Source organism: Sarcophilus harrisii, chromosome 5, assembly GCF_902635505.1.
Source record: "Sarcophilus harrisii chromosome 5, mSarHar1.11, whole genome shotgun sequence".
In the NCBI taxonomy this organism is placed as follows: Eukaryota; Metazoa; Chordata; class Mammalia; order Dasyuromorphia; family Dasyuridae; genus Sarcophilus; species Sarcophilus harrisii.
Window position 1 is genome coordinate 284,878,534 of NC_045430.1, and position 72,089 is coordinate 284,950,622.

The 72,089-nt window shown below is 35.3% G+C and overlaps 1 long non-coding RNA gene across 2 annotated transcripts; it reads left to right on the forward strand.

Annotated features, from left to right (window-relative positions):
- Window positions 1-4,731: 4,731 nt before the first annotated feature.
- On the forward strand, window positions 4,732-46,644 carry LOC116419643. Of its 2 annotated transcripts, none has more exons than XR_004229904.1 (8): window positions 4,732-4,773; window positions 10,305-10,500; window positions 42,064-42,132; window positions 43,021-43,094; window positions 43,786-43,911; window positions 45,170-45,304; window positions 45,432-45,530; window positions 46,253-46,644. It is a non-coding gene; the product is annotated as an uncharacterized LOC116419643 (long non-coding RNA). The 2 variants fall into 2 exon arrangements; XR_004229905.1 differs by having other exon boundaries at window positions 45,458-45,530.
- The last annotated feature ends 25,445 nt before the right edge of the window (window positions 46,645-72,089 follow it).

Consider the following 72,089-nt stretch of genomic DNA (forward strand, 5'->3'; position numbering starts at 1 on the left):
TTTGGAATCTTTTGTGAACCTACTTTGTAACTCACTGAGATCCAGAATCTAGCAAGGATTACCTAACACTGGAAGTCAATCAGCAGAACTGCTCCAGGGTAAATTAAAGCATCTATGTCTCCTTTGCATTGAGCAGACCTCAAGCCTTAAAAAAATGAATAAAAAAACAAAAAAGAACTCTCACTATAGACAGCTTTTATGGAGAGAGAGAGAGAGAAGAACAGACCTCAAATCCTGAGGTTCCTAAGGGCAAAGCAACTCCAGATGAAGTCCCAAAGGGAGTTATGAGCTGTTCCTCATTTCAGAAGGCTTTTTTGGAAGATTAAAGGCTCTTAAAAGAGAGAAGAAAAATGGGGAAAGGAAATTAGATCATTGCAACAAGGAATGGAAAAAGAATACAGTGTCATACAAAACAGATATGGAAAAAGACACCAATTTACTGAAAAACAAAATTTGTGAAAAGGAAAAAAATGCAATGAACAAAACAATTCAATTGGCCAATTACAAAAGGAGCTAAAAAAGGTAACTGAAGAAAATAATATGCTAAAAGTTAGAATTGAACAAATGGAAATGAATGACTCAATAAGACTTCAAGAATCAGTCCAACAAAAAAAAATTGAAAAAGTAGAAGAAAACATGAAATACATCCTAGGAAAAACAACTGAACTGGAAAATAGATCTAGGAGAGACAATTTAAGGATTATTGGTCTTCGTAAAAGCCATGATAAATAAAATAACCTAGACATTTTCTTACAGGAAATCTTAGGAAGCTAGCAAGCTTTCTTAGTGCCTTGTAGCCACACTTCAGATGATCTGGCCCTTGCCATAGGAGTCTGTTGTTTGCTAAGAAAGATTATTTGAAATACAAATGACCCAGGGAACAAGTGGGAACAAAACAGATGTGTAAGGCAATATTTCACCAGTGTTCACTTTTGATTCAGTAGTGATTCACAAAGCATCATCAGCTATATGCACAATTCAGAGTAGTGGTCCCAGCTTTGTACTGTAAAAAATGATGTATTATGATTGTCAAGGTTTAAAAAAATGGAAGAAACTCTTCATTGGGTGGTTCACTGGGTAGTTATGCAAAGAGTTTCCTAGGAGGGATTTTAAAATTTACTATCATCAATTACTTTTTTATTATTTCATTGAACCAACCCCCTGAGTATGGCCTATTTCAAATGTCAATAAGAAAATAACAATGGTACTTAATTCTGCCAGATTTTAGCACATTATATAGATGGTTCTAAGGAACAGACCTTGAAAAACAAATATTATATCTTGTGCATTCCAGTGGGCAGATGGCTTCCTGTTTTTTTTTTTTTCTCAACAGGACCTGGTAGGTAGTTATTCTAGTTGTATATAACAGATACTTAAGTACTTAAATAAAAGAATACATCTCAAATTCTAGATTCTTATCTTGCCACTTTGTTTTTGCAGTGCTAGTACATATTAAAAAATTGATGTCTTTATTTTCCTTAAATATCACATAACTAGAAAGGTACACAAACACCATATAAAGAGAAGAAGGGAAGCATCTTAGAAAGGTGATTGAAGACAACATAGATTCCGAATGAGTGATGTACATCACTTAGGGAGTCAGATTGTGATTGATGAGGTCCTTCATCAATAATTCATCACCCTAAAGATTCACCACTTTTGCTAGAATTACTTTGGCCCTTGATTTGTTTTATTAGTTCTTAGTATGATTCTAGAACCCCAAAGCTAAAATTCTTATACTTTCTGTGAAATGGTCATTTGACATTTAAGGATCAACTTGTACTAAATAAGAACATGGAAAAGAACTCTGAGGTGGTGTGTCAGTATTGTATACATGGAACCCAGTAAGTGGTCCTGATATTGTCTATCAGGAGAATGGAGAATTTTTAAAAGCTTAAACAATGTTCACTTTGCAATTAATAGCAAGTTGATCACAATCATTATCTGATCTGGGAAAGTGTTCAAAAGACTTGGCCAATGCTATTAAAAGAGCATTATCCTGGGATTATCCAAGGGTCTGTGTTTGCATAAGGATCAGCTGATAAAGCAAAGCCTCAGTTTCAGAGTTGGAAGAGACATTAGAGAAATTTTATTGAACTCAGAATCCCACAGGAATCTCCACTACAATTGCCATGAAGAGGCCATTCATTTTCTGCTTGAAGTGTTCAAAGATGGAAAAAAAAACAAAACAAACAAACAAACAAAAAAAACTACCTCCCAAGGAGTTCCATTTGACTTTGGGAATGCTGTTATTTCTGAAAGTCCTTTGTAACATCAAGCCTGCATTGGGCTTTTGGAAACTCTCCTTGCCATTTCTTGCAGTTCAAGCTTGCCTCCCTCATGTTTTAGTTCTGAAATTTAGTTTTTGAAGCAGAATATAAGCTTTTACATTTATCCCTATTGAATGGCATCATTTTAGATTCACCCGAGTGCTTTAGCCTGTAAAGGTCTTTTTTTCTTAATTAAATTTATTTTTTCAATGAACAGAAATTGATTTTCTCTCCCTTCCACCTCCTCCCACTGGGAAAACAAACAAAGAAAGGAACAAACCTTATAAAATATACATAGTCAAGCAAAACAAATTTCCACCATTGGCTCTGTGTGTATGTGTGTGTATTTGTATATATGTACATATATATCTATCTAACCATTTCATTTTATATTTTGAGTGAGTTCATTACTTCTCTATCAAGAAATAAGAAATATGTTTCATCATGGTCCCCTGGAACTATGCCAAAGTCTTAAAAAATTTTGTCTCTATCATCTAGTGAGTTCATTATCTTAAAGAATACTGCAAATAGCTTTGTGTCATCTGCAAGTTTGGTAACCATCCTACCTGTGTCTTTATCCAAGTCATTGATGGAAATGATAAATAGCATAAGGCCATTACACATCCTTGAAGCACTCTATTCAAGACTTATCTACTGCCAAGTTGACCCTAAGATATTAAAAATTATGTTGTGAGTATGGTCATACCACTAATTCTAAATATGGGTAAATGCTATTGTTGAAGACATCTACCAACTTTTTTTATTTTAATAGTTTTTTATTTAGAAATTATATGCATGGGTAATTTTAAAGCATTGACAATTGCCAAACCTTTTGTTCCAATTTTCCCCTCCTTCCTCCCACCCCCTCTCCTAGATGCCAGGTTGACCAATACATGTTAAATATGTTACAGTATAAATTAAATACAAAATAAGTATACATGTTCAGTTATTTTGCTGTACGAAAAGAATTGGACTCTGAAATAGTGTATAATTAGCCTGTGAAAGAAATAAAAAATGCAGGTAGACAAAAATAGGGGGATTGGAAATTCTATGTAATGGTTCTTAGTCATCTCCCAGAGTTCTTTTGCTGGGTGTAGCTGGTTCAATTCATTCCTGCTCCATTGGAACTGATTTAGTTCATCTCATTTCTGAAGATGGCCAGGTCTATTAGAATTGATCGTCATATAGTATTGTTATTGAAGTGTATAATGATTTCCTGGTCCTGCTCATTTCACTCAGCATCAGTTCATGTAAGTCTCTCCAGACCTTTCTGAAATCATCCTGTTGGTCATTTTTACCAACCAATAATATTCCATAATATTCATATATCACAATTTATTCAGCCATTCTCCAACTGATGGGCATCCACTTAGTTTCTGGTTTCTGGCCACTACAAAGAGGGCTGCCACAAACATTCTTGCACATACAGGACCCTTTCCCTTCTTTAAAATCTCTTTGGGATATAAGCCAAGTAGTGCTGGATCAAAGGGTATGCACACTTTGATAACTTTTTGAGTATACATCTACCCACTTTTTTAGTGAGAAGAGCATGAAATATTATGTAAAAGTTTTGGTAATCTAAAATAACTGTCATGTTCAGACTAGCTTTTTGGAAGTTCTCTGGATGGGCCTTGGTCTCAGCAAGATAGTCAGTGTGAAGACCGTGTATTTTTAAATCAGCAGGACTCAGGGATTCAGGTTAGGGGAAAATCGTCAGTCTTTATTCTCAGTGAAAAAGGATCGGAGGTGGAAGAGAATCGGTGACAGCAATGTGTGCAGCTGAGTCAAGAAGATAACTAGACCAGCAGCCACACGACCAGCAGCTAGGAGAATGGAATCCAGGCCCAATCTCTCCCAGCTTCTCTTCCTGTCTCTCTCTCTGCCTCCACCCACCAAAATCGTCATTTCCTATACAACACATCAGGACTTGCACAGAGAGTGGGCAGGGACCATTCTTTATCCAATCATGTATATTAATAGAGTATAGCCCAATTACTATTTAGCCTCACATACTTGGGACCTCAGTGCATCAACTCAAACCTCAGCCCATTACAAGTCAGCATGAGAATAATCAGAAATAGAATCTAAAGTCTTTATTGTCTCCTTCACAGTCTGTTTCCTTTATAGTCTGTGTCTGTCATAGTCTGATCCAGTCTTGATATTAGTGGAGAAGTGCAGGAGGCAGGAGAGCCACCAGGAAGATGATCAAAGATGGACCGTCTCATTTCTAGTCCTCTCACCCCTTAAATACTTTATTACAATTACATCATTACAGCATATCGAATATGTGTGAACTAGGAATCATTACATCATCAATTCCACTGTGTTAACACCTTGTTGTAAGTATCCTTGTTTCAGTACACTTCTCCAGAGTTCCAGCTGTCTACATCTCCCGCTTTCTTTTGTTTTAGAACACCGTGGTCACGCCCTCCCTGACTTCTCAAGAAGAGAGGTGAAAACACCAAAAAGGAGGTCATCATGCCCTCCCTGACTTCTCAGGAAGGTGAGAATGCCAACCAGAAATTGTTAGCAGATTTCCTCTGTACTGAAGGGTCTTACCTGAAATAGGTACACATAAATCCATCAGCATGGGAGGCATTACATAAGCACATAGTAATATAACACAGACTAGTAGTGATGTAACAAACAATAAGAATCAACATGAGGAATTATACTTGCTCATAAGTCCTAGACATAGTCCAAAACCAATCTATTATCCATTACTTCATGTGTCAAGGAATCCAGTGATTCCTGTAGATTTTGAAGTTCTACAACAGTCTCATCATATGTCAGGGGATCCAATGATTACATCAATTCCACTGAGTTAAGACCTTGTTGTAAGTATCCTTGTTTCAAGTATAATTCTCCAGAGTTTTGGCCCTCTACAAATAACAGCAATAATCTTATTTATAAGTTTAATTATCATACCTGAAATACAATAAAAACAGAAGCCAAAATAAACTAATAATTCAATTTATATTTAACGTGTTACAAGCCTTCATAAGTCTTAGTTTTCTCATTTGATAACAAGGAAGGTATTGGACTAGATGTTTTTAACATCCTTGCCAGGATTATGAACCTTTCAAGATTGTTATGGATACACAATCCTATATCTGTCTGTCTATCTCTCTGTCTATACATATATGGTTTTATATATATATATATATATATATATATATATATATATATATATGGCATTGAAGGGAGTGTTTAAGGATCCCTAGAATTTCTGGTGTGAGAGCTGCCAAGCCCTTTTCAAAGCTGCTCTTTCACCTTTGGTGTCTACTGCTGCACCTGTGGCTCCAAAAAAACTTTAGTATATGCAGTGACAACACCTTGGCAAATCATTTTGGCAGACAGGCTAAACCAGGTTAAGGGTAAACAAGGGGTCTTAAATCCATTGGCAAATAGGGAGGATATCTAACCCAGAATATGAAAACTTTTCCTTGGTGGAAAGGGTAGATGGGAACAATTTGTTCCAAGGACCATGCCTGTGGAGACTGGACAGTATGCCAGCACCAATGCCAGCATACTGAATCACTTCCAGTTAAATTGTCCTGGGAAGATTCTGAAGATCACCTGGCAAGATAAAGTACAAAGCACTGAGATCCTTTCTTGATCTGGACTGCCAAGTGGTCAGTCTCTACTTCAGAGTGTAACTTTGATAGGCTGGCAATGTAGTTTGAATGTCAGACATACATTTTGCCTAAAAAACTATTTTAAGTAAAACTCATACAAGACAAATGCGCTGTGAATGTCAGAAGAAATGGAAAAAAAAGACATTTTCTTCGTCTCTCTGAAGAATTTTGGAAACATTGAAGGACATGGGAGCCATTGACATAGGACTGGCCAGCATGGCCTTCTCACCTTAAAGAAGGTGCTGTGCTCTATCAGCAAAGCCCAATTGCAGTAGCTCAAAAGAAAAATGAAATGCACAAATTGAGAGAATTCAAATGTCCTCCTGAATTATTTGTGCCTGATCTGTAATAGAACCTTTCTACTTCATACTGATCTGATCAGTCACAATTGGATCCATTCTACCTTGACCCCATTCTAGTGATGTCATTCTGATCATCTTGGAGAACAAAGGACAGTAACCGACCAACCTCATGTACCCAATATCTACTAATGCTGATTCAAATCCATTGACATCTTTTCATTCGGTACTGTCTGTTTTCCAGTATCTAGCCAAAGAGGATGAATCTAAGGTAGAGTGTGTGGGAGGTCCTCCAGTACATCTCTAGTTATCTCCTATTTATAAATTCAGTAGTCAGGTTGTGTATCTGTTATCCTTCTCTGTGCTACATGCCTGTACATGCCCTTTTCCACTTATGCATTTAGTTGATGTTTTCTATGTCAAGCATCAGAATATATCATTGCCATTGGTGTGCTAAAGCCTAGTATGTCTACCCACCATATTTCTTTCCATTTTGTTCTTCTGAATTTGTACTGTCCCATCACTCGTAACCATTGAACATCACCAGAACAATATGATTTTTAATATCACTGAATATACCTGTAAAGTTTCCCCAAAACTACTAATCCTAACCTCTTCCTCTTGCCATTCAAATTCAAGCTCATTATCCTTCTATTTGAGAGCCCAAGAGAGAAAGTGATATCTACGTATAGAAATAAATTTGTGTGTGATTATGAATCAGCACCAGGCTGCCAGTCTTTTTATGTGAGCCTAAGTATTGAAACCTTTTGGATCATTTGGTCATTTTGATAATTTGAAAATAGAGAACATTCAAGATTGATTAATGGTGACCCAAAGTCAAAAAATCAGATGATGTCAGCTGTGCACAAGAGGGCAGAATAGCAGCTGTATTCATATGTACAGCTCTTTAGTAAGATTGTAGCTTTTATTTTAAAAACACATCAAGTTATATACAAAGGTTTCTGAGAATAAACCTGATGTTTTGAAAGGGGGTGTCAATAAATGGCCACCATGGGGTTGCTATTATTTCATTCCCAGACTTCCCCAAATTTCATGAGTGCATTGCAAAGTAATTATCTTTAGAACAGCAGGGAAAAAAAGGTAATTAAGCAGAATCTGGATGAACAGAAGTGCATATTTACCCAGTGTGGGCCTTGTGGGCTTGTTTTCCAAAGACAGAAGGACATTGTTTGTATTAATTAAAAAATTGCAATCTGATTCAGAAAATTCATAGTAGATCCGTCTTTAGACTCACATGGCACAGGGCTCCTGGCCTTTCCTGGGCTGCTCAGAAGCCACATGTTCAAAGTCTTTGACTTTTGTGAACAGAAGAGTCTTGGGAATGCTAAGTTGCCTTCCATGTTTCAGCAACAAATGTCTCCTTTTCTCAGATATCCACCAAACACATTGTGATTGGTCTCTACTTATCATGCCCAGGATTCATTTAGGAATTTGTTTCCAAAAACATGTCTTTTCTCAAAGAAGAGCCAAACACTAAATGTCACTCCCATATTGTTTTCTTTCAGTATACTGCAGTCCCCAGCTTTGAAGGCAATGTTCACAAACAAAACTATCTCAGAATCACACAAACAGACTCGTTTGTTGAAAGATATTAAATACATGAAAACCATCTTCTCTGGAAGAGACTCCTTTATTGCTGACACCACAGTCCAAATTGGTCATTGGCTCTTTCTCATGTCGAGAAGTAGAGTTGTCTATGGTTTTGTGAATTTACTTGAGGTGGCTTGATGAGCTCCAAGAGAGTAGCTTCCCTTTTCATTGTCCCTTGTATCGGCTTTGGTCATAATTATATTCAAGATTCAGGTGGAGCCATTGCCCAGGGGAATTATCCCAGCCTCCCCTTGTAGACTGTCTGCCAATCACTGAAAGGACATTCTTTTTAATAGAACTTCTGAAATGTAATATAATAATAAATGATACTTGGGGCTTCCATAATGGCCTCAAAATCCCACATAATGTTCACTTATCTCGGTATCACATATCACATATCAGAAAGGTAGCATCTCTGTAATTTCATACATACATTTGGATGAAAATGGAAGGAAAGTGAACTCTACGAAGTCAGTCTGCCATCTTTCCCCTTCAGTAAAACACAGTGACTCCCTCTCACTGTCCAGAATCAAATACAAGAACCTCTCTAGCATTCAGAGCCCTTCATAACACCCTCCTTCCTTTGCAGCCTAATTATGCCTTACTCCTCACCACCCACTACCAAATTCAGTGACACAGGCTTCCTCTGTATTCTGTGAACAGGACATTCAGTATCTCAGCTCTGAACATTTTCTTTTGCTGTTCATCTTGCCCAGAACACTCTCCCTTCTCATCTCTGCCACCTGGCTTCCCAGGCTGCTTTAAAGTCCAACTAAAATCCCATCCATTAAAGGAAGTCTTTCCTAATTCCTCTTAATTCTAGCACCTTCTTGCTTTTAATCATTTTCTATTTTCCTGAATAATGTCTGTTTTTACATATTATTTAATTGTATCCCCTATAGGAATGTAACTCCTTGGGGCCAAAACTACCCATCCTTTTTGTATCTTCAATGCTTAGCACAATGTCTGGTATATGGTACATGCTTAATCAATTTTTATTGACTGACTGTCTACTCCAAAAATTTAAGTGGACTAAAATTTGGGCTTTTTTCAGATCTTTTGCTTTAACACACATAAACAGTTAAGGTTATTACTAATTATAATTAAAAAATTTGTGTCCTTTAGCCAGTAGAAAAGAGATATTTTTGATGGTCTAAACTCCGAATAGTACTACTGGAAGAGTCTGGATGTCAGTAATTTTTTTCCACAGCTAACACAGAAATGCCCTACATCAGCACCTCAAGGCAATTCCCAAAATCCCATAAAAATCTTCACCTCTTAGTTTCCTTGACCTTCTGTGACATTCCATTCAAATGTCATCATCTTCAGTTGCCCATTGCTCATTTTGTCTTCTCTAGTTACTAGTGCTTTCTTTTTGAGATTACCTTTCATATCACAAGTGATTTATCTGATATCATCAGATAAGACAATAAGCTAGGTAGCTTATCCTGGAACCTAGGGATCTTCTAAATAGGGACACCCAGTACATTATATACATAACCACATTATCTTTATTCAGTTTATATGTGACTTCATTTAGTTTATTGTTTTGAGAGGGAACAAAATCATACCTTTCTACTTCCTGTTCCTGTTCAGATAAAATCTGACAAATTGAAAATCATCTAGGGCTATAAGGGCATGATGATGAAACTCTTCAACTTATGCCAGGTTCAGTATTTGAACTACTCTTCCCAACCAAAGTGAAGCTTTGGGCTCCAGGGCAAAGTTCTGAGAATTAAGAGTGACTGGCCAAGAGCAAAGTCTTGCCTGCATGTCAAGAGAAATTTAACCAAGTACATTGGAAGGGAATTGCAATTCTTACAACTGGAGACTAATCCTGGCCAATGGATATGAGATACTATGCACACCATGGTTGTACAAAATCTCTATTTGAATGAAAACTGAGACCTGTTGAAGATGTTAGCTTAAAAAGATATAAGTTTTCCTATTTCATCCAAGACCATCTCTAGTCATCTTGATCTATGTCTGGCCACTAAACCCAGATGATTCTGGAAGAGAAAGTGAGACAGATGACCTAGCATAGCCCTCTCTCACTTGAATCCAATTCACCTGCACTTCACAGAATCACCTCCCTGATGCCATGGTTTTCTTTGGGAATGCAGGACAAACAACAACTATTTAAATGACAATATGCAATACACAGCCATTTGTACCACAGACTCTCAATTAACTTTGATAGAAATAATGCTGTAAGGGGCCCGAAGGAAACTGTAATTTAAATTCAGAAAATTTTACTAAGCAGAAAGATTCATTTCAAGTGAATCAAGGAGATAACAGTAGTATTATGCCTTGGCTGTCGTTGCTGTTGTTTGGAGGGGTGGAGTGAGATGGGAAAATAGATTGAAATTGAAAAATTAAAATAAAGACAATTCATAATCTAATAATTTTGGAGCTTGCCATAGTAGATTTTAGTGTTCTGATGTCATTTGAGTCACATTTTCATTCCATCTATATGGTTGTTCTAGACTAGGGGTGAAGCTGAGGAAGATTGGTATGGAAAATAAACAAACAAAAAAAGATCGACCCCAAATCATCTTTGTTCTGGGCTTCATTCAGACATGACAGCATCTGACAACGGGATGAGCAAATCGATTCCTCATTGCTGAGAAAGTAAGCCTAATTCTGACAAGGATAATGAGAGAACTCTTAACTGTCAAAAAGGTAAGAAGCACTGTTATTAAGATTTTACAGAAGGGAATGAAGTAACGGCTGTTTGTTTTATATCTTGACCAACCAACTAACCCTTTCCCAGACTGAATACTATAGAATAACTTTCAGAGTTTTCTTCCTTTGGATGTAAATAAGAAATAGTTGATAGGACATTGAACATTTAGTCAGGAAGATCTGATTTTGAAACCCATCTCAGCCTGTGAGGTTCTAGGAAACTTCCATAGACCCTTTTGGCCTCAGATTCTTTGTCTTTAAAATGGGAATAATAATGGTAACTACCTCATATAGTTGATATTGGGATTAAGGAATTCAATATAGAAATAAAGGAATAAAAGAATGAAAAATATTTTGTATGCTAAGATACTAGTATCCAAGTGCAAAAGTCAACAAAACCAGTCACTTGTCTTCAGAAAAGAGGTGAACAGGGAGGGTTGCTGTCACCTGGAAAATTAGAAAAAGTGGGCCACGGTGCAGGACATTCACATGCCCCTTTCAGGAACAATGACAATTTTATTTTTATCTTGAAACGAGGATTATAATGATTTTTGGGGTGATGATATAGGGATAATGTGTTCCTTAGCATCAGGGATGCCTGTAAAGAAACAGGAATCAGGAAAGTAGAATCCTACAGGAGAAGTTTCTTGAATGAGAGTGTTAAAATCACCAAAGCATTATCTCTTACCTTCATGGCAAAGAGCATGGGGATAGAATGATTAGAGGATCATAGGCCTTGGAAGCCTTAAAATGGGCTGCATGAAAAAATAAATAAATAAAATAGGCTGTATGTGTGTGTATTTTCATATAAGATATAAACATATGCATGTATATTTGTATAATTAAATAGATAAATGGATGGATAGATGGATAGATAAATAGATGGATGACTAGGAAGAATATATAAGAAGAAATTACTAGTGGTATGTTAGAATACAGTACTGGATCTGGATTCAGAAAGAATTCAAATCTAGCTTCAAGCATATGCCTGATGCTATATAAATATTTATTCCTTTCACACATGAAGTTCCTCCCACAATGATAAAACCAAGACCAAATCAACTCTGCTATTATTCTTGGAAAAGCTTTATGCTTTTTGATCTATTCACATTCCTGTAATTTTTGGCTTAAAGTGCTATTCCCCTATTAGAATATCATATTCTTGAAAGTGAGTGACTTGTTTTTTTGTTTGTTTGTTTGTTTGTTTTTGCTTTTGTATTAATATACTGGGTTTGCATGTTTTGATAATTCCAGGTGCTTAAGCAATGATTTTTTCCCTTTTTATTCATTCATTCCTATATGAATCTATTTAATCTTCAACACAAACATGGGAGGTATATATATATATATATATATATATATATATATATATATATACACACATATATACATATGTATCTATATGGGTATTTTCATAAGTTTGTAAACATGCATGAATATCTATAAGTGTACATGCATAATGTATATACTATTATATTGTATACACAATAATAGTTAATGTTTATATATATATATATATATATATATATATATATATTACTACTGGTACTACAGCTATGACTACTATTAGGACTGATTTATAGGGTGTCGCAAAAGTTTAATTGATTAAAATTGCATGATTTTTTGATACATACTGTAGAGCAATTTAAATTTTGCAGAACAAGTTTATGTGTAATTTGTTCGATTCTCATAGTCATCCTGTTTTATGGGATTTTATAGAAGAGTACATTAAGACTCAAAAAAGGTAAAACAAAATGTTCCTCCCCCCAAAAAAAGAATTTGCTCAGAGTCATACAGCTAGGGTGTATTTGAGTAAGATTTCTTGACATCAAATTTGACGGCCTAGCCACTGCTTTTTGCTAACCGTGAACATTTTATCACAAATAGTATAGGCTATTTATAATTTGAGAAGGGTATGAAGTTTGACCATTGTTTTTTCCCCAGACTCTTATAGAGGCAGGCCAGAACATGAAATCTATAATGAGTATCATAATGTTTCTTCCCCTAGGGCACAGAAGAGGAAGGTAGGGCTTAGATTAGGGAGTCCTGTCACTCTCAACCCTGAATCAAGCTGTCTTCTCCCATGAGCCATCTACTACTGCTGGACTCTGCGGCAAGTGATGTTGGAGGAGCCCAAATTTGGGAGCAGGATTAGATGGAAGTGATGGAAGGAAGAACAATCCTCTAGATTGCTGATTCTGATGTTAATAAGGCAGATGTGAGCCTGAGCTGCCAGCTGGGAGGGAGCAATGGCCCGGAGCCTGACTGCTATTGCCAGCTAATAATGAGGCTGAATCATTCAGGCACTAGCAACATCCTCCTCCCATCCAAGGGCTGAGGTGTGTCACCCAAACTGCCTCAAGCTCCAATTCTCTGGAGAAAAATCAACTAAATCATAGGGAAAACTTCAGCTCATGAGCAGTGTGAAAGGCTTTGGCAAAGGCTTTATGAGTATGTAACACTGGAAATGCAACTGCTGATAGAGGTACTTCATGTATGCAAGGGACTGGCTTCTCTTTAAATGCTTATAAAACTAAAATGAGTTTCCTCACTACAGAAAAGAGAATACCAGTTATAAATACCAGTGGTATATACTAGTTACAGCATATTAAGATCCTTTGATTCTTCTTGACTGGGGGGCCATTGGGAAAAAGCAAGAAGGGTTCACTAGATCCTCCTACTCTTCCCCTCTGGAGTTGAGGTAGCATAGACATAAGACTGAAGGTTATGACTCATCACCTTCACCCTGATCTAAAGTTCCTCAAATTAAATTTAACCAAATAATTCAGGGTAATAAAAATCACCCTGAAATAGGACAGAGTACATGTGAATTAGAACTCAAAAGACAAAAAAGAATGGGAATGAATAGATAAAGAATTCTGTTGGAGGCCGAAGAATAAAAGAGAAATTCTTATAACCTTGAATTGATAAATCTCATTTATTGAAATGTAAATAGTCTGAGTAAGCTTAATTGACTATATTGATGCTCAAAGTTGTTTGTAATAAATCATTTTAAAAGTTAAGAAGTTCGGCCAGCATGTAGTGTTGAAATAACTTTCTTCTTATTTTTTATCTATGTAAATTTAAGGAGATTATATGGAGAAAGGAGATTTTACATATGTGTATCCAACTATATAGATATAATCTTATATCAACTAAAAGTGATGATGGTATCTGGAACTGGGAGGTGATATTCATTCATTCAGTTAGTCAATAGACATTCATTGTCTTCTGTGTTCCAGCCAATGTGTTAGGGTGGGATACAAAAGAAACAAAAGACAGCCCTTCCCCTAGAAGTTTGCAATCTAAATGGGGAGACAGTATCCAGTTCAATTCCATAAATATTTGTAAGCAGATACTATATACCAAATAATGGAGATAGAATTAATAAAGAGAATTCTTGCCTTCAAAGAACTTATAATCTAAGTATACAAACTATATAAATACATTCATAAAATCATATATACATAATACCAGCAAGTTACATCCAAGACAAATAGAAAACAATTAATGGAGGGAGGGCACAAGAATTAAGAGAGGCTGGGGAAGTCTTTCTGGAGAAGGTAGAATTTCTGTTGGGACTTCAAGGATGCCAGGGGTGGCAGTAGGTGGAGTGGAGAAGGAGAGTGTTTTAGTCCTGGAAGCAGCCAGCCAGAATGCCCTTGTAGCCTTACATGGAAATTGCTCAAAAAGGCACTTCCTTGTTCCCATCCCCATTAATTTGGGCTGCAGATGCAATCATATGTAGGAAATATTGTTTTTCCCTTTAAAATGAATCTAGGAAAAATGCTTTGCCCATCTGTAAATCAGAAGCTCTGATTTAACAATTTCTTTCCGCATAGATGATCAGCAAAAAAGTTGCAGTATAGTTATAAAAATAATGATGAGCAAAAAGCCTGGGATCTATAAAGCTTTTCCATCTCATGGATCTTTCTGATGGATCATTTTATGCTCCCAGCAGCCAGGGAAACTCAAATTCCTGCAGCCCCTGTTTTCCATCAACCACCCTTTCTCCCCGCATAATGTCTGGGTTGAATATTGAAAACAGTCTCACAAGTCAAATACGAGAATTTGACATTAAATTCTGTTTCTGGGCGGAGCCAAGATGGCGGAGAAGACACACGCGACTTTCTAAGCTCTTCTCTTACCCTCTTTATCAATATGATATCGAGCCTCAAAAATAGTCTTGACTACTACAATTCGTAAAGATATGAAGTAGAACAACTCACCGGCCGAAGAAAATCTGCAGTCTCGCCAAAAAAGGTTGGTTCTGGGGCCAGGGGGGAGATCGGCGCAGACGGGGAGAGAAATTAGGTTCCGAGGAGAGTCTCAAACCGAGGGTGAAGGCACAGATCTCAGCATTGCGCGCAGCCCCAACCCGCAGTACAGGCTTTTCCTTGGGGCAGTTGTGATCCTGCACGGCAGGAGGGACGCAGCCGGGTTAGCCTCCAATCTGCCCAGTGGGGAGCTCGGCTTGGGGCCATAGAGCTTTTCAGGGCCGGATTTGATGGGCAGAGACACGGGCAGAGTTCCGGGCAGTCTGGTCTGCGGTCTGCAGTCACTGCTAACCACAGTCCCACAAGAGGCTCCGGCCTGGGGCAGTGACACTTTCACCCCTTAGTCTCTAGCCGAGGGCAATCGCTAACCCACTCAGCCCAACTGGGCACTTTGATAGCTTGGCCAGTGCTGAATCCACTTCCTGTTGGGGGAAGGGAAAACTCTCACTCAGAGCACTCCCATACCTCGGAGCCGGAAATCGGTTTACATCTTTCCCTGCTCTGCAGAGGAAGCTGGTAACCCCTTGCCTAGAGACCTACCCTAAAGGCTTTAAAACATGAATAAAAAGATGAAAAGAACGATCGACAGCTTCTATGCAGAAAAAGAGCAGGTCAGCAAACCTGAAGAGACCTCAAACAGCAAACATGCATCAGACTGTCCTCCTTTACATGATGCTCTCATAGAAGAGACCATTAAAAGTCTCAAAAGAGAGTTAGAAGATAAATGGGGAAAGGAAGAGAAGCCTTACAAGAGAGCAACAACTTCCTGAAATACGAATTGGAAGAAAAATCTCAAAAAGTAAGAATTGTGAATTGAAAAATAAAAGAATTCACTAGAAAGTGGATTTGGAATTGGAAAAGACAAAGAACTCCAAAAGAAAGTAGGATCCGTGAATTGGAAAAGACAAAAGAACACGCAAGAAAGATAGGATCTGTGAATTGAAAAAGAAAACAATTCACTAAAAAAGATTAGTGAAATGGAAAAAATTCACAGACCAAAACAACACATTTAAAACTCAATTGGACACATACAGAAAGAAGTAAAAAGCTATGAAAAAATAATTCTTTAAAATTAGAACTGAACAAATAGAAACTAATGATTCATTGAGACAGCAAGAATCAGTCAAGCAAAACAAAAAATGACAAACTGAAAAAACCAGAATTATCTACTTGCAAAAACGACAGACTTGGAAAATAGATCTAGAAGAGATAATCTGAGGATTATTGGACTTCTGAAAACTATGATGAAAAAAGAGCCTAGATATATTTTACAAATCATCAAAGAGAACTTCTAGATGTAATAGAATCAGAAGGTAAAATAGGCATTGAAAGAATTCATCGAACACCTTCGAAAGAAACCCTAAAATAAAACCCAAGGAATATTGTGGCAAAATTTCAGAAAATCAAATTAAGGAAAAAATTTACAAGCAGCAAAAAACATTTAAATACGAGTGCACAATAAGGATCACCCAAGATCTGGCTGCCTCTACATTAAAGGAAAGAAGGCCTGAAATATTCCGAAAGGCACAAGAACTGAGATGAGCCAAGAATAAACTACCCAGCTAAGCTGAGCATTTTCCTCCAGGAAGAAGATGGACATTTAATGAAACAAATGAATCCATTTGTTTCTGAAGAAAAAATCAGAACTAAACAAAAATTTGATCTCAAGAATAGAACTCAAGAGATGCAGAAAAGGTAAAATAACTCTTGAAATTGTATTTCTTTGTGGATATACAAAAGAATACGTGTATAATTGATTGTACTGATATAACATAAAAGGAAGTAGATATGGAAAAAGGATGATGGCAGAATAAGGTGGAAGGAGGGATAAAAAGAAACCACATCCCACAAAGAGCTAAGGAAACTATATCTGAGGGAATTTAGAGAGGGAGGAACATTGTGAATCTTACTCTCATCAGAGTGGCTCAAAGAAAAAATAATTGACATTTGTTTTAGAGAAATCTCTCTCGCCTCATTAAAACGGGGAGAGGAAAAGGGAAAAGAAAAGAGTAATAAGGAAGGAAGGGAAAGACTCAAAGGGGAGGTGGATATAAAGAGGATAAGTATCTGATACAAGAGGGGTACATAAGTTTAAAAGGGGAAGAGGGGTTGGGGAGGCAAGAATAAGTAAAAGCACAATCTGGGGTTATTAGGATGGCAGGAAATAAAGATTTAGTAATTCTAACCGTAAATGTGAATGGGATGAACTCCCCCATAAAGAGGAGAGCAGATAGCAGACTGGATCAAAGTCAGAACCCTACATATTTGTTTACAAGAAACACATTTAAAGCAGGGGGATACATATAGAGTAAAGGTAAAAGGCTGGAGCAAAATCTATTAGGCTTCAGGTGAAGTCAAAAAAGCAGGGGTAGCCATCCTTATCTCAGATCACGCAAAAGTAAAAATTGATCTAATTTAAAGAGATAAGGAAGGATACTACATCCTGCTAAAGGGTAGCATAAACAACGAAGCAATATCAATATTAAACATATATGCACCTAGTGGTATGGCACTCAACTTCCTAAAGGAGAAGTTAAGAGAGTTGCAAGAAGAAATAGACAACAAAAGTGTAATAGTAGGAGATCTCAATCTTGCACTCTCAGAATTAGACAAATCAAACCACAAACAAATAAGAAAGAAATTAAAGAAGTAAATAGAATATTAGAAAAATTAGGTATGTTGGATCTTTGGAGAAAATTGAATGGAGATAGAAAGGAATATACTTTCTTCTCAGCAGTTCATGGAACCTATTCAAAAATTGACCATATATTAGGACATAAAGACCTCAAAATTAAATGCAAGAAAGCAGAAATAGTAAATGCTTTCTTTTCAGATCATGATACAATAAAACTAAATTCAACAAAAAGTTAGGGGAAATAGACCAAAAGTAATTGGAAACTAAACAATCTCATCTTAAAGAATGATTGGGTGAGAGCAAATTATAGATACAATTAATAATTTCACTCAAGATAATGAAATGATGAGACATCATACCAAAATTTGTGGATGCAAAAGGTAATAAGAGGAATTTTATATCCTTAGAGGCTTACTTGAATAAAACAGAGAAAGAAAAGATTAATGAATTGGGCTTGCAAATAAAAACTAAAAAGACCAAATTAAAGCCCCAATCAAATACTAAATTGGAATTCTAAAATTAAAGAGAAATTAAAACTATTGAAAGTAAAAAACTATTGAACTAATTAATAAAACTAGAGTTGGTTCTATGAAAAAGCCAATAAAATAGATAAGCCTTTGGAAATCTGATTAGAAAAAGGAGGAGGAAAATGAAATTAGTAGTCTTAAAAATGAAAAGGAGAACTTCCATCAATGAAGAGGAAATTAGAGAAATAATAAGGAGTTATTTTCTCAACTTTATGCCAATAATTTGATAACCTAAGTGAGATGGATGACTACCTCCAAAAATACAGACTTCCCAGACTAACAGAGGAGGAAGTAAATTGCTTGAATAGTCCCATTTCAGAAAAAAAGAACAGGCAATTAAACAACTCCCTAAGAAAAATCCCAGGACCAGATGGATTTACTGTGAATTTTACAAACATTTAAAGAACAATTGGCCCCAATGCATATAAATTATTTGATAAAATAGGAATGAAGGAATCCTACCAAATTCCTTCATGACACAGACATGGTATGATACCTAAACCAGGTACTGAAAACAGAGAAAGAAAATTATAGACCAATCTCCTAATGAATATTGATGCAAAATCTATAAAGATATTGCAAAAAGACACTATGATCAAGTAGGATTTATACCAGGAATGCAGGGCTGGTTCAATATTAGGAAAACTATCAATATAATTGGCATGTTAATAACAAATTAACAAAACCATATGATCATCCGTAGATGCAGAAAAAGCATTTGATAAAATCCAACATCCATTCCTATTAAAACACTTGAGGAGCATAGGAATAAATGGACTTTTCCTTAAAATAATCAGCAGCATCTATTTAAAACCATCAGTAAGCATCATATGTAATGGAGACAACCGCAACCATTCCAATAAGATCTGGAGTGAAACAAAGGTTGCCCACTATCACTGTTACTATTTAATATTGTATTAGAAACGCTAGCTATAGCAATAAGAGCTGAGAAAGAGATTAAAGGAATAAGAATAGGCAATGAGGAAACCAAATTATCACTCTTTGCCGATGACATGATGGTATACTTAGAGAACCCAGAGATTCTTCTAAAAGTTATTAGAAATCATCCACAACTTTAGCAAAGTTGCTGGTTATAAAATAAACCCACATAAGTCATCAGCATTCTTATATATCACTACCAAAATCCAGCAGTCAGAGTTACAAAGAGAAATTTCATTTAAAGTAACTACTGATAGTATAAAATATTTAGGAAACTATCTGCCAAGGAAAATCAGAAACTTTATGAGCAAAATTACAGACCACTTTTCACACAAATTAAGTCTGATCTAACCAATTGGAAAAATATTAATGCTCTTGGATAGGGCGAGCAAATATAATAAAGATGACAATACCTAAACTAATCTATTTATTTAGCGCTATACCAATCAGACTCCCAAAAACTATTTTAACGACCTAGAAAAATAACAACAAAGTTCATATGGAAAAACAAAAGGTCAAGAATTTCAAGGAATTAATGAAAAAAATCAAATGATGGTGGCTTAGCTGTACCAGATCTAAAATTATATTATAGAGCAGCAGTTACCAAAACTATTTGTATTGGCTAAGAATAGATTAGTTGATCAGTGGAATAGATTAGGTTCAAGGGATAAAACAGTCAACAAATATAGCAACCTAGTCTTTGACAAACCCAAAGATCCATCCCAGCTTTTGGGATAAGAACTTACTGTTTGATAAAAATTGCTGGGAAAATTGGAAACTAATATGGCAGAAACTAGGCATTGATCCATACTTAACGCCGTACACCAAGATAAGGTCAAAATGGGTTCATGACCTAGGCATAAAGAGTGAAATTATTAATAAATTAGAGGAACATAGGATAGTTTACCTCTCAGACCTGTGGAAGGGGAAGGTCTTTATGACCAAAGCAGAACTAGAGATCATTACTGATCACAAAATAGAAAATTTCGATTATGCTCAAACTGAAAAGTTTTGTACAAACAAAACTAATGCAGACAAGATTAGAAGGAAGCAATAAACTGGGAAAATATTTTTACAGTCAAAGGTTCTGATAAAGGCCTCATTTCAAATATATAGAAATTAACTCTAATTTATAAAAAATCAAGCCATTCTCCAATTGAAAATGGTCAAAGGATATGAACAGACAATTTTCAGATGAAGAAATTGAAACTATTCTAGTCATATGAAAAGATGCTCCAAGTCATTATTAATCAGAGAAATGCAAATTAAGACAACTCTAAGATACCACTCACACACCTGTCAGATTGGCTAAGATGACAGGAAAAATAATGATTGTTGGAGGGATGCGGAAAACTGGGACATTGATGCATTGTTGGTGAGTTGTGAACGAATCCAACCATTTTGGAGAGAGTAGTTTGGAACTATGCTCAAAAAGTTATCAAACTGTGCATACTTTGATCCAGCAGTGTTACTACTGGAGCTTATATCCCAAAGAGATTATAAAGAAGGGAAAGGACCTGTATGTGCACGAATGTTTGTGGCAGCCCTTTTGTAGTGGCTAAAATTGAAACTGAATGGATGTACATCAGTTGGAGAATGGTTGAATAAATTGTGGTATATGAAAATTATGGAATATTACTGTTCTGTAAGAAATGACCAACAGGATAATTTCAGAAAGGCCTGGAGAGACTTACATGAACTGATGCTGAGTGAAATGAGCAGGACCAGGAGATCATTATATACTTCAACAACAATACTATATGATGACCAGTTCTGATGGATCAGGCCATCCTCAGCAACGAGATCAACCAAATCATTTCTAATGGAGCAGTAATGAACTGAACTAGCTATGCCCAGAAAAAGAACTCTGGGAGATGACTAAAACCATTACATTGAATTCCCAATCCCTATATTTATGCCCACCTGCATTTTTGATTTCCTTCACAAGCTAATTGTACAATATTTCAGAGTCTGATTCTTTTTGTACAGCAAAATAACGTTTTGGTCATGTATACTTATTGTGTATCTAATTTATATTTTAATATATTTAACATCTACTGGTCATCCTGCCGTCTAGGGAGGGTGGGGGTAAGAGGTGAAAAATTGGAACAAGAGGTTTGGCAATTGTTAATGCTGTAAAGTTACCCATGTATATATCCTGTAAATAAAAGGCTATTAAATTAAAAAAAAATTCTGTTTCTGGTCTTTGTCTCCAAGATGTTCATCTCCTATGGACATCAATGATGAATACTGGGGTTTGGAATGATCTTTTTTGTTGTCCCTAACTCCAGATTGAAGATGGGCTCAAAATACCCCCTTAAAAATCCTCCTGGGTTCCTGGTAAAATGAGAGTGGGAATGGGTGGGGTTGAACTGGGGGCAGAAAAGCTAAGTCATTAATCAAATTTTAAAAAGAAGATAAAATCAAACAATCTTGTCATTGGCTGATGAAAGAGATGAGACCTAAGAGAAGACCTTCCTTTGTTTCCCTTCCCCCAAGATGGAATAAATGTGTGTGGGGCCCAACAAAACTTCAGAAGAATTCAGAAGAATTGATGATGGGATCTGGCAGGACTTGGCAAGGATTTCCCTATCTTCAGTTTCTGCTCATTTGTGCCCACCTGCCTCCCCCCCCCAATGTTCTACCCAGAACAGCATTCATCCTTAAACTTAGCTGCAGCCAACCCTAAGGGCATGCAGAGAGCTGGACTTGCAGGTAGAGTTTACACATTCTGGATTAAAAGTTTGTCTCCTACCACCAGCTGTCAAAAATTTCCAGAAATATGTACCTTCTTGCCACATATTCAAAGGGATCGATCACTTATCTAATTATGGCATTTCTGAGCTGTGTGATTGAAGGTCAGGAACTCAGCATCTCTGGCCATGATTTCACACTTAAAATAAGGCTGAAATGTACTGCCACATTCTGGTCTGGGAAGACAGAAAATGGAAAATGTTCTAAAATCTGAACTATTGGGAGAGGATTCTGGAAAGATGGTGGAGTAATCAGAAAAGTCCAAGATCTCCAGATTCCCCCCACAAACAAAGCAAAAATGGCCTCAGGATAAATGTATAGTGTTAAAAACATAGGAGTTGGGACAGAACAATGGTCTGCGTGGGACAATAAGAGAAGACCCCAGTTTGTATGTTTGGCCCCAGTGAAGCATAAATATTTCCAGGCCAGTTGTACTGAAGCAGCAAGCCATGAGCCTTGAGATTACCTTCACTGGGAGGTTGACTTGGCTCCAGCAACAGTTTTTATCTCCTAGACTATGAGGGGAGTTAGGTAAATTGGGGGAATATTGAGGAAACCTTTGCTGATAAGAGAAGACAGGCCCAGCTGTGCTACCAAGACGTTATCCTGGACTAGAAAGAACTAACATATGCCTGATGAGTGCAGAACAGTGCATTGATTCTAAACAAAAACAAGTTCCCAGCCTTGGTTCCAGGTTCCAAGCTATCAGGGAAAACTGAAGGAGGACTGGAGGCCAGAGACATTATTCTCCACATCCTAGGACTCAAGGTGATCATACCAACAATCTACTGCAAAATGAGCAGGCAAATAGAGAAGAGCACACTTTATCTTCTGAGGAGAATATTGAAGAAAAATAAAAGCTTCTCCTACCCTCAAAAGTATTGCCAAATGGTCCAAATGGTCACCTGCCTCAAAATATTTCATAGAAAAACTTTAAAAAGACCTTTAAAATCAAATGAAAGAGATAGAAAAAAAAAACTAAAAGAAAAAGAGAACAACTTAAGAAAGTCAATTAGAAAAAAAGATTCAGAATCTTTTTTTCCCAGAGTCCATCAGTTTTTTATTTAATTATGAATAACTTTTTTTTCTGAGTTCTTTGTCCTTATCTTGTATTATTGTATTGCTGAGAAGAGCTGAATTAATCATAATTGATCATTTCACAATGTTGCTGTTACTGTGTACAATGTTTTACTGGTTCTACTCAAAAGCATCAGTTCATGCTGTCTTTCTAGTTTTTTTTCCCTGAAATCTGCCTGTTCATTTCTTATTGGGCAATAGTATTTCATTACATTCATATACCACTGCTTGTTAAGTCATTCCCCAATAGATGAGCATCCCTTCCATTGTCGATATTTTGCTACACAAACAGGACTAGAGTATAGATTTTTTAAAAGAAAGGATGCTACCTTATAAAGGCATTCCCCCAAATCTACTAAAAAGCTCAGAATACATTTTTTCCTGTACTTTAGTTTCCAAAATAGCCCAGAAAAAATGTATTTAGCCCCAAATGAAGTTGGCATACTGTATATTTGCAGTGAAAAAACACTGTATTACAAACAACAACAACAATACTATGCTTCAAGGAACAGTGATTTTACTCCTAAGGATATTTTCTCTACCCATACAGATAGAAAAATAAGGGTAGCATTTACATAGCACTTTGTGGTTTGCAAACTTATTTAAACATATTTAATTTGATCTTCTACTCCTTGGTAGAAAGTGTTCATGAGTTATTATGGTCATAATTACCCAATGCCCAACCTTGGTCCTATGATTTTAATCAGGTTGTCTCTGTCTGAAGTTAAGCAGGACAACTCCATCCCAGTCTATATTTGAGGTTTTTCCAACTTGGTAATATTTGGCTGAATTTAGTTCTCCTTTGGTACACAATCTAGGGAAAACTCTGCCTCATGATTTAGATGTAAGAAGCATTTGAAAACAGTTACCTTGCTTTTTTTAAATTTAAGCTTTTCATTTTCAAAATATATACATGGATAATTTTTGGCATTCACCCCTACAAAGCCCTGTATTCTAGTTTTTTTTTTTTCCTTCACTGTCCTCTCCCTCAGTTGGCAAGTGACCCAATATATGTTAAACATGCACAATTCCTTTCTCTCTCTATTTCCACAAATATCATGCTGCATAGGAAAAATCAGATCCAAAAGGGAAAAAATGAGAAAGAAAACAAAATGCAAGGAAACAACAAAAAGAGTGCAGATGGCTCTCTTTATCACAAGCCCATTGGAACTGGTCTGAATCATCTCATTGTTGATGAGAGCCATGGCTATCAGAATTGATCATTGTATAATCTTCCTGTTGCTACGTACAATGATCTCCTGGTTCTGCTCATTTTACTTAATATCAGGTCATGTAAATCTCTCCAGGCCTCTCTGAAATGATCCTGCTGATCATTTCTTATGGAACAATATTCCATTGCATTCATATAGCATAACTTATTTAGCCATTCAACTGATGGGCATCCACTCAGTTTCCAGTTTCTTGCCATAACAAAAAAAGCTACCACAAACATTTTTGTACATGTAGATCCCTTTCCCTCCTTTAAGATCTCTTTGGAATATAAGCCCAATAGAACCACTGATGGATAAAAAGGGTATGCACAGTTTGATAGCCCTTTGGGCATAGTTCCAAACTGCTCTCCAGAAGAGTTGGATTCATTCACAATGTGTCCCAGTTTTCCTACATCCCCTCCAACATTCGTCATTATCTTCTCCTGTCATTTTAGCCAATCTGGGAGATGTGTAATGGTACCTCAGAGTTGTCTTAATTTGCATTTGTTTGAATCAAAATGATTTAGGCAACTTTTTATATGACTAGAAATGGTTTTAATTTCTTTATCTGAAAATTGCCTGTTTATGTCCTATGACCATTTATCAATTGGGGAATGGCATGAATTCTTGTAAATTTGAATCAATTTTCTATATATTTTAGAAATGAGGCCTTTATCAGAACCCTTTAATGTAAAAAAATTTTCCCAAGTTGATTGCTTCTCTTATAATTTGGTCTGCTTTGGTTTTGTTTGTACAAAATCTTTTTAACTTCATATAATCAAAAATTTCCATTTTTGCATTCAATAAAGTACTAAAGTTCTTCTATGGCCATAAATTTCTTCCTTCTATACAGATCTGAGAGGCAAACTATCATTTGTTCTTCTAATTTGCTTATAATATCACTTTTTATGGCAAAATCATGAACCCATTTCAACCTTATCTTGGTACAGGGTATTAGGTATGGGTCAATGCATAGTTTCTGCCATACTAATTTCTAAGTTTCCAGCATTTTTGGTCAAATAATGAGTTCTTATCCCAAAAGCTGGTGTCTTTGGGTTTATCAAACACTAGATTGCTGTAGTTATTGACTATTTTGTCCTGTGATCCTAACCTATTCCACTGATCAGCTAGTCTATTTCTTAGCCAGTACCAAATGGTTTTGAGGATAGCTGCTTTATAATGTAGTTTTAGGTCTGGTATAACTAAGCCACCTTCATTTGAATTTGTTTCATTAATTCCCTTGAAATTCTTGTTCTTTTGTTCTTCTAGATGAATTTTGTTATTATTTTTTCTAGCTCTGTGAAGTAATTTCTTGGGAGTTTGATTTGTATGGCACTGAATAAGTAAATTAATTTAGGTAGTATTGTCATTTTTATTGTATTGGCTCGGCCTATTCATGAACACTTGATATTTTCCCAAGAGATTAAAGTTGCCTTTATTTGTGTGGAAAGCATTTTGTAATTGTGTTCATATCATTTCTTGACTTTGCCTTGGCAGATAGATTCCCAAATATTTTATGTTATCTATAGTTTTTAAATGGAATTTCTTTTTGCATCTCTTGCTGCTGGACTTTGTTGGTAATGTATAAAAATGATAATAATTTATGTAGATGTATTTTGTATCCTGCAACTTTGCTAAAGTTGTGATTTTTTTTCTAGTAGTTTTTAGATGATTCTCTAGGGTTCTCTAAGTATAGCATCATATCCTCTGCAAAGTGAGATAATTTGGTTTCCTCCTTACTTATTCCAATTCCTTTAATCTCTTTTTCTTCTCTTATTGCCAAGAGATCCAGAATCTTAAGAAAGAAAATTACTCCTTGCAAACTAGAATTGGACAAGGAGAAGCCAATGAGTTATAAGACAAAAAGACCCTAATCCTTTTTTTTTAATTTTTTTAAATTTTTATTTATTATAATAACTTTTTATTGACAGAACCCATGCCAGGGTAATTTTTTACATTATCCCTTGCACTCACTTCTGTTCCGACTTTCCCCTTCCCTCCCTCCACCCCCTCCCCTAGATGGCAAGCAGTCCTATATATTTTGAATATGTCGTAGTATATCCTGGATACAATATATGTGTGCAGAACCAAACAGTTTTCTTGTTGCACAGGGAGAATTGGTTTCAGAAGGTAAAAATAACCTGAGAAGAAAAACGAAAATGGAAACAGTTTACATTCATTTCTTAGTATTTTTTCTTTGGGTGTAGCTGCTTCTGTCCATCATTGATCAATTGAAACTGAATTAGGTCTCTTTGTCAAAGAAATCCACTTCCATCAGAGTACATCTTCATACAGTATCATTGCTGACGTATATAATGATCTCTTGGTTCTGCTCATTTCATTCAGTATCAGTTCATGTAAGTCTCTCCAAGCCTCTCTGTATTCATCCTGCTGGTCATTTCTTACAGAACAATAATATTCCATAACATTCATATACCACAATTTACCCAACCATTCTCCAATTGATGGGCATCCATTCATTTTCCAATTTCTAGCCACTACAAACAAGGCTGCCACAAACATTTTGGCACATACAGGTCCCTTTCCCTTCTTTAGTATCTCCTTGGGTATAAGCCCAGTAGTAGCACTGATGGGTCAAAGGGTATGCACAGTTTGATAACTTTTTGGGCAGAACGGTTGGATTCGTTCACAACTCCACCAACAATGTATCAATGTCCCAGTTTTCCCGCATCTCCTCCAACAATCATCATTATTTTTTCTTGTCATCTTAGCCAATCTGACAGGTGTGTAGTGGTATCTCAGAGTTGTCTTAATTTGCATTTCTCTGATTAATAATGATTTGGAACACTCTTTCATATGAGTGGTAGTTTCAATTTCATCATCTGAAAATTGTCTGTTCATATCCTTTGACCATTTGTCAATTGAAGAATGGCTTGGTTTCTTATAAATTAGAGTCAGTTCTCTATATATTTTGGAAATGAAGCTTTTATCAGAACCTTTAACTGTGAAGATGTTTTCCCAGTTTGTTGCTTCCCTTCTAATCTTGTTTGCATTAGTTTTGTTTGTACAAACACTTTTTAATTTGATGTAATCAAAATTTTCTATTTTATGATCAATAATGGTCTCTAGTTTGTCTTTGGTCACAAATTTCTTCCTCCTCCACAAGTCTGAGAGATAAACTATCCTATGTTCCTCTAATTTATTTATAATCTCATTCTTTATGTCTAAATCATGGACCCATTTTGATCTTATCTTGGTATACGGTGTTAAGTGTGGGTGACCCTAATCCTAAATAATCATAAAACAAAATATAAATAATGGAACAAAAGAAGAGAACATGACACATTTCATATGAAAAACAACTAGATCTGGAGTACAAATCAAGAAGAGAAAACAGAAAAATAACTGGGTTACCTAAAAGCAATGATTAAAAAAGAATCCTGATATAATAATACTAGAAATGAAGAAAATTATCCTGAAATGTTAGAATAAGAGGGAAAAGGAGAAATAGAAAAAAATCCTCTGATCACCACCTAAAAGATATCCTATGAGGAATTCCCTCCTTTATGATCTCTTTGGTATAAAAATCCAGTAGAAAAACTTGAATCAAAGGGCATACACAGTTTGACAGCTCTTTGGGTATAGTTCCAAACTGCTCTCCAGAATAGTTCAATCCATTCACAATTTCACCAACAATGTATTAGTGTCCCAGTTTTTCCACATCTACTCCAACATTCATCATTATCTTTGCCTGTCATCTTAGTCAACCTGAGAGGTGTGTGGTGATACCTCAGAGTTGTCTCAAATTTGCATTTCTCTGAACAACAGTGATTTAGAGCACCTTTTCATACGACTAGAAATGGTTTCAATTTCTTCATCTGAAAATTATTTGTTCATGTCTTTTGACCTTTTATCAATTGGAGAATGGCTTGAATTCTTATAAATTTGAGTCAATTCTCTATATATTTTAAAAATGAGGCCTTTATCAGAACCCTTGAATGTAAAAATCTTTTCCAAATTTATTGCTTCCTTTCTATTCTTGTTTGCATTACTTTTGTTTGTACAAAAGTTTCTAGCTTAATATAATTAAAATTATCTATTTGCTATTCATTAATAAGTTTTGAGTGCTTCTTGGGTCACATATTCCTTCTTTTTCCACATATCTAAGAGGTAAACTGTTCTAAGTTCTTCTAATTTGTTTATATCATTCTTTATGTCTAAATCATGAACCAATTTTGACCTTATCTTAATATAGGGTGTTAGGTGTGGGTCAATAGCTAGTTTCTATATATGCTTTCTTGAAATGAAAATTTATTATTTCATATTTTGAATGCTCTCATATTCTGCTATGCACACGGCAATGATTTTTTCTTTCTCTATTTTGTTTTAAATAAATAAATACATTAAAAATAAAGTAATATGTGAAATATTAGTATTATGGAAAAGTTTTAGACTTAAAATCAGAAGAGTTCAATGTCTGAATTCCCTGATTTGCCATTTGCTAGCTTGAATTCATCCTCAAATTCACTTGTAAATGGGAAATACAGTATTTTTAATACCTCACTGGCAAGACATTCTGATACGTCTGAGAAAGACCCTACCCTTAATGTACTATATGAATATATCATGCTAAGAAACATTTTTAATGAGGAAAAACAGAAATAATAATGATAATAATAATGAGTCTGAAAAAGATAAAATCCAAAAATAGATCCAAAAAGCATGTGATAAATTGTGTCTTCATGAATTCATCTGATAATATGTTCATAAAGACACATCAATTAAACTATAGCTATTCTTGTTTAGAAAAGGAGGTACATGTTCAGTAGTTTTCTATGAGAAATTACAGAAAGCTCATCCTTAAACAGTCAAGATTTATTGAAGAGGGCAGACTATGCAAGAAAATTGTAAAAGTTTCAAAATGTCATTGAAAGTTACAAAAATTTTGTACCTACTGAATATCTAGAAAGACATATTTAATCAACCAGAATCATACAACCAAAGCTTTCTATTTTATACCACTTAACAGCAAACACATCCCCATACTGCAAATTCAAATCCTAAAATATACCTGGGACTTTCATAGATAAATGGAACTGGCACCAAAACATTGTCACAGCCATGTTGTTGTTTTAGCCTTTTTTTTTCTATTGTGCCCTGCTCTTTTTGACTGCCCTTGTGAGATTTTCTTGGCAAAGATATTGGAGTGCTTTCTCATTTTTTTTTTCTCCAGTTTATTTTACATATAGGAAACAAGCAAATATTGTTAAGTTATTTGCCCAAAGTGACACAGCTGATAAATGTCTAAAATGAGATTTGAACTTAGTTCTTCATGACTCCAACCCCACAACTCTATGAACCAGATAATTGTTCAACAATTAATAAACACCATTTTATAATGCATATCATCATAGTGGATATATATAATGTACAAACTATGTGAAACTCAAAATTCCCAAAATTCATAAAATGAGTAGGAGGAATCTTACAAGAGCATGCCGGAATAAAGTGAAATATAGTTATAAGAATATATAGTTGTATTAAAGAAGCTTTCAGAGAATGTACACATTAATCATCAAATGACTATCTTCCAAAACTATACATGAAGCAATTATTTTATATAACTACCCAAGAATTTGACAAATATAAAAAATAAGAACATCACTTGTCCTAGAACTCTATCAGTATATCAAATATAGGATTAAAAAAAAAACCTACAACAACCCTGACCATAATAATAGCAATCATACTTTAACTCTCAAGTTTAAACTTCTATGTCCTTGATGTTTGATGTCAGATTTTGTATTCTTGGATATAGGAAACTCTAGATTTTTAATGTTAGTAGTGGGAAGATCTGCCATCCTATGCTGCCATATTACTATGTTTAATGGGAATTTTCACTTTAACGTGGAGGACTAAGAGAGAACAGTGTGACTACAGCTTTGAGATTGTTTACTTGCTTACTTCTAAAGCCCCTTAAAGCTTTTTGAATATCATTTATTTGAGTTAATTTCGTTGCTTTTAAAATTAATTTTAACTAATTACCTTGCATTTCCTGATTAGTATAATTATATTAAATTGAATGTTTAATGTAAACATCAAATATGTCTAATCATATAATTTTAGCATGTTAAAGACATAATTAGATGAATCACAATTACATTTTAACTAATGTCATAAACCCCTTTTTCTAAAGTCTGGCTAAGTCCCAGTGAATGCCATAGTGTGATGTAGACCTGGAAACCAGGCAGGTGCATATTTTTTGTCTGGAAGGAGACAGGAAAACACAAACCCGATACTTGAAATGACCAAAGATGATTTTGCCAAGAAAATGAAGTAGTGAGAATTTAAGTAGTACTTTAATACAGTTAGCTTTGCCATTGGGAGAGAGCAATTAAAATCTATTAAAGCTAAAAAAAAAAAAAAAAAGAAAAAAGAAAACAAACAAAAAAATAAAACAAAAAATGTCTTTTATCTGGATTGATACCCATCAACTGAAGCAGTGAATGTAAAACACTATGAAACCCGAAGTATCATAAAATGCTATTTTTATTACACAGTAAGAGAAGAGAATTTGCTAGAGAACTTTAGTGATTGGCAGTTGACTGATGGAGGCTGGAGGGTGGACTCTATATCTCTGGGCAGGCCCAAAGGACCATTCTGGTGACATCAAGAGAGCAGATCTGTGCCATCATGTCAGCTCAATTTATAAAGCTTGCATTAAGCACTGACCATGTTTTGCTTTTGCTTCTACTGGGAATACAAAAGTAAAAAAAAAATCACTTTGCCTGCTTCTAATGTAGCTATATTTGATGGAAATATTCACTGTGAAAGCCCATATGCCTTTGATAGACAGTTGAACTAACAGTGTCTTCTTTGTTCTATCTTTTAAAAAATATCCAGACTACTGTTCTTTTATGTTTATTTTTGTTGTTATAAATGTTAAAGCCCTTGTATGAAAACCATCCAAATGGGTAAAGGAGTTATTGGTCAGTGTGAGACATTGTAGATGTTTTCTAAGAGATAACTTAGCCCCTTCATATAGAAATAAACTTATATATATTTATCTGAAAACTCAATTGCCAGTGTCACCTCCCTATTCAACAGACAGACAGACACACACACACACACACACACACACACAAACACAAGAGTTTGCCTGTCTTTGGAAGGAATCATAAAAAATACAGATATCTAAAGATGTGATAACTGATAATGGTACACATGGATCCATTTTTATCTATAAGATCAAGATATTAATTTTTAAGCAAATCCTGAGCATAACTCCCTTTACTCAAGCTGGTCATTCTAGGTGGAGGGACACTTTAAACTCTGAATAATAATACCTGCATTTAAGTACTACACATCTTCTGAATCAAACACAAATTTTAAAAATCAGGGGTGGACAAGTTGTTGCTCCATATGAGTAAAAAACAGAAATTCACTACCTAGGGGAATAAGGATATTATGTAATTATTTTTATATTTTTTCTTTATTTCTCCTTAGGTTTCTATGGATTAATAATGACTTCATTTATTTTGATCTTAAAATGCCCTCACTGCTTGCTCATTATATGTAATTTCCTCTTCCAGGGCTCATAGGAAGCTCCATGTTCTACTTTCAATCCCCAGATACCTGGAGAGCTTGATTTTTCATCCTGCCAAAGCCGAGTCAGCACATTGTGGGCAGATGGGGCATTTTTTTTGAGGAGACCTTTAAATGCCATTATACTTCAGCCTCTTATCGTCCCAAGACTATTCAGCAGGAGTCTAGAATCCAATGGATCTGGAAAAACCTAGTCTGAGAAAGTTAGAAAATTAAGCTTCCAGTTAATTTTTATCACTGCCAAAGGCAGCATTGATGGCCCAAAACTCTAATACAAGTTCTTTTAGCAGTGCCTCATTTAGTACATTCATCATGAGGATAATCATTAATAACAATAGGTAGAACATCCAATTCTCTCACTGTGTTAGGACAGATACACCACACTCTACTCAATAAATATTTCCTGGAAATGGTGTTTACTGCATTTACATACCCTCAAAGTGGCCAATGGGGTTTACTTGTATAATCTGAATTTGTCTGGATATATGTCATAGGCTCCATTACATATCACTCAGATGAGTTCAGGTTACACTTGGACAACTTCAGGTTTTGGATGTCAGTTTCCCAAATCACTTCACTGTATCCACTTACTGTTTCCAGAACCTCCACTGATAGCCCCAATAGATGGTGTGTGTTCAGGTCTCTAACAACATAGGTAAAAGAGTCTTTATGCATACTGGGTACAAGACAGTCTATTTTACTCTAAAAAAATATGAGGAATGTAAAAGGCTCACAATAGCCTCTAAATAAACAATCCAAACTTCTTCCATCTCTGATAAGTCCGACCTCCACTCCGTAGTCTTCAATTCCTACTGCCAAAGCATTCATAAATTCCCCATACCCACCTCTGTGTGGTTTGAACTTTCTTTTGAAGAGAAATAAACTTGATGTTGCTAGTGTAGCAAATCTATGATATGCCAATATCGTCCCTCCTTTATCCTTTATGGTATTTTCATAAGGGTTTCCCAGCTTTTCAAAGGAAATGAAATTTGTGGTTGTTAAACAGGAAACTCCCTTCCTATTGGACTTGAATGGGGAAATTAAGTCCCAGTGCGGGGAGGAGGAGACAGAGCCAGATTTCTTTGCTTGTTTTCCCTTTGATGTGACTTAGTCTCTTGCCAATCCTCCAGTTATAGGGTTTTCTGTCCCTTTTGCCAAAGACAAGGAATTTTACCTTCCTTTTTATGGAACCCTGGATCTTTGAACTCTCAAATTTGGAGACCTGAATGATCAAGAGATTCGGTATTATCCAGAACATTCCTTTGTTCTGTAGAGTATCTGTTTCATAGAACTTTTTAGGACTCATGGCCTGAGTTTGATGCTTATTAAGCACTTGTAATGTCCGGGCTAGATTTTTGGAAGTCCTCAGGATGGGCTTTGGTCTCAGCAGGATAGTCATTATGAGGAGGTCAGGAATAGAATCTAAAGTCTTTATTGTCTCCTTCACAGTCTCTCTCCTTCACGGTCTGTTCAATCTGACTTACTGACTCTGTCCCCAATTCTCTCAGCATTAAATACCCTATTAAAATTACATCATTACAGCATATTGATTATGTGTGAACTTTACATCACCATTACTGCTCTAACCCTAATCCTAAATACTAAGTGTATGTGAACTAGAGAACCATTATGGCATCAATTCCACTGAGTTAACACTTTGTTTTAAGTATCCTTGTTTCAAGATTACTTCTTCAGCATTCTGGCCCTCCAGAAGCACCGATGCCTAATACCTGTGTTTTCTTAGGTAACCCACTTGGCATTTCCTTGGTTCTGCATTTTCTCATCCTTTACATGACAGTGTGGGCGGTGTGGCTTCCGAGAGGCCTACCCATTCTAGATCAGTGATTCTAAATCTTTCTTTCTTTAAGAGATTTGCCCCTGAGCAAATTCTGTGCTGTATTATGTTATATTGTGGTGCATTATGTTGTATTGAGTCATAATTTAAAAAAAAATTTCACCACTGCTTTTCTCTGCCTTATAAAAAGGCATTATTATACATCTCCTTATGGAGATGTTGATATGTCTAATGAGATATAATTGAGATGATTAAGAACATATTAAGAACATGAGCTTATATGACATGTTAATCCATTATTAGAACAATCCACTAAGTTGAAGTAACAACATTCCAGTCATCTGAAATGAATAGATTGTCCCTTGTTATTTTGAATAAGATGGTCCCCTTTGTGTTTGCCTTTATTAATGAAAATATGACACCAGTCAAACCTTCTTCTGAGAGAAAGGAAATCCTAATACATATTAGGTGCATCATAGGTCTCAAGGCAACATCAGTGCAGCACCAGGTAAACAGCCAAGGCCTATAGTCACCAACATGAGAAACCCAAAGCATATTTGCACCTGGAGCACAAAGCTCAAATTTAAAATAAAGAAAAAGTCCCCAATCCTCCCGCCATAAAAAGAGCTGAGCAAATAATAAAACAAAATAAAACAACAAAACAAAGAAACAAAGAAAAAAATGAAAGTGACCACAGAAAGCTGTTACAATGACAGGGAAGACCAAGACACAAACTCAAAAGAGTACAACAGTGTCACAACACTTCAGGGCAAAACCAAAAAGAAAAATGGGAAGTGGTTTCAAACATAGAAAAAACTCAAAGAATAGCTCAAAAATTAATTTAAAATCATATAAGGGATGCAGAAGAAAGACTGGGGAGAAAAATGAGAGTGAAGCATGAAAATTATGAATAAAGGGTCAACAGCTTAAAAAAGGACAATTTGGTCAAATGCCAAAGAAAATATAAAATCTAATTGAGGAAACAACTCAAAACTTAGAATTGGGCAAGTAGAAACCAATGACTTTATGAATCAAGAATCAAGCAAACAAATCCAAAAGAATGAAAAATAGAAGAAAATATAAAATACCTCTTGGAAAAGCAATTGATCTGGAAAATAGATCCAAGAGTAATGATATTAGAATCATTGGACTAAATGAAAGCCACAATCAAAGGAGGACCTGAACAGCATCTTCTAAAAAATCATCAAGGACAACTATTTTGATATCCTAGAACCAAAGGGCATGATGAATATTGAAAGAATACCCTTACCTCCTCAAATCTCTCAGATTAGCTAAGATGACAGGAAAATATAATGTTGGACAGGATGTGGAAAAACCGGGATACTAATGAATTTTTGGTGGAGTTGTAAAATGATCCAATCATTCTAGACAGCAATCTGGAACTATGTTCAAAAGGTTATAAAACTGTGTATAGTCTTTGATCTAGCAGTGCCATTATTGGGTCTGTACCCCTATGGAAATCACTGTGCAAAAATGTTTGTAGCAGCTCTTGCTACATTGGAAAAAAAATGGACAAGGAGTGGATGCCCATCAATTGGAGAATGATTGAACATGTTTTGATTTATGAATAGAATATTATTGTTCTATAAAAATGATGAACAAGCTGATTTTAGAAAGACCTGGACAAATTTACAGGAACTGATGCTGAGCGAAACAAGCAGAATCAGAAATACATTAGACAAAATAACAGCAAAAATGTATGATGATCAACTTCTCAGTGGTTCAGTGATCCAAAGCAATACCAATAGATTTTGGACAGAAAATGCCATCTGCATCCAGAAAAAAAGAACTATGGAGTCTGAATGTAAATGAACACATGGTATGTTCACTTCTTTTTTTCTCTTTATCTCTCCCATGGTTTTACCCATTGGCTTTGATTTTTCTCTCCAAACATGATTCATAAAGCAATATGTATGAAAATAAATTTAAAAGAAAAAAAATAAAATTGAAGAAAAAAACAAAAAATACCTTAATCCCCGAAGGAAAGATATCCTAACATATAAACTCCAAAAATATTATAGCCACATTCCAGAATTATCAGGTCAAAGAAAAAAATGCTATAAATAGCCAAAAAGAAACAATTCAAATGTTAGGGAATTACAATTAGGATTGTATAGGAACTTGGGAAGGGCATGGAACAGCTGGTGTGCTCAGCAGGAGAAGCAACAGGAGCAGGAACAACAGCAGTGGCATGAGCAGCAGCAGTAAGAACCTAGGCAGAGACACAGGATCCAGGTGGAGGATCCAGGACACCTGGTATCCCCAAGCCTAGGTATAGACATTGTTTCTTCCTCCATTATCTAATCATTCCATATCCTGCAAAGGAACTTGGACTATGTGAGGATAGTATAAAAGTTGTGGTTCCTCTTATAAAGTAAGTTGAGTAAGAAGAGAGAAGCCTAATTGTGTTGGATTGTGCTGGCTTGTTTTTCCATGGTTAGGTTGTGGATTGAAGATAAACTCTTTATGGGAAAAAGTTGTTTGATACTTGTCATTTTCCTCACTCATTATGCTTTTTTGAACTAATGAATTATGAGAACAGACATCACTATATTAGAAAAATAAGATTTGGCAAAACTTTGGAGAAAACTAAATGGGAACAGAAAAGGTATATGTTATGGGCCAGAACTCTGAACTTGAAACAAAGGATTCTTACAAGGCACTAAGTCAATGGAATTGATAGAGACAATGGTTATCTAATTTAACATGGTTCAGTATGATTGATTTAATCCTACAAGGAGATGTTATGGGCTAGAACTTGAAACAAGGTACTAAGTGGAATCTAGTTTAGCATTGATTTAATCCTACAACAAATAATGGTTTCCTAGTGATGTAATGATAGGTTTGTACTCAGTGTGTAGCATATAAGCTAGAAGCCTCAGCCAAGGAGATTCAGAGACATTCGGAGAGACAAGCACACTAAAAACTCTCAGAGGTTGGGACAGATTCATTCCATCATCCACCTTTATGGTGGTTGAAGGCTGAAGCACAAACCTTTGGATTTGGAGAGATTCAAAGGGCAGAGAAAGAGGCAGGAGCTCAAGCTCTTGGAACCAAGGAGAGAGAGAGGCCTCTAAGAAAGCTAACCGGCCCCAGGAAAGGAGACAAGACTTTGCAAGAGATAATAAAGGATTTGGACTTTAACTCCTGGCAACTCGTGTGGTGATTACTGAATTGAAACGAAGGCTGCCTCCAGAGACCCAAGAAACCTTCAACAGAGAACATTATATTTTAGAGAGAATATCACAGATATACCTTTTATTCCAGAACATCTGGCACCTACACAAAATAGACCATGTAATAAAGCATAAAACTCTCACAATTGAATGTTAAAAGGCAGAAATATTACAGGTGTTCTTCTCAAACTCTTATGCAATAAATATATTTAATAACATTGAATAATATATGTATAATTAATATATTTGGCAAGGGCAGTGGAAAGAAGATTAAAAATTAATTAGAAAATATGTAATCCAATCCTAAAGGATAAATGGGTAAAAGAACAAATTCTAGAAACAATCAATAAGTTCATTAAGTACAATGAAACAATGAGACAACATACCAAAATTTATGGGATGCAGCCAAAATTGTACTTAAGGAGAAATTTATTTCTTTAAATTCTTACATTAATATAATGGGAAAAAAGGTTTCAACCAATAAATTAGCCATTCAACTAAAAAAATTGAAAAAGAACAAATTAAAAATCCCCAATTGAGAACAAAATTAGAAATCCTGAAAATCAAAGATAAGATGAATAACATTGAAGGTTAAGCTAATAAATAAATCTAAGAGCTGGTTTTATTGGGGGAAAAACATCAAAAAAATAGATAAGCAATTGGGAAATTGGATTTAAAAAAACCAAAAAAAACAAGTATCCTGTATCAACAATGAAAAGGGCAAAATCACCACCAATGAAGCATAAATTAAACTAATCACTGGGAAATATTTTGCCCAATCATATGCCAATAAATCTGACAATCTGAGCGAAATTTATAAATATTTATGAAAATATAAATTATCTAGATTAACATTTCAGGAAATAGGGTACTTATATAACTCCTTCTTAGGAAAAGAAATTGAACAAGCCATCAACATGCTCCACAGGAAAAAATCCCCAGGGTCATATGAGTCATAGTACATGAGTAAATTTTACCAAACTTTTAAAGAACACTTATTTCCAATAATAAAGGAAGTATTTGTATAAATTGGCAAAGGAGGAATCTTAACATACTTCTTTTATTACACAAATATGATAGTGATACCGAAGCCAGGAAGAGCTAAAACAGACAAAATTATACACCAATTTCCCTAATGAATTAATATGAAAATTAATGCAAAAAATTTGAACAAAATAATAGCTAAGCAATTGCAGTAATGTATCACAAGAATTTATATAAGTATGGTCAGGTGGGATTTATATCAGAAATTCAAGGTTGGCTCAGTATTAGTAAAACAATCAACATAACAGACCATATCAATAAGAAAACGAACAGAAATCATATGATTATCTCAATAACTGTTGAAAAAGCTTTTTTTTTAATTTATTTTTTTTATTTAATAGCCTTTTATTTACAGGTTATATGCATGGATAACTTTACAGTGTTAACAATTGCCAAACCTCTTGTTCCAATTTTTCACCTCTTACCCCCCACCCCCTCCCCTAGATGGCAGGATGACCAGTAGATGTTAAATACATTAAAATATAAATTAGATACATAATAAGTATATATGACCAAAACATTATTTTGCTGTATAAAAAGAATCAGACTCTGAAATATTGTACAATTAGCTTGTGAAGGAAATCAAAAATGCAGGTGGGCATAAATATAGGGATTGGGAATTCAATGTAATGGTTTTTAGTCATCTCCCAAAGTTCTTTCTCTGGGCATAGTTGGTTCAGTTCATTACTGCTCCATTGGAAATGATTTAGTTGATCTCGTTGCTGAGGATGGCCTGGTCCATCAGAACTGGTCATCATATAGTATTGTTGTTGAAGTATATAATGATCTCCTGGTCCTGCTCATTTCACTCAGCATCAGTTCATGTAAGTCTCTCCAGGCCTTTCTGAAATCATCCTGTTGGTCATTTCTTACAGAACAGTAATATTCCATAATATTCATATACCACAATTTATTCAGCCATTCTCCAATTGATGGACATCCATTCAGTTTCCAGTTTCTAGCCACTACAAAAAGGGCTGCCACAAACATTCGTGCACATACAGGTCCCTTTCCCTTCTTTATAATCTCTTTGGGATATAAGCCCAGTAGTAACACTGCTGGATCAAAGGGTATGCACAGTTTGATAACTTTTGAAAAAGCTTTTGATAAAATATACCACTTATTGCTATCAAAAACACTAAAGGATATAGAAATAAAGGAAGCATTTATTTATTTATTTTTAATGCACATTGCTTTATGAATCATGTTGGGAGAGAAAAATCAGAACAAAAGGGAAAAACCAGAGGAAAGAAAGAAAAAAAAAAAAAAAGAAAACAGAAGTGAACATAGCATGTATTGATTGGCATTCAGTCTTCAGAGTTCTTTTGCTGAATGCAGATGACATTTTCTATGCAAAGTCTTTTGGGATTCCATTGGATCACTGAACCACTGAGAAGAACCAAATTTTTTTATAGTTGACCATTACACATTCTTGCTGTTATTGAATGCAATGTATTCCTGATTGTTCTTCTTTGGCTCAGCATCAATTTGTGTAAATCTTTCCAGGCCTTTCTAAATTCAGCATGTCCATCATTTTTTTTTATGGAACAATAATATTCCATTACTTTCACATGCCACAACTTATTCAGCCATTCCCCAATTGATGGGTCTCTACCCATTTTCCAATTCTTTGCTACCACAAAAAGAGCTGCTACAAACATTTTTGCACATATGGGTCCTTTCCCTTCCATTATGATTTCCTTGGGATGAAGACCTAGAAGTAGTCCTGCTGGTTCAAAGGATATTCACAGTTTTATAGCCCTTTGGGCATAGTTCCAGAATGGAACTCTCCAGAATGGTTGCATCATTTCACAATTCCACCAACAATCCATTATTTCCCAGTTCTCCCACATTCCCTCCAACATTTATCATTATGTTTTCCTTCCTTTTAGCCAAGCTGAGAAGTGTGAGGTAATCCCTCAGAATTGGTTTAATTTGCATTTCTCTAGTCAATAGTGATTTAGGGCACTTTTTTTTTTAACATGAGTATTAATTAATTAATTAATTAATTAAACTTAATCTCATCATCTGAAAATTGTCTGTTCATATTCTTTGACCATTTATCAACTGGGGAATATCTTTCATTCTTATTCATTTGACATAGTTCTTTATATATTTTAAAAATGAGACATATCAGAAACACTGGCCATAAATTTTTTTTTACCTATCTATAACTATCAGAAAGTGCTGTCTATAATGGATAAACTAGAAGTCATCCCAATTGGATCAGGAGTGAAGCAAGCATATCCATTATCACCACGATTATACAATATAGAACTAGAAATATTAGCTTTAGTCATAAGAGAAGAAAAATAAATTGAAAGAATTTGAATAGGTAACAAAGAAACAAAACTGTTAGTATTTGCATATTGTATGATGATATACTTAAAGAACCCTAGAAAATCAAATTACAACTTCAGCAAGATTGCAGAATATAGGTAAACCCAAATAAATCATAAGCATTTTTGTAAGACCAAACAAAACCAAGCAACAAGAGATAGAAAAAGAAATTCCATTTAAAATAATTATAAATAATATAAAACACCTTGGAACTACTTGTCAAAAAAAAAAAAACAAAACAATGAACACAATTACAAAGCACTTCTCACAAAAATTAAGTCACATCTAAAAAACTGAAAAAATATTAATCACTCATGGTTAGACCATGATAATATAATAAAAATGACAATTCTGTCTCAACTATTTTACTTATTCAGAACCATACTGATCAAATTACCAAAACACTAGCTGATGCAGTTAGGAAAAAAAATCATCTGGAAGAACAAAAGGATAAGAATATAATGGAAATTAATGGGAAAAATACAAAGAAACATGGGATAGCAATAGCAGATCTCATACAATGTTACAAAACATTAATCATCAAAACCATCTGGTACTGACTAAGAAATAGAGTGGTGGCCAGGGGAACAGATTTGGTAAACAAAACACAATAGTCAATGACTATCATAATCTATTGTTTGATAAACTAAAAGTTATAATTTAGGGGATGGGAACTCACTATTTGACAAAATCTCCTAGGAAAACTGGAAAAGAATAGGACACAAACAAGTTTACATCAATATTTCATACTACATACTCAGATAAAGTAAAAATGGCTACATGATTTAAGCATAAAGGGTGACACTATAAGCAAATTAGAAGAACATGGAGTAGTCTTCCTGTCAGACCTAAGAAAAGAAGAAAAAAATATTAACAAACAAGAGATAGAAAGCATTATAAAATACAAAGTAGATAATTTTGATTATATTAAATTAAAAATATTTTGTACAAACAAAACCAATGCACCCAAGACTAGAAGGAAGGCTGACATCTAGGAAACAATCTCAACAGTAAATGCCTCTTATAAAAACACCATTTCTCAAATATATAGAGAGATGAATTAAATCCATAAGAATACTCCCTCAATTGATGAATGGTCAAAGGATATGAATAAGCAATTTTTATATGAAGAAATTAAAGACAGATATAGTCATAAGAAGAACTGCTCTAAATCACTTTTGATTAGAGAAATGCAAATTGAAACAACTTTAAGATACTACTTCAAACCTACCAGATCGGCTAATATTACAAAAAAATGGAAGTGATAAACTTTGAAGAGGATGTGGGAAAATTGGGACACTAATTCACTATTGATGGAGTTTTCAATTAATCTAACCATAGCCTTTGAATCTAGTAATACCACCACTAGGTCTGCATTCCAAAGTCATGATAAAAAAGGAAAAGTATCTACATATGCAAACATATTTATAGCAATCTTTTTCATGGTGAAAAAATATTGAGAATTGAAGGGATTCCAATAACTGGAAAATGACTGAACAGTCTGGGGTCATATGAATATAATAGTGTACTATTGTGCAACAAGAAATTATGAGCTGGCAGATTACAGAAAAACCTGGAAAAAATTTGTTTAAACTTGTTCAGAGTGAAATGAACAGAACTAGAAAATCCTTGTACATAGTATTTGTAATGTTGTATGATGACCCATTGTGATTGGCTGAGGTCTTCTCCAAAATACAATGATCCAAGACAAGCACAAAGAATTTGTGAATGAAAATGTTATCCTTAACCAAATAAAGGACTGATGGATTTGGAATGCAGTTTGAAGCATATTTTTATCATTTATTTTAATCTTTATTATTTCTTTGTTTCTTTTTTCATAATTGTGACCAATATGGGAATATACATTGCATGATAGCACATGTATAAACTATATAAAACTGCCTATCATCTCTGGAAGAGAAAAGGGGAAAGAGAGAGAGAGAGAAAACTGAAATGCAAAATTGCATAAAAATAAATGATAAACATGTAACTGGGTAAAATATTATTTAAAAAATAAATAATATTTAAAAAGTAACACAAATGAAATAAAAGAGAAAAATTGCTGAAGGATACAGGAAGAATGATTCCTTCCTCATCTTCCAAAGGGGAAAACATTCATGTTCTTTAGAGTAGAAAGTAATGCCATTCATATTTTTAAATTAATAAATAACAGAATGAAATCTAACATCTTATTCTAGAAGTAATTGGGAGTCAGTGATAATTTTTCAAGTCTGGAATGCAGAACACCTGAACAGAAAATAAATGAGGTAAGGTAAAAACTGGAGAGAGACACGGAGGATAATTAGACAATTTTGATAGTTCAAGAGTAAATCTTAACTGGAGTAGAAACTTTGTGGTCAAAGAGATGGGGAAAGATGTGATGGATGTCATGGAGTTGGCAATGACATTTTGGCACTGTGGTGAATACCATTGGAAAGTGCCAGGAAAGAGTCAACGATTAATTCAAATTTGGGAAATTGAGGATTGGGAGGAATGATTTCCATAAAAAATGGGGAAATTTGGGGGAGGGTTCAATTTGAGAATAGCTATATTGGGCCACATTGGGTGGGAGGTGATCCCAGGACACCCAGGTGGAGATGTCCACCATCCAGATGGTAATGTTTAGGAAATCCCTTGATCAGCACCCTACATAAATACTAAACTTTATTTTTAATATACTCATAAGATCCCTCCTTTTCCAGTCCTGTCGTGAGTCATTATATATAATGAAGACTCTCTGTGCCTAACAATTTATGACTCACTCTTTAACTTTAAAAACAAAACAAAACAAATTCAAATCATCATATAAGACTTGTTTAAATACAACTCTGTATGTAAGATCTTCATTTCAAATTAAATCAGGGGCCTCCAGAGAGATTTTGTGCAGGTAGAACCACACTGTATGTTTTGTTTTTTATACTAACTCTGTCCCTATAATCTTCCCTTCTTTTTGAGCTAAAAAGCAGCATTGTATCCCCTTATAACTTTTCCATAGATATTCAGGTAAAATGCACACCTGGTATCGAATGTGCATCTTGGGTATCTTTTACTTTTACAATGAATGAGATGTCCTTAGACAGAAACTGAAAGGGGCATCCTGAATAGAGAACCAAATCTGTTCTGAATTTTTATTTGGAGCATTTCTTTTTTATCAGTGGATGAAAAGATTTTTTGGCCGGATGCATAGTAAAACATGACTTCAAAACTTCAGCAGTCAAAGAAATGGAAGGTTTGTTTGTTTTTTTTTTTTTTTTGGATGTGAAACCTAGGAGGTAGGTAGTGAACAAAAATAAAGGGGAAAATCAAAATACTTCCTTTTAATTGGGAAAAGAACATATGGGAGTTTATACAATCTAAGCAGCACAGTGTTGATGAAAATCTTTCTTTCCCAGGGTCATCAGTTCTTTTGAACATCAGATGGCTTTTTAAAGTCCAATACAATCACATGCATTCTATGAAAACCTATTGAACAAGGAAATATACCATGATTCAAAATTGCTACAGATTCAATAATGTATTTGACAAGATTCATATTGTACTAATCGCAGCATTAGCTACATACATTTATAAAATAAAAACACTCAATTCTTTGGCATAATATGTATTCAGATTAAAGAAGCTGTTACTATTTATTAAACTTAGAAAGATTCCCCAATGTGTATATAGATTGGAAAATCTTTTACTATGGCCCTGTTACACCTCAGGGGGCTAATCCCACAAATTGGAAACCCTTGCAGGCTATGTAATGGTTCAGTGAGTATCCCATCTCTGGTAACATTCACTTGAAGCTTGGGGATCCATTGTCAACAATATTGTGGATATTGTACTTAGAAATTATTACAGATGATCCTCTGGGATATCATTCAACTTTCAGAACTTGTGGTCCTAATTTTTTATCTTATTCATCTTTCTTATGAAAGATATGTAATTTGAATCAGAAGTACCTGAGAAGAACTCAAATCACTGGGGAAATTTGAAGAAAATTGTGAAAGACTGAAACCAAAGAATGACTGACTCCCTATGCAGAGTAACTGAGGGACATTGAGGTGAGATAATGTTATGGGCCAGAACTCTATGACCAATATGGTTGAAGTTCCAGCAGGGTGTCTATGCAAGAAGTGATATGAGTTCAAATGAAAGAAAACCAGTCATGAAAATCAATATCCAATGAATTAAATTCCACATATAAAATAAAGTTTATAATAAGGACTGAGCTATAATCAGAAATTCATAATATTTCACTTTTGCTTTAAAAGGGGCTTTCCAAAATGCCTGCTTTGTTAGATACTTAATACATGGTCTTAAAAAGAGAGTTTAATCAATGCTGACAAAGGGAAAAGGACAATGATTCCCAAGAACTCTTGACAGCTTGTACTTTAATGCTTAGAGTGGAAGATTGTGATGAATTCTTGCTCCTAGTGACAGTACAAGAAAATTGTTGTCAGCTTTTTTGAGAGGTGAACGGATTCCTCATGGAATTAAAACTCAGGTGATGAGATGACCATACTTCTTGCCTTCCTATGCAGACAAATGGCTTTACTTATCTAGCCAGTCATAGGATAGTCCTAAGGATTGGGACCTTTGAGGATAGGGAGCAGAAATTGACCTAAATGGTCCTAATATTCTTTAAAGGTAATGGCTGCTTCTAGCTTGGGAAAAGTAGGAAACCAAGTTACCAGTCTAAGTTCAGGAAGAGTGATTTTATTCTCTCAGTAAGACCTGTCTTCTATAACCCACTCACCTAATTTTCCCAGGATTACTTCTTAAATTAAAATATTTCGGAAATGATTGCCTGATTGCAATGGACCTTAGAGATGATCCAATCCATCCCTTAATTTTATAGAATGAATTGGTATAAAGAATTCAATGATTTATCTCCATATCTGTGTCTTGATTAAAGCAGAAATTCACACAGCTAGTTCCTGGGCCTTCAAATTGAGTGATCTTTCCCTAGTGCATGCAAGATCAGGTATCTGAGTAGTAAATCAGGTAATCAAGAAAAACAAACAAAAAAAAGGTGAAATAAAAATGCAGAGGGCCTCGCCCTAGCATCACACCTCAGTGGTCCCATGTTCTACCACTGAATAACTAGCTTTCTCAGACTTTTTTTTTCTTATAAAACTCAAAGACGTTTATATTTCCCACAGCTAACAGCACACTGGCAGCTTACAGAATGACATTTCCATGGTGTTAGCAGAGGTCTTTTCCATGCACATGTTAGTGTCAGTTTCATTTATAGAATCCATTCAGTATGCAGGACCAACCACAGTGTGAGTTATGTTATCATTTGTTCCTTTGTTCAAGGAAGCAATGAAGCAGGACACTGCATCCATTTATGATAAGAAATGCATGATGCTGGAAATGCTTCAAAACAGTCATGTGGATTTTCTTGTTTGGCCTAATCACCTGGTTAAGTTAGAGGGCAGTGTAGAACAACGGGTAAGTCTGACTGGGAGGGGCGGTGCTTAATGTGGATTGGGGACCCAAAGGCTGGCTTCTGTTTTGAGTTCCACATCCTGTGGGACTTCTCCTTTTAAGCTTCAGCTTTGTCTTTTGTGAAATACAGGGCTTTAATTAAAAACTTTCTGATAGCCCAGAAGCACCTGAACAGTGATTCCCTTGATGCAGTGGAAGATTAATGGAGGAAGAGAATAGCATTTCTCAGGTACCTACTATGTGCCAGGCACTCTGCTAAACCCTACACATATTACCTTAACTATCCTGTGAAGTAATGCTGTTATTATCACCATTTTACAGTTGAAGAAATTGAGTCAAACATAGGTGAACCTTTCTAGAACCATACTACTGGTAAATGTTTGGTTGAATTTAAACTGAAGTCATCCTGAGATTAATGCTTTAGAACCAGAAGACATGAAATGAATGAAAAGCTTTCAGCCTATTTTGTAAATACTTTTGCTTTATTTTGTCTTCTAAGTTTTTGTAAGTAAAACTTGTCTCTTGTAACAATTACCAAAAATTGCCTTGCAGATATTGACCATCATTGGGTCTAGATTGGTCCTCAAACTACGGCTGTGGACCAGATGTGGCAGCTGAGGACATTTATCCCCCTCACTCAGAGCTATGAAGTTCTTTATTTAAAGGCCCACAAAACAAAGTTTTTGTTTTTACTATAGTCCGGCCCTCCAACAATCTGAGGGACAGTGAACTGGACCCCTATTTAAAAAGTTTGAGGACCCTTGGACGCAGGCTTGGCTTCAAATACAGCTTCTGCTCCTTAGTAGCTGTTCAGCCTGTGGTTAGCCATATTCCCTTACTACCCCCAATTTTCCCTTCTCAACCTCTCCGTCAGTGCCCTTGTGCTTAATGCCCATGCCACTGCTTAGCACTTGGTATCTTTTTTATTTTACCAATTTTTTTTTCATCCAGAAGCCTGGTACCCACCATCTATCCCATGCTATCTCAAGACAAAGACTGTGAACAGAGCTTCTCATGGGTTCATGGCTCTTTGGAAGGCTCTATGCTGGCCACCTTCATGGTTGCTTTAAGTACGTACTCTGACAGACTCATGCATGCCTGGACCATGAAGAATAGCACACAACATGGCCTCAATTTGAAAGCTGCCCTTCCTTCAGGACTGGCCACTCTGTCCCCAGGGCCCCTTCCTGGACTTCCCCATCTCCAAGCTTGAGTTCTCCAACATCTTTCAAACAAGAGCCCTCATCTTAAAGCTTATGTTTTATTAAAATATTGGTCTCAAAGGCTTCTGCTTATTGATGGCGTGCATTATATTAAATAGAGTTCAGAACTCAGAATCCACAAAATTTGGGTTCAAAATTTACCTCCAACATTTGCTATGTGTGCGACTGAAAAAGCCACTTAACTTTCTCAGCCTGAATCACTCTCTGGTAAGATGAACTATTAATAATACTTTACAGGATCAGATTAGGATGTGTGCATGCAAATTCTTCACAAACAGGAAAATGTTTAATGGTTAGCTTGTATATTATTAGACACACCCATGCACACATACATACCTTTACAAATATATATGCACACACACACATCTAAATGATTCCATTCCATTTCATCATCTGCAGCATTTATTATCATTATTAATACAACATTCCCAAGAGAACAAGGGAACTAAGTATTCCCTCTACACACACAAAGACAAAATGCCCAGCTTCCTGCAGACTTCCTTTGAAAATAATTTTTCCTTGCTTTAGCTTTTTTCTTTTCCCATAAGTAAATATCATCTATCTATATTAATGCAGAATTAACCATTAAAATGCTTGTAAAATTAAGCCATTTAAAGTGATACAAAGCTAGACTATATACAATATCCATGTATAACAGTATATAAAATACTAAATGCAGTGCTCTTAAGTAAGAAGGATGACCATCTATTTTCCCCAGTGTCTAGTTGGATGGACAGCCCTGCATCCAACAAGCCAAGCTGGGCAAAGTGCTGGTGGTGGGAAGGGATCCATGGTGAGTGGTCTCAGTCTGTGACAAGGCATCTTGGTTCCCTTCTTCATGGTCAACCTTACATTGTAAGAGCCTTGAAACAGATTTCTGCAACAGAAAGATGAGCCTTAGCTGGGTAGAGGGTGGAGAAAGAAAACCCATCAAATAACAAACTGAATAATATCCCAATGGCAAGTGTTCATCAAAGGAATGCTCTGGAGCTAAGTGGACCTTCTCAGACTGGCTGGGCCCTTATCCATTGGAACAGATGTTTATTTTGGTTTCATTCTCCCATTTTGGGTGGATGACTTCAAGGAGCTGCAAGCTCACTGATTGTAGGTTTTCTTGGGGGGAGGGGAAGAAAGGGGGGGATGCTTCCACCCCCAAGGCCAATCACACTTGTTCTGATTCCCAGATTTTTTATCAGGGAAAATGAAAGGGGTGATTATGGCCATTTCCTCCTTCACTTCTAACATCATTCAAGAATCCAAATGCCTGAAGCCCAGGGCATTGTTGGGTTGACCCCTGAATCATTTCTTGTTAAAACTCACCTCTCCTCAAGCTTTAGTAAAGCCTATTTTCTGATCACATTTTCTCCTTCATGAAGAAGTAGCCATTCATAGAAACATCCAACTTGCTTTTCTTCTTTAATAAACTTTAACACTTAAGTTTCTGAGGAACTTCCACTGAGTTTATGCAGACCTGCCACTGCAAGAGGCTCCTTAAATGACTGATGGATTTTCCTCCAGGGATCCCACTTTTAATGTCATTTTCCTTTTCAGAGAAATAGAACCCTGGAGCCCTGGAAGGGAGGAGAGCAACGGTGTATTCCCAAAAGAGTCATGTGTATCTCTGTTCTGACCCTGGTTACCTAAGCAAAGAGAGATGCTAGTGTTTCCTGAAATCCACCAGTTTGGTTTTTTTTGTTGTTGTTTTTTGTTTGTTTGTTTTTATCTTTCAGAATCTGGGCCGCTCAGAAGATAATTTCTCTGATATTCATGTGTATATATAAATGTGTGTATGTATACACACATACACACATATGTATATATACATGCATATATATGTGTATATACATATGCATTACATACTTAGAGAGAACAAGAGACTTAATTATATAAATTATACAAAGATGGGATCCTCAATAAAAGTTGATGGGCTGGAGGAACAAAGATTGGGAAGAAGGGATGGAGAGTTACTGGACTTTTTTATGATTTAAAATGTGTGTAAAGTGTTCTGCATACTTCATTTCATTTATCCCTCTTTGCAACCCTATGAAGTAAATACTATTATTCCCATTTTACGCATCTGCCAATTGTGACTCAGAAGGGGAAATGGCAGGTCCATAGGAACATAGCAAATGTTTGTCAAAGGCAGAATATCTTCTTGACTCTTAAGTGTGAGATTCTATCCTCTATACAGAAAGAAGGGAATGATAGAGAGAGGTAGTGAAAGACAAAGACCAAGTTCTTGGAAATGCTGAGCTTATTGAAATCTTCATAGCTTCACTTGAAGATGGCCACACAGAGCAGTTTCACTAGCATTCAGTCTTTGTTGCTTTTTTTTTCCAGATGGACTCCAGGATTTAGTGGAAAGTTCAGTGGACTACAGGAAACCAACAAACTATGCTGTAAAAATACAGAATCTGTGTGTGTATCAACCTCCTCATCTCCAAATGACCTGCTTTGGGTCAAATCACTTCTAAGTTTCCTTTTGCTTTTAAAAGTCTTTTAAAACTTAAAAAAAAAAAAAAGTCTTTAAAAAAAAAAATTCAAAAAATTATGGGAAGCTTTGTCTTGTACTGGAGCTCTGACCATAAAGCTGAGCTACTTGCCTACAGCTAAGCCTTTTCTACTATGTCATTACAACCACATTAAGGTTTGTGCCCACTAGCATTAGACAAACACAGAAAATAATATAAGGAATTAGGACTTAGAATGGCCTAGGCACTAACTCTCTTTTAGTTCAAGCCATTCACTTTACAGGTGAGTGTACTGTAGAAAAGGCAGAAAACTTTGTTCAAGGTAATCTTGCTGGTTTAACCCTGATTGCCAAACTTTTCAGTCCATTAAATTGTAGAAGTTTTTGCAGGATCAGTAGGCTCCCGCATGATAATTGGTCCCATTGTTTTGAGAGCTACTTTGTGGGTTGTTACATAGCTGGCTGGTGCAGTGGATAGCACATGGGCCTGAAATCAGGAAGGCATGAGTTCAAGTCTGGGTTCAGCCACTAATTAACTGTGGGACCCTGAATGATGCATTTAACCTCGTTTGCCTCAGTTTCCTCATTTGTAAAAATGAATTAGAGAAGGAAATTGCAAATAATTCCTATACTTTTGTAAAGAGGGTTAGGGTTAGGTTTTGGAAAGATAACCCCAAATAGGGCTTGGATGTGAATGAAACAATTGAATAAAATAGAGTTTTCCACCAAAATTTGCATTAGGGTCTTAACAATTGTTTTCTTGGTCAGCTAATGAATCAAGAGCACAAAATCTTACACTCAATCTGATTCCTAGCATTTAATTTCCATTCTGATTGGCTTACCAATTTCTGATGAGTAGAAGTGTGGTAGACTACAAAGGATATTGTCTTTGGGGAAAGCTGATCTCATCACTTGCTACTTTTGTGATCCTGGACAAGTCAATTAATCTCTCCAAGCCTTGGTTTCCTTATCTATAATTTGAGAGGACAGGATTAGTCAAATCAGGACATTTTTGGCTTTCAATCTATAATCTAATGGCTCTGAACTCAGTGGGAACAGGGATCATGTCAGTTCCTTTGCCCCAGCTCCATTGTGTAGTTCACATAATCTTTGAGTTGGAGGGATCATCAGGGCTGTCCAGTTATCACGGTTCTCTCTGCAGCTCTCTGTGTTTGAATGCCACAAAACATATTTGTCACTCAGGATAAACTGAACCACTGAAATATAATTTCTTATTAAATATCTTCTGGACTGCCTCTAACTGCAGGATAAAGGTATAACCATGACCTCCCTCAAATTTGCTTTTGGTTTGAATTGCATGGAGCATGATGTTCCTACTGTGGGCACATCCTGGTTCCTTCCTCACTCCTTTTCTACTTCCTTTTATTCATTTATTGTCTTTTCCAATTAAGTGAGAAGTTCCTTGAGGCCATGATCTGCCTATATATATATATATATATATATATATATAAAAATCCTCCTTATTATATAGATAAGCAATTGCTTAACAAATTAAGACTAGAGATCTTTGAGGAGGGATGGAAGCTCATGTGTGAGGCAACCCATTCTTGTGACTCTAATTGCCCAGTCTTTTCAAATTTTGTTTACTTCAGTTTGAATCTAATTCTCTGATGCTGCTAATGGACATACATCTAGTGTTTTTTTGTAGTACTTAGTGATGAAAATTAAAATCAATTATAAACCTTACTACCTGTGATAGCACTTTGAATTGTTTAGAAGAACTCTCCTATATCCCTAGATACAAGCAAGTTCTGTAGTAGATAGAGTGAGGAAGCTGCAGTAAGCAAAAAGTGAGTTTAAACCCTGTTTCAAGTATTTACAGAGAGAGTGTTCAACAACATGTGTGTTTGCCTCAGCTTCTTAATCTGAAAAACAGAGATAATAATAGCAAAACATCATAAGTTGTTAAGATCAAATGATTTTATAAGGTACATAAAACTTGGAAACTTTGATGCACAATATTAACATTATTATTTTGTCCACTGAGTTTTCTCTTCATTAGGTGAAGATTTCAGTTCTGAGATTTGTTCTTTTTTGTCATGATCTCTAAAGCCATTTTATCATTGTTAATCTCTTCTGGGTATGTTCCAGTTTGGAAGATCCATTCTCTACCATGATTGCCAGAATTCAATATAATACTACTAATATGCTCTAATTTCTAGATCATTTTCATAAGAATATAAACTTATGTTCTTATCCTCAGAACTCTTGACTTTGAGCACCCAAAATACAATCATTTCTATTCACTTTCACTCCTGTAACACCACAATGCTACGAGAAGAATAGATACTTGGCAAATATTTATTGAATAGAATTGTAGTTGTTGGTAAAGACATGGCTGCTTTGTTTAGCCTTGAGGAAAAGTAAATTCCAGAATTCTTTTCTATAGTATCCAATTTAACTCACAAACACGTCTACCTAAATATAACCGAAAGGTTACTGAAAAGAGGCACAGATTAAATTCCTTTTAGTTCTGTCATTCTATTCCCTACACATTTATCCATTGCCTATTATATGTTTAACAATACATAGGGAATGGATGGTGTCCAAAAGAAATAGCAGAGACAGCCTTTTCCTTGAAGAATATAGGTTGCTTAAATTCATCAGTGCTTAGGTCTATATCCCAAAGGCATCTAAATAAAGGGAAAATAAACCATGGGTACAAAAATATTCATAGTAGCTTTTTTTTTTTGTGGTAGCTAAGAATTGAAAATCAAAGGGATAACCATCAATTAAAGAATGACTAAACAATCTATGGTATATGATTATAATAAGAAAGACATGACAAGCAAGATGATTTCAGAAAGATTTACATGAATTGATGGATAGTGAAGTGAACAGAACCAGGAGAACTTTGTACACAATAAAAGGGTTAGTGTTTGATGAATAACTATGAATAACAATTATTTTCAGCAATACAAGATCAGAGATAATCCTAAAGAACTAACATTTAACATACTTTCCATTCCACAGAAAGAACTATATTGAATCAAATACATATTCAGTCACATATGGATTAGATCATGCTATTTTTCTCTTTCATGTTTTTTTTTTTTCTTTTGGGTCTTCTTGTACAAAATGACTGATAAGGAAACGTTTCATGTAATTGTACCTATAAAACTATATCTGATTGCTTATCATCTTCAGGGAGAGTGAAGGGAAGGAAGGGAAAAAGAGAGAGAATTTGAAACTAAAAATATTTTTTTTATTTCTGTTTTATTTTAAAGCTTTTATATTTTCAAACATATGCATAGATAGTTTTCAACATTCATTGTTGCAAAACCTTGTGTTCTAAAATTTTTTTCTCCTTCTCTTCCCCTTGCTCTCTCCCCAGATGGCAAGTAATCTAATATGTGTTAAACATGTGCAATTCTTCTATACATATTTCCACAATTATCATGCTACTCAAGAAAACTCAGAGTCGGTTAGAGTCGGGAGGCGGGAGGCGCCTCCCGCCTCCCGACTCTGCCTCCTGACTCTATCAGAGTAGTTTGGAACTATGCTCAAAAAGTTATCAAACTGTGCATACCCTTTGATCCAGCAGTGTTACCACTGGGCTTATATCCCAAAGAGATTATAAAGAAGGGAAAGGGACCTGTATGTGCACGAATGTTTGTGGCAGCCCTTTTTGTAGTGGCTAAAAACTGGAAACTGAATGGATGTCCATCAGTTGGAGAATGGCTGAATAAATTGTGGTGTATGAATATTATGGAATATTACTGTTCTGTAAGAAATGACCAACAGGATAATTTCAGAAAGGCCTGGAGAGACTTACACGAACTGATGCTGAGTGAAATGAGCAGGACCAGGAGATCATTATATACTTCAACAACAATACTATATGATGACCAGTTCTGATGGACCAGGCCATCCTCAGCAACGAGATCAACCAAATCATTTCCAATGGAGCAGTAATGAACTGAACTAGCTATGCCCAGAAAAAGAACTCTGGGAGATGACTAAAAACCATTACATTGAATTCCCAATCCCTATATTTATGCACACCTGCATTTTTGATTTCCTTCACAAGCTAATTGTACAATATTTCAGAGTCTGATTCTTTTTGTACAGCAAAATAACGTTTTGGTCATGTATACTTATTGTGTATCTAATTTATATTTTAATATATTTAACATCTACTGGTCATCCTGCCATCTAGGGGAGAGGGTGGAGGGGTAAGAGGTGAAAAATTGGAACAAGAAGTTTGGCAATTGTTAATGCTGTAAAGTTACCCATGTATATATCCTGTAAATAAAAGGCTATTAAATAAAAAAAAATGAGTAAGCAAATAAAATTCAAGCAAATAGTAACAAAAAAGTGAAAATACTTTGTTGTGATCCACACTCAGTTCCCACAGTCCTTTCTCTGGGTGCAGATGTGTCTCTCATCACAAGACCATTGATACCATTGTTAATGCCCTGAATCACCTCGATGTTGAAAAGAGACACATCCATCAGAATTATCATATAAATTTGTTGTTGCTAGATACAATGTACTCTTGGTTCTGCTCACTTAACTCAGCATCAGTTCATATAAGTTTCTCTAAGTCTTTCTGAAATCATGCAGCTGACCATTTCTTTTAGAACAATAATATTCTATAACATTCATATACCATAATTTATTCAGCCAAACTCCAGTTTGCAATTCCTTACCACTACAAAAAGGGCTGTTACAAATGTTTTTTGCCATGTGGATCCTTTTCCCTCTTTTATGATTTCTTTGGGATGCAGATACAGTAGAGACACTGCTGGATGAAAAGGTATACAGATTTTGATAGCCCTTTGGGCATAGGAACTCAAAACTTTAAGTAAAAATGTTAATTAAAAAAAAAAAAGTATGGATGCTGGAAAACATGAAGCAGTTCCAAAACCATTCCAAAACCAAACATGGTCAAGGACAGGGGTCTAGGATGGGTTACTGGGAAATTGATTGATGAGACCAAGTCTGAATTGTTATTAGTTCAGTGAGAACAATCACTCATATTCCTAGAGTGCTTTAGACATTACAGGCTTGTATTGTACACAATCTCATTTGAAACTTATAAAAAACCTGTAAGGGAAGGATTAGCATAATTTCATTACATAAGTGAGAAAACTTAAAATCAAGCATTTGAATGGAGCTGTGAATCCTCACAGAGTATCAAAGGTAAGTTTTTTTTTTTTATTTAATAGCCTTTTATTTACAGGTTATATATGCATGGGTGACTTTACAGCGTTAACAATTGCCAAACCTCTTGTTCCAATTTTTCACCTCTTACCCCCCACCCCCCCCAGATGGCAGGATGAGTAGTAGATGTTAAATACATTAAAATATAAATTAAATACACAATAAGTATACATGACCAAAGCGTTATTTTGCTGTATAAAAAGAATCAGACTCTGAAATATTGTACAATTAGCTTGTGAAGGAAATCAAAAATGCAGGTGGGCATAAATACAGGGATTGGGAATTCAATGTAATGGTTTTTAGTCATCTCCCAGAGTTCTTTTTCTGGGCATAGCTAGTTCAGTTCATTACTGCTCCATTAGAAATGATTTGGTTGATCTCGTTGCTGAGGATGGCCTGATCCATCAGAACTGGTCATCATCTAGTATTTGTTGAAGTATATAATGATCTCCTGGTCCTGCTCATTTCACTCAGCATCAGTTCGTGTAAGTCTCTCCAGGCCTTTCTGAAATCATCCTGTTGGTCGTTTCTTACAGAACACTACTATTCCATAATATTCATACACCACAATTTATTCAGCCATTCTCCAACTGATGGACATACACTCAGTTTCCAATTTCTAGCCACTACAAAAAGGGCTGCCACAAACATTCGTGCACATACAGGTCCCTTTCCCTTCTTTATAATCTCTTTGGGATATAAGCCCAGTAGTAACACTGCTGGATCAAAGGGTATGCACAGTTTGATAACTTTTTGAGCATAGTTCCAAACTACTCTCCAAAATGGTTGGATTTGTTTACAACTCCACCAACAATGCATCAATGTCCCAGTTTTCCCACATCCCCTCCAACAATCATCATTATTTTTTCCTGTCATCTTAGCCAATCTGACAGGTGTGTAGTGGTATCTTAGAGTTGTCTTAATTTGCATTTCTGATTAATAATGACTTGGAGCATCTTTTCATATGACTAGAAATAGTTTCAATTTCTTCATCTGAGAATTGTCTGTTCATATCCTTTGACCAATTGTCAATTGTAGAATGGCTTGATTTTTTATAAACTAGTTAATTCTCTATATATTTTGGAAATGAGGCCTTTATCAGAACCAAAGGTAAGTTTTTTAACCCATATTCTTTGACTCTCTAAGTTCAGGGATATTTTTACTAAGGCATATTACTAAATTAAAGTATATTTACTATCTGGAAGAGATCTCCATGTTATCCTGAGAGAAGAGAAAAGTAAAGAACATGGTGTCTGGCCACAATTTCCCCCCAGTTTAAGTCCAAATTACCTTTTCTGCCTCTTTTCACATTTTTCCCTTTCATGCATACTAGGCTTAAATTGACCTGGCTGGTCAATATCTCATTCTTCCTCTTCCTCTTTTTATCTTTGGAGTACCCCATATTCAGTTTTGTTTCTCAAAAATATCAAGGATTAACTTAGTCTAGTCTTCATAGATTGCTGCTCCTTTATCCATTCCCTAGTGGTGAGTGTTCTCTAACCTTCATCAAATAACTTGTATTATATTTATTTGTATATGGATCATCTCCGCAGAATAATATAATATTTTAAGCTGCTTGAAGACAAAAACTATTTATTTTTGTCTTTGTATTTATTGAACCTAGCATAACTCATGGCACAGAAAAGGATTTAACAGATGACCACTATTATCCGTGAATATTTTATTGCACCTATTTCACCAAGGAGAAAACTGAAAACCAGAGAACAAGTACTGCTATAAATATTTTATATGTATAGGTTCTTTTCCTTTTTCTCAATTTCTTTGAGTGTACATAGCTAGAAAAAGTATTACTGGATCAAAGGGTATGCAGTTTTATAGCCTCTTGGATATAATTCCACCTTGTTTTCCAGAATGGTTGGATCAGTTCACAATTCCACCAACAATTTATTGATATGCTCATTTCCCCTCATCCCTTCCAATATTTTATTTCTGATACATATAAGGTGGTACCCCATAGTTGTTTACCTTTTTCTAATCAAAGTGATTTAGAACAGTTTTCTTAATGACTATAGATAAGTTTAATTTGTTCCTTTGAAACCTAACTATTCATATGTTTTTGCCATTTTTTCAGAATTGACCTTATATATTATAAACTTGACTCAATTCCCTATACTTTTGAGAAATTAGAACATAAGTAGAGAAGCTTGATTCATTTTTTATATTATTTCATTGTCTATGATGCCTTTTAGCAAAATATTATATTCCTGATTCTCTCTTTTGATTAGTTTAATTTTTTTTCCTTTTGATTTGTCTGCTATCAGAATGATTATTTCACATTTTCTTTTACTTCCACCAAAGCATAATAGATTCCACTACAGGTCCTTTATTTTAATTCTGTGTGTGTCTTTTAGGTTCAAGTGTGTCTCTTGTAAACAATATACATTTGAATTTTGGTTCATGAGTGAGTTCAACAATTTCAAATTCACAGTTAATATTGTATCTCTGTATATCCCTCCATCCCATTTTTTAAATGTTTCTCTCTCTCTTTCTCTAATTTTCTCTCTCTCACCCAACCTCCTGGAATATGGTGTGTTTAAGGAAGACTAAAATGCTTGCAACTTGACCTCCCTCTAAAGAATTATATTGTTTTGTTGAATAGTTTTTTCTTATTTTATTCATATTTCCTTTGTCTTCCAGAATACAAATGTATAAGCCCTCTGCTTCTTTATGTTGTAAATTGCTAAATCTGGTGTGATCATAGTAAAGGTTATAGAGTTACCTGTTAGTGCCAGTTTAACCCAGTACAAATAATTGCCTGTAATCTCTTTCTGGCTAATTATTCAAACCCCTTACCATCTCTGAACTGAGAGCTCCTTAAGCAGTGCTTCCATGCAATATTTTCTTGTTGATCTGGAAGTTCTACAACTTGGCTATAATATTCCTGGGAGTTTTGATCTTGGTATCACTTTCAGGATGTGATTAATATTTTTTTTCAAATTTTCAAATTCTTTTCTTTTAATTTTTTAATTTTTTAATTTTCAAAACATGCATGGATAATTTTTCAACATTGACCCTTGCATAGCCTTGTGTTTCAGATTTTCCCCTCTTTCTCTCTACCCCCTCCCCTAGATGGCAAGCAATCTAATATATGTTATACATATTAAAATGAATGTTAAATCCAATAGGTGTAAACATATTTTTACAATTCTCTTTTTGCACAAGAAAAATCAGATCAAAAAGGAAAGAAAAATGAGTAAGAAAACAAAAGGCAAGTGAACAATATCAAAAAAGTGAGATTGTCATGCTGTGATCCGCATTCAGTTCTCACAGTCATCTCTCTGGGTGTAGATGGATCTCTTCATCACTAGATCATTGAAACTGGCATCAATCATCTCATTGGTGGGAAGTCATGTTCATTAGACTTGATCGTCTAAATAATCTTGTTGTTGCTGTGTATAATGATTTCCTGGTTCTGCTAATTTTACTTAGCATTAGATCATGTAAGTCTCTTCGGGCCTCTCTAAAATATCCTGCTGATTACTTCTTATAGAACAATAATCATATACTATAACTTATTCAGACATTCTCCAACTGATGGGCATCTACTTAGTTTCCAGTTTCTTGCCACCATGAAAAGGGCTGCCACAAACATTTTTTGCACATGTGGGTCCATTTCCTTTCTTTAAGGTTTCTTTGGAATATAGGCAAGATATAGCAGAAAAACTGCTAGATCAAAGGGTATGCACAGTTTGATTACTTTTTGAGCATAGTTCCAAATTGCTCTCCAGAATGGCTGGATCCATTCACAGTTCCGCCTACAATATATTAGTGAGCCAGTTTTCCCACATCCCTTCCAACCTTGTCTTTATCTTTTCCTGTCATCTTAGTCAATCTGAGAGTTGCATAGTGGTGTCTCAGAATTGTCTTAATTTGCATTTCTCTGATCAATAGTGATTTAGAGCATCTTTTCATATGATTATAAATGGTTTTAATTTCTTCATCTAAAAATGATCTGTTCATATCCTTTGACCATTTATCAATTGGAGAAGGGGTATAATTCTTATAAATTTGAGTCAATTTTGTAAATGTTTAGAAATGAGGCTTTTACCAGAACCCTTAAATGTAAAAATGTTTTCCCCATTTATTACTTCCCTTCTAATCTTGTCTGCATTAGTTTTGCCTGTACAAAAATTTGTAAACTTAATATAATCAAAATTATCTATTTGGTGTTCAATTATGAGTTCCAGTTCTTTGGATACAAATTTGTTCCTTCTCCACAGATCTGAGAGGTAAACTATTCTATGTTCTTCTACTTTGTTTATAATATCATTCTTTAAGTCTAACTCATGAACCCATTTCGACCTTATCTTGGTATGTATGTTAGGTGTGAGTCAATGCCTAGTTTCTTCCACACTGATTTCCAATTTTCCCAGCAGTTTTTGTTAAATAGTAAGTTCTTATCCCAAAAGCTGGGGTCTTTGGGTTTGTGCAACACTAGATTGCTAGAGTTATTAACTATTTTATCCTGTGATCCTAACCTATTCCACTGTTTCTTACTACACTGTTTCTTAGCCAGTACCAAATGGTTTTGATGACTGGTGCTTTATAATATAGTTTTATGTGTGACACAGTGAGGCCACACTTCATTGGTATTTTTTTTTTATTAATTCCCTTGAAATTCTTGAACTTTTGTTCTTCCAGATGAACTTTGTTATTATTTTTTCTAGATCTGTAACATAATTTCTTGGGAGTTTGTTTGACATGACACTAAATAAGTAGATAAATTTAGATAGTATTGTCATTTCTATTATATTTGCTCAGCCAACCCACTAGCACTTGATATTTTACCAACTGATTAGGTCTGACTTTATTTGTGCGGAAAGTGTTTTGTAGTTGTATTCATATAATTCCTGACTTTCCTTGGCGGATAGATTCCACAATATTTTACACTATCAAGTTATTTTGAATAGAATTTCTTTTTGTATCTCTTGCTGCTGCACTTTGTTGGTAATATATACAAATACTGATGATTTATGTGGATTTACTTTGTATTCTGAAGCCATGCTAAAGTTGTGAATTTTTTCTCATAGTTTTTTAGTTGATTCTTGAGGGTTCTCTAAGTATACCATCATTTCATCTGCAAAGACTGATAATTTGGTTCCTCATTACCTACTCTAATTCCTTTAATCTATTTTTCTTCTCTTATTGCCAAAGCTAACATTTCTAATACAATATGGAATAGGAATTATGAGAGTGGGCAACCTTGTTCCACTCCTGATCTTATTGGGAATGGTTCTAGTTTGTCCCCATTACATAGGATGCTTGCTGATGGTTTTAAATAGAAGTTAGTAATTATTTTAAGAAAAAGTCCATTTATTATCTAGTGTTTTTAATAGGAATGGGTTTTGAATTTTATCAAATGCTCTTTCTGTATCTATTGAGATAATTATGTGATTTTTGTTAGTTTGGTTATTGATGTAGTCAAGTATGCTAATAATTTTCCTAATATTGAAGCAGCCCTGCATTGCTGCTATAAATACTAGTTGGTCATAATGTAGTATCCTGAGGATGACTTTTACAATCTCATTACTAAAATTTATTTAAGAATTTTGAATCAATATTCATTAGGGGAATTGGTCTTTAATTTTCTTGCTTTGTTTACCCTACTTGACTTACCTATTAGCACCACATCTATGTCATAAAAGGAATTTGGTAGAACTTCTTTTTCCCCTAGTTTTTCCAATAGTTTATATAGTATTAAAGTTCATTGTTCTTTAAATGTTTGGTAGAATTCACATGTAAATCCATCTTGCCCTGGAGCTTTTTTCTTAAGGAGTTGATTAATAATTTGTTCTAGTTCTTTTTCTATAAAGGGGCTGTTTAAAAAATTTATTTCCTCTTCTGTTATTTTAGACAATCTATATTTTTGTGACATTCTTCCATTTCACTTAGATTATCAAATTTATTGACATATAGTTGGGCAAAATAACTCCTAGTTATTGCTCTGATTTCCTCTTCATTGGTGGAAAGTTATCCTTTTCATTTTTGAGACTAACAATTTGATTTTTTTTCTTTTCTTTTTCTAATCAAATTAATAAAAGTTTATCTATTTTGTTGGTTTTTATATAAAACCAACTCTTAGTTTTATTTATTAATTCAATAGTTTTCCTATTTTCAATTTTATTAATCTCCCTTTTTATTTTAAGAATTTCAGATTTGGTGTGTAATTGAGGGTTTCTAATTTGTTTTTTTTATAACTTTTTAGTTGAAAGCCCAATTCATTGATCTTCTCTTTATTTTTCCCAAGTAATCTCTAGAGATATAAAATTTCTCGTAATAAACACTGTGGTTGCATTCCACTAATTTTTGTATGTTTTCTCATTATTGTCATTCTCTTGGATGAAGTTATTGATTGTGTCTATGATTTGTTGTTTTGCTCATTCATTCTTTAGGATTAGATCATTTAATTTCCAATGAATTTTTGTTCTATTTTCTTCTGCCCTTTTATTGCATGTGATTTTTATAATGAACTGAAAAAAATGAATTTCCTGTTTTTCTGCATTTGATTTTGAGTTTTTTATGTCCTAGTACAGAGCAATTTTTAATAGGTTTTATGAGCCACTGAGAAAAGAAGTAAACTCCTTGTTGTCTCCATTCAATTTTCTCCAAACATCTATCATATCTAACTTTTCTAACATTCTGTTTACCTCCTTAACTTCTTTTTTTATTTTGTGGTTGATTTATCTAGTTCTAAAAGATTGAGATCCTCCACTAGTAGAATTTTGCTGTCTATTTCTTCTTGCATCTCTCTTAACTTCTCTTCTAGGAATATGGATGCTATACCATTTGGTGCACACAGATTTAATATTAATACTGCTACATTATCTTTGGTACCCTTTAGTAAGATATAGCTTCCTTACTTATCTCTTTTAATTAGATCTATCTTTGCTTTTTCTTCTTCTGAGAATAGATATGGCTACTCCTGCTTTTTTTTTTTCACTTTACCTGAAGCATAATAGATTCTACTCAACCTCTTTACTTTCAGTCTGTATGTATCACTCTGCATTAAATGTGCTTCTTGTAAGAAACATATTGTAGAATTCTGGCTTTTAATCCAGTCTGCTATCCACTTTGATTTTATGGGAGAGTTCATCCCATTCACATTCATAGTTAAAATAATTAATTCTGTATTCCCTGCCATCTTATTTATCCTAAGTTATGCTTTTATCTTTCCTTTCTGCCTTCCTTCCTCCCCAGTATTTTGCTTCTAATTACCACCTCTCTCAAACTGCCCTCCGTCTTTAGAGTCCCTCTCCTTTTCTTACATTTTTTCCCATACTGTTCTGTTTTGCCTTCTATTAGCCTTCCCCTTTCCTTTCCCCTTTCCTCTCCCAGTTTCCTATAAGGTGAGACACGTTTCTCTGTGAAACCAATATGTCTGATATTCTTTCTTTGAGCCAAATCTGATGAAAATAAGATTCACACAATGCTTATTCCCCCTCCTTTCTTTCCTTTAATTATAATAGGTCTTCTTTGCTTCTTCGTGATATGTAATTTCCCTTATTTTACCTCCTTTTCCCCTCTTTTCCCAGTACAATCTCCTTTCTACCTCTTGTTTATTGTATTATCATCAGAAAATCAAATTATACCTCTACTCTCTATGTATACCAATAACAGAAATATAGTTCTCAAGAGAGCTTTCCTTATGACCTTCTTATGTTTCTCTTGAGTTCTGTGTTTGGAATCAAATTTTTTGTTCAGTTCTGTTTTTTTTTATTAGAAATAGGTAAAATTCACCTATATCTTTGAATGTCCATCTTCTTCCCTGAAAGATAATGCTTATTTTAGCTGGATAGCTTATTCTTGGCTATAATCAAAGTTTCTTTGCCTTTCAGAATATCAGATTCTAGATAAAGGCCTTCCTTCCTTTAAGGTGAAAGCTGCTAGGTCCTGGGTAATCCTGAATGTGGCTTCTTGATATTTAAATTGTTTCTTTCTGGCTGCTTGCAATATCTTTTCCTTGGTGCAATATTTCTGAAATTTAGCCATGATATTCCTTGGAGTTTTAATTTTAAAGTCTCTTTCAGGAGGTGGTCAGTGAATTCTTTCAATGGCTATTTTACTTTCTAATTCTAAGACATCAGGGCAGTTTTTCTTTATGATTTCCTGTAAGATAATGTCTAGATTTTTTTTTTCATTATTGCTTTCTGGAAGTCTAATAATCCGTAGATTGTCTCTCCTAGATCTATTTTCCAGGTCAGTTGTTTTTCCCAGGAGGTATTTCATATTTTCTATTTTTTTTCATTTTGGGGGGATTTTATTTGACTGATTCATTTCCATTTTTTTTCGATTTTAATTTTCAGTGTATTATTTTCTTCAGTTACCTTTTTTAGCTCCTTTTGTATTTGGCCAATTGAATTGTTTTGTTCATTGGCTTTTTTTTCCATTTGACAAATTCTGCTTTTCAATGAATTGTTATTGTTTTTGTGTCAATTTTATAAGGAGTTATATGCTTTTTTCATTTCATCAAATCTATTTTGTAGGGAGATAGATGCTTTTCCCATCCCTTCTTTCAAAGGTCTCATTTCCTTTCCCCATTTTTCTTCTATCTCTTTTAAGTTCCTTTGTGAAATCTCCCAAGAAAGCCTCATGAATGGGGACCAACTCATATCTTCCTTTGGAGCTTCATCTGGACTTGATTTTCCTTTAGAAACCCCAGGATTTGAGATCTGTTCTTTTCTCTCTCCATAAAAGCTATCTCTGAGATTTTTGGATTTTTGCTCATTTTTTTTAAAGCCTTGAAAGCTGCTCTTACGGCAATGGTATGACAGTTACTTTAGTATGCCCTGGGATAGTTCTGTTGACTAACTTCTGGTGCTGGGTAATAGTGCTTAGATCCTTCATTCTTCCTGTGCTCAGTGGTTTACACTTTGCCTTATGTAGCAAATCTGCTAAATCATCTACTTGCAACCTGGGTAGAGTACCCTAAGAAGCACACAGAAGATTCCCAGTTGCAGGAGACTGTAAAGCTCTGATTCTCCCCCTCTCCCGGCTTCACACACACACACACACACACACACACACACACACACAGAGTTTCTTGCCCTGAGCTGCCTTTGATGTAGTCTGGGCTTAGCAGACTGTCCTCAGGCTTATTTGAAAGAGACCTATTCTGAAGTTCTTCCAAGATATCTTTTTCTGGAAATGTGTTGTACTCCAAATATTTGTGAGTTCTGTGACTCCAAAACCAGTGTAGAGGCTTGATGTACTGGTGGTTTGAAAGAAGGTTAGAGGAGGTCACAGAAAGTTGTGTCTGCTCACTGCCATCTTGGCTTTGCTTCCTCCCTCATCCTTCAATTTTTATCTTATTTTTTGAATTTTGTTGAGATTGGGTCCAATTAGCATTTTTTGAGACTTTCCTTTTATATTGGCTAAGGAATAGATTAGTTGATCAGTGGAATAGGTTAGGTTCAAGGGACAAAACAGTCAACAACTATAGCAACCTAGTCTTTGACAAACCCAAAGACCCCAGCTTTTGGGATAAGAACTTACTGTTTGACAAAAATTGCTGGGAAAATTGGAAACTAATATGGCAAAACCTAGGCATTGATCCACACTTAACACCATACACCAAGATAAGGTCAAAATGGGTTCATGACCTAGGCATGAAGAATGAAATTATAAATAAATTAGAGGAACACAGGATAGTTTACCTCTCAGACATGTGGAAGAGGAAGGAATTTATTACCAAAGAAAAACTAGAGATCATTATTGATCACAAAATAGAAAATTTCGACTATACCAAACTGAAACGTTTTTGTACAAACAAAACTAATGCAGACAAGATTAGAAGGGAAGCAATAAACTGGGAAAATATTATTACAGTCAAAAGTTTTGATAAAGGCCTCATTTCCAAAATATATAGAGAATTAACTCTAATTTATAAAAAATCAAGCCATTCTCCAATTGATAAATGGTCAAAGAATATGAACAGATAATTCTCAGATGAAGAAATTGAAAGTATTTCTAGTCATATGAAAAGATGCTCCAAGTCATTATTAATCAGAGAAATGCAAATTAAGACAACTCTAAGATACCACTACACACTTGTCAAATTGGCTAAGATGACAGGAAAAAATAATGATGATTGCTGGAGGGGATGCGGGAAAACTGGGACACTGATACATTGTTGGTGGAGTTGTGAACGAATCCAACCATTCTGGAGAGCAGTTTGGAACTATGCTCAAAAAGTTATCAAACTGTGCATACCCTTTGATCCAGCAGTGTTACAACTGGCTTTATATCCCAAAGAGATCATAAAGAAGGGAAAGGGACCTATATGTGCACGAATGTTTGTGGCAGCCCTCTTGTAGTGGCTAGAAACTGGAAATTGAGTGGATGCCCATCAGTTGGAGAATGGCTGAATAAATTGTGGTATGTGAATATTATGGAATATTATTGTTCTGTAAGAAATGACTAACAGGAAGATTTCATAAAGGCTTGGAGAGACTTACATGAACTGATGCTGAGTGAAACAAGCAGAGCCAAGAGATCATTATATACTTCAACAACAATATTATATGATGACCAATTCTGATGGACTTGGCCATCCTCAGCAATGTGATCAACCAAATCATTTCCAATGGAGCAGTAATGAACTGAACCAGCTACGCCCAGCGAAAGAAGTCTGGGAGATGACTAAGAACCATTACATTGAATTCCCAATCCCCATATTTTTGCCCACCTGCATTTTTTATTTCATTCACAGGCTAATTTTACAATATTTCAGAGTCTGATTCTTTTTGTACAGCAAAATAATGGTTTGGTCATGTATACTTATTGTGTGTCTAATTTATATTTTAATATATTTAACATCTATCTACTGGTCATCTTGCCATCTCGGGGAGGGGGTGAGGGAAAGAGGGGAAAAATTGGAACAAGAGGTTTGGCAATTGTCAATCCTGTAAAGTTACCCATACATATAACCTGTAAATAAAAGGCTATTAAATAAAAATAAAATAAAATAAAATAAAAGCAAAAAAAGAGACTTTTCTTTTAACTGTTTTCACTTTGTCTTCTGGGGTTTTTCCTTGTTTTTTCCTTGCTCTATTATAGTAGCTTTTATCAGTCAAGTTCTACCCCTCTCCATCCCTGTTTGCTCATTTTTCATTCTTTTTTCTTGACTCGGAACCTTATGTTAAAGTTGGGTTGTGCTAACAAAGGGGTGAATAGGCATTAACCTTCAGACTTTTCATCTTGCTCTTTCCAGGGTGTAATATTGGGGGTCTGCACATTTTGTGCTTTCTAGATGGTATGATACAGGGAGAGCTGTGGTCACTGCTCTCCTGTACTAGTGTGGCCTTTACCCAGGAAGGGTTACTGCTCTCCTATAGTCACAGTCATTATCACTCTTTTTGGCCTAGAACTGTGGAAGGTTCCCTATTCTCATGTAATCAAAAGAAGAGCTACCCTCTTCCTTGAGACTTCTACCACGGTTCATACTCTCTTGTGACAAACCATAAGTGCCCTCTTTGCCTTAGTAATGTGACCCAGAATTACTTATGGACAATAAAATTGCCTGTCAGTGCCCTATTGGCCCAGTACAAATAGTTGCCTATGATCTCTTTCTGACTGGTTGTTCAACCTCCTTACCATCTCTGAGCTGAGAGATCCATAAGTTGCTAATGCGACTTCCATAGCATGCCCTGACACTATTGCCAAATATGCTGCTCTCCAAGAGGGTCCCTACTCTTGTGAAAAAGACCTTTCCTGCTGACCTCCTAAGTTGTTTTATGTTAAAAAAAATTATCTTAATCTAACATTTTGTTAGTTCTGCCACTCTAAAATTCAGTGGGAGACTTATTTTAAAGTTGTTTGGAGGAGAATGTTGGGAGAGTTCAATTAGGTTGCTGTCTGGACTCCACCATCTTAAGTCCATTCTTCCACTATGTCCCAGTGGGACATAATACTCTTCATATAATACTGTGCTATCTTCAGTAGATCCTAGATTTAGAACCAGACAGATACTTAGAGGACATCAATTCCAATGTCCTTACTATATAGATGAGGAACTTAAGGCCCAGTGGAGTAAGTGGCTTGTCTATGTACATCAATAACAAATGTCAAGTATTTTGATTTTTCTTCCACTCTTCCCCCCACAATTCACTTCATCAATCTCTTTAACACTCTCATTGTTCTATTTAGCTTGCCTTATCTTGCCAGCTATTTTCTCCTTGTTTTTCTTAATTCTATCTCTTCTGTTTCTAGTCTCTCTTTTATTTTCCTCTTATACCTTCTATATATTCCTCGGTCTTAAAACATTTTAATAGGAAATTGAATCTGAAGCAGTATCTGGGACTTAGGATTGTTCCCCTTCACATATTCCTATTCAGAGAAAGAAACACACACACACACACACACACACACACACAAAAAAAAAAAAGAGGAAAGAAAGTGATAGGATAAGAGTGAGCATTAACTCTGCATTCTTCTCTCTTTCATTTTCTGGATAGTGGAAAAAGTAAAGCAATACACTCAAAAATACATTTTGCTTGTGCAGGCAAACATCACATTGCTGGATTATTTTGTGACAGTAGTAGCAGTGACTGTGGCAAAACAGAAAATACAATGGGCATGGAATTATATTGAGATATCCTTTTTTATTGTTAGTTTTCCTCTCAAAATGTGCACTGGAGAGGAGGAATGCACATGAAAGATAATACACAAGTTAATTTAGTGCCATCACCCACCAAGAAGAGACATTTATTGGTATTTCCCTTGAATAATTTGTTTTTTGTTGTCTGGTTCTCTGTGGGTTTATGTCAGAAAGGCTATTTATTGTACAGTTTATTGTGTTATTAATTCTTCAAGTGCTTGCAGGTATTGCTAGCACCTTGTGAGCCCTAGAAAAAAAAGGATCTCTTTATGCCTTTCATGAATTCCAGTGATTAAGTCTTTCCTTCTGGCTTCTGGCCATCTGAGAAGAAGAAATACAACTTTGATGAAATTTCCTGCCCCCTGCCCACAGGGAGCTCATAGTTTCATGAGGAGAATAGAAGGGGAATGATGCATACACAGGAATTTGTCATATTAAATTTACTGTCATATTTGCATTAGAGAGGTACAAAATGACATAGTGCTTGATATGGCCCTAGGGGACCCAGAGTTGCTTCTCTCTTGTGATTTTTCACTTACATACATACATACATACATGTACATTATATATACATATATGTATAAATATACATATATGCATATATATATATATATATATATATATCTATCACTGAAAAGAAAAAAAAAAGGTGAGGCAAAAAAGGTCACAAAGAAGAATTGGAGTTTTTGTGAACCAGCTCTTAATGTCAGACCTGGACCTTATAATATCCTAGAATAGCACTTTTCTTGAGAAAGCAATAGAGCAATGGTCACTGTGAGAGCAAGAAAACGTACAATGTAGAAAGCATTGATGTAGAAATCTGGATCTGAGGACTGATAGCTTAAGAGATAGCCTGGTATATGGGCTTAGAGTCAGAAACTCATAAAGGCATATTCTTTCTTATAAACTTAATGAATGTGGGGTGCTAAGTAAGTGGAATTGAGGAGACAGTGGTTAAATCTACTTTAGCATTGATTTAATCCTGCAACAAATAATGGTTTCCTAGTGATATAATGACTGGTGTATACTCAGCGTGGAACATTTAAGGAGGAGATGTCAGGGCCAGAAAGAACAAGTACACTAGAAGCTTTTTGAGGCTGAGACAGATTCGTTCCATTGTCCATCTTTGTTGTGGCTGGAGGCTCAAGCAGAAACCTTTGGAAGTTGAGCAGATTCAGAAGCCAGAGAAGGCAGTCGGGCAGAACTAAGGAAGACAGAGATGTGGTGGCAGGCTGACTCGTGGATAACACTGAAACCAAGACCAGGAAGGCCTCCAGAAAACTAGCCAAGCCCCAAGTGAAGGAGATAAAACTTTGAAGGAGGCAATAGAGGATTTGGACTTTAATCCCTGGTTGCACTTGTGATTAATGAACTGAAACTAAGGCTGCTCCCAGAAGCCCCCCAAGAAACCTGCTCCCAGAGAATATTATATTTTAGTGAAGAATATTACAATAGATAAATAGATAAATTAGACATATAGATAAATATAGATATAGATAAATAAATAAATATAGATAGATAGATAGATAGATGCCTAGATAGTGAAGGCAGTCAGGTGGCACAATGGATAGTGTAACAGGCCTGGGAGTTAGAAAGTCTCACTTTCCTGAGTTCAAATCTGAAATCAGATACTAGCTATCCTGAGTAAGTTATTTAGACTCATTTGCTTCAGTTTTTTTTCTTTGCTTGTAAAATGAACTGGAGAAGGAAATGACAAACCACTTCAGTATTTTTGGCATGAAAACCTCAAATGGGGTCAGGAAGAATTGGACATGATAGAAAAATGAATGAACAATAGAAAGTTAGAGGGTAGATAGGTAGATAGGTAGGTAGATGATGGATTGAGATTTGATGAACAGATAGATGATAAATAAATAAATGATGGATATAGATAGATAGATAGATAGATGATGGATAGATAGATAGATAGATAGATGGATAGATATTAACTCAAAGGTCATGCTATCTTTCACTTTCTTGCTTCTTTCAGAATCCAAAGCTCCAGAGCTATATCCCATGGCACTGTTCAGAAGCTTATGTGAATTATAGGTTTTCCAGTGCAATCAATTCTCTGGCCCTGACTGCCCCACTTGAATCTGACAAAAGAAAATCCTACAAGTTGATTAAATTCATGCTTTGCTGGAAGGTCAGGTCAAAGAAAGAAGAAAAGTTTTCTCCCTTTGAATGTCCAGTTTAAATGTGAGGATCTAAATCTCTGCACTCCAGGGGACAAATTAGAGCTTCTTGAAATCTGTGTGACTTTACATCTAGTGAGATTTTCTGATCTCAATGTCTTTTCTTATATCACTTCCTGGGCCTAGAAAGCAACATATCTTTCTCTTTTCTTAGACTTCACCCCCCTCTGCTTGAAAGAAGAAAACTGGAAATTGGGGACAAGGAGCAATATATCTGGAAAGAACTAACTAAATAATTTGATTCAAGATTAGTTTCTTTCCAACTAGATGAGGATATGGCTGGGAGAATGTCAATTGCCAATTCAAGAAGTCTGAGTAAGTATTGGGGACCTATACCATAAATGACTGGAGGCCCATAACGACTAATGTCAACCCCACTGAAGAGGCAGTCCCTTAATCCTCAGTGCCTGGAATAAAGAAAACAATCCAGGAGTTCACCATAACTGTTAGCCCAAAGGGAGAGAGGTGCTGATGCCATTTTGGATGGGGTCACAAGAATTCATTGTTAAATGTTCAACGTATAAATATCCATCAGAAATTGAGAAACACTACAAATAAGGGCTTCTTGATTAATTAGATATGAGAGTGAGGTGAAAGTGTTAAAATGCAAAATAAACTTAAAAGCATCAAGCATATTTATTGTCCTAGAGGTTAAATATTTATCAGCATAACTCTGGCCAAGGCCATATAAAACTGTTATGCAAAAGAAGACAAAGGACTAGAGATTTCACTTTAAGGCAATATGAAGAGAAGGTGGGCTTTGAAAGAGCTGTTGATGTTTTATATCCACACCACATATACAGGTGCATATACATACATAAAAGCATTTTCGTGTCTCTAGAACTTTGGAAGTATTCAAGATGGTTGATAGTTGGGGTGTAGAAGAAAAATCACACATACCAATAGAGAACTTTATAAAGATGCAAAGGAAGGATAAAAATGATTTTCAATAACCAGGAGCTCTAAATGACCCTTTCACTATTACTCCTCCCTATTATGTATCTGTGTCTGTACATGTATATGTATACACACACACACACACATACACACACAAATACACACATACACACAGAGTTGGATCATTGATAAGAAAAGGGTTTCTTGAGGAGGATTATGGCAAAGATGGTGTAGTTTGGTAAATTTCAAGGTCTTCTAATTTCCCCCATAAATAGAACAATTTGTGCCTCAATATAAAAACTTGGGATAGAAGGATGGGAGGTAGGAGTCAGGATTTGAGTCCAGGAAGACAAAGTAAATTTGTCTGATTGGGAATGCCAGGCCCAGCTGTGCTATTGAGATGTGGCCCTAGACAAGAAGAAACTAGCACACCACTGAGTGCACAGCAGAGGGGGCAGTGACACTGCTGGCTGTGGGCACTTGCAAGAAGAACTCTTGGTTTGGGGTTCTTGGTCAGAGTAGAGAGTTGAAGGGAAGCTTGAGGGACCATACCCCTATCTAATGATTAGAGGTATTTACACTAATACCTCTTATTTAAAAAAATATGAATTGGTAAAGAAGAAAGAACCCAACCATGAAACATATTATAGAAACAAGATCAGGCTTCATCTTCAAAGGAGCAAACTTTAGTAAAAAATGCTTCCACTCCAAAGAGCAACATAAAATGGCTCCCTGCCCAGAGAAAATTTATAGAAGAACTCAAAAAAAAAGAATTAAAAAATCAAATGAGACACAATTAGGAAAAAAAACTAAGGAAAACTATTAAGACCATCCAAGAAAAAACAAGAAGCTTATGGGGGAAAAAAGTTAAGCAACTAGAAAAATAGATAAATAGTTTCAAAGATGAAAATTATGCTTTGAAATTTAGAATTGGGCAAGGAGAAGCCAGTGAAGCTATGAGAGACCAATCAATAATAAAACAGATTTTATGGAAGTAGAAAATAGGACTGAATATGAAGCATTTTATAAGAAAAATGATAGATGTAGAGAACAGATCAAAAAGATAAAATATAAGAATAATTTTATTGGCAGAAAGTTGTGAACAAAAAGAGAATTTTGTCACAATAATGTAGGAAATAATTCAAGAAAATTGTCCCAAAATGATAGAATATGAGAGAAAAGTAGAAATAGAAAAAAATCCACTCATTATTACCTCAAAGAGATCAGGAATATTATTGCTGAATTTTGAAACCTCCAGATCAAAGAGAAAATTTTGCAAAAAACAAGAAAAAAAGGCAATTCAAATATTTGAGCTATAATTAGAATTGTATAAGACTTATAAGCAGCTACAATAAAAGATTGCAAGTTCTGGAATCATATCTACTAACAATCAAAAGAACTAAGTGCACAGTCAAAAATATCAGAGCCAGCAAAATTATCTATAATCCTGAATGAGAAAAAAAAATGGATATCTATCTTGACTAAAGTTTCAGGACCAAACCATAACTTTTAAGAGAAAATTTAACATCTAATGGACATTCAAGAACCTGCAGGTTTTCAGGAAAAACTGCAACTTGTGAGAGAAAATTTAACAATATGAAAGATGAATTTTAAGAAATTTAACATGGAATTCCAAGGATGGACCCAACATGGTAGAATAAAGTCAGGAAGCTGCTCAAGCTCTCCCAGATTCCCTCAAACACCACAATAGATCTCTGAACAGAGTCTAACAGAATGAAATCACTTTCCAGCTCAAGATAGGTTGAAAAAACTTCTAGAAAGTTGAGTCTCACTGAGGAGAAATGGATGTTCAGTCAAGGTGAAATAGACTATGGGAAAGTGATGAGAGGGTCTCAATCACAGCAAATCGCCAACTAAGACCTTCCATCCTGACTCAGTAGAGGAACAAATCACGGGGGAGGAGGGGGGGCAGCTTCCAGTCTCAGTTCAGAAGGAAAACTCTAGGAAAACAACATGTTTCCTGAGCAGAGTAGGCAAACCTATTTCTTCAAACACGAGGCCCCTGTGATCAAAGCCAAGGCTCAGCTGCACAGAAAGCTTGAGACAATCCTACCTTTACCCAGGAGCAGAGGTCCATCTTAAAAGTACAAAAAGAGGAAATACCCAAAGAAAAGGAAATAAAATGAGTAAGAAACAGAAAAGAATCTTGACCACAGAAAACTACTATGGTGATAGGGCA